This window comes from Cicer arietinum, chromosome 1 (assembly GCF_000331145.2).
Source record: "Cicer arietinum cultivar CDC Frontier isolate Library 1 chromosome 1, Cicar.CDCFrontier_v2.0, whole genome shotgun sequence".
NCBI lineage: Eukaryota > Viridiplantae > Streptophyta > Magnoliopsida > Fabales > Fabaceae > Cicer > Cicer arietinum.
The window spans coordinates 14,999,858-15,051,699 of NC_021160.2; the positions used below are offsets into that span (position 1 = coordinate 14,999,858).

The following is a 51,842-nucleotide window of genomic DNA, read 5'->3' on the forward strand; positions in this document are numbered from 1 at the left end:
CACTCTTTCAATTTATTAAATATATTTTTTATTATTTTTTATCTTAAAATATACAAAGTGAAATTTGATAAATTTAAATAAAAATATTTTTAAAAAAACATTAATACATAAAATGAACACATTAACTACAATATCAACTCACTACCAATTTTTCTTAACAAGAATAAAGAAATATAGAGACTTATAAAAAGGGATGGAGTTAGTAATGTATAATGATCAAATTGACGTAAGTGCAAACTAAGGATAAGATAGTCTACGAATAAGCACAAAACCAAGTCAATTCTCATACAAATGAAACAACTGACAAAACTGTATTATTTGTAGAATTTTCTCAGTGCTCTTATTATTTTGATTTAAGCAATTGTATATGAATAATGTTGCTATCTGTTATAATCAATCTCTATAAATATATGAGCCAAGTTTTGGTAATTTTTATCAAAAGCTATTTATTTCAAAACTCGTCTTGACTTGTTGCTTGCTTGATCCAAACATAGCCTCCAATGCAGCCTCCATCAATATTTTTTCTCTTCTCAACACAAGTGGCAATAGTCAACAAGTCAATATTTCATGTCATGGACAATAATGTATTAATGTATCAAAGGTATACTATGGTATCAAGTTACAGTTAGTACTAGACCAGCAAATTCCTGATGAAGATCTAGCTCCTTAAGTTCCACATTTTTCAGGAAACTTAAAAGGAAAATAGTACTAGTTATATAATGTCTATGCTATGTTTATGTAGAAAGGATTCAAGGTTGATGGAAAATGAGAGAAAGAGAGGAACTCTGTATCACACAATCAAAATTCATATGGAAACAATATGGAGAGAAATCTGTACAAGATGTATGTATATATGAATTAAAAGGAAGCAAAAATATTTTCATATTCTAATACTATAGCCTTAAGCTGAAAAGAAATTGAAACAGTAATAATGACATAATCACAAAATATAAATAAACGGAATAATATAAAATAAAAGAGAATCAAATAAGATTTCCCTAGATTCTTCAACAATATATATGCTACTACAATGAACAACAATCTAACCACCTATCTAACTTGTAACAAACTAACTTCAAAACTACAATCAACTTTTATCCTCTTAATATGTGTCATCATATTAAGCGAAAAATCGAAAAAGAAAGGTGATAGCAACTCCTTTACCCTACTGATATAGATTTCACAGTAACCATGGAAGATACTAGTATATATTTCTGTTTTCAACATTACAGTATCATTGTTCATTGTCATATAAAAAGCTTATGATATTTACAAAGTCCTTTTCTGGAATCCTAATGAAGATCCAAACGGGCTGCGTCAAAGTATTAAATTTCAATCATATTGAAAGAGAATTTTGAGAGCAGCTGCGGGATCCGGGATATAATTGGCCCGTATGTCTGCATAATGCACAAGGCATTGACACAATCATCAACTCAAAACTTTAGCATATTCAAGATATGTTTGGATTGGTGGCAGAGAGTGGAATCAAATGAAATGAGATAACATCTATTTTTTAAAAAATCTAATGAGCTCATTCCACTCCATTCCACCGTCTGCATCGGATGGAATATCCGAAAACTGTGCATATTTTTAAGACTGATGGAAATACGTAGTTCATATTCCATACCTTGTGATTTTCATGAATTTGGCACAATGGAACTGAAAGCAACTTCATGTTCCTTGGCACAGTGAACCTTCGACTTTCCGGAAGCTTAACAAGGAAGAGTTTTGTACATTCCTAGACCATGAAGCAAATCCATGAAACTATGACATCTCAAATAAGAGCTTGCTTAAAACATGCCTTCTAAAAAAATTTACCTTTGGATGTTTGACATTAGGTGGTAAGAAAGGATACATTAATGTTTCAAAATCAGGTCTCCACCACATTCCAAGACACTCTCCGACCTGAATCAAGTAAATTACAGTTTATCTTCTCTATTATTTGTAAGATTTTTTGTCTTACACTTCTGGTTTACAAGGGTGGCTCTGGTATTCTGAAGTTCAGGCAAAAAGTAAGTAAAATATTATGACAAAAGATTGTTCCAATTAGGGTTCAAACTCGGATATTCCCGATCAATTCGTCCTTTGTGTAAAGTTATAGTGATGCATGAAAACAGGTTAGTTTAATACCTCCCATTCTGCCCCGTCGCCATCTTCATCTACAGAAAGCTTCCTTCCCAGCTTCCGCTTCAATCCATCGATATCTAGAAATCAATAAATTTTATCCATAGTAAAAACTCAAATGTTCCCAAAGCTTTCCAACTCAATGTTTGACAGATTCCTACTATACCTGATTCACCTGGCCTTAAACGGCCACCAGGAAGTTTAAAGATCAAATTTTTTATTTGAAAGAGCAACAAATGCGGATGTTTGAACAACTCAACCTAAAACATGAACAGTTGCTGGTTACACTTTCAGTTCAGCATCATACTGCAAAACTTTAAATGAACTAAAAAGACTAAATTATGTGGTGATTATTAACTATTATTATTAACTAATTAGACTACATTTATTTGACACAATAAATAAGTATTAGTTGTTTCTTCATTGAACTGCTCTTTTTCAACATATATGTTTTTAAAATACAGAAAAATATGTACACAACTAGTTTTAATCAGATGACTATTTTGATGATTCGACTAAACAAAGGGGGTAAAAGAGTAAAGTAACTAACCATTATAACAGCTTCAACACAAGTTCGCATTCCACGGGCAGCATAGCTATTAAATTAAATTAAATGAGTTTAATTAAATAAAATAAAATAAAAAAGTGATAAAAGATAGCAAAAGAGAAAAACGAACTTGGATTGAATTCTCTGAAGACGATCATGGAGAGAGTGATCTTTGGAGGGAATAGAATCTTTAAATCCAAAATAGTAACAATTGAGAGGGTATATCTTCACTTCTACCTTCTCTTCTTCATCCATCACTCCGAATTAAAGCGATTTCACTCAAATCAAAGACTTTAAAGTTACTGTTCAAATAAGTGCGTTCATTAAGTTATTTAAGACCAAGTACTACTCAAGTGAGGAGAGAAAGAAAATTGAAGAAGTTAGTGAAATTGAAAAGGAGGAAGCGTGTCAAGGTTGTGTTTTAGAACGGGGAGAATGTTTCGCCACGTGGCAGGAACCTCCACGCCCTCAAAACGCAAATTATTATTTTATAAGTTATTTTTTTAAAAAAAATAACAATCTTTCTGTTGCAAAATTCCAAATAAATATTTTTTTTTTATTTATATGCAAAAATAATTTTGTTGTAGTATTAGGTGATCAACTAAATACATCCATAAAATTATTTTTGCTTATAAATAAAAACGCATGTAAAGGGGCCCACAAATGTTTTAATAAGAAAATCAACACAATTGTTTATTTTTATGAGATATGTATTATTAATTAAAGGATGTAATTGTTGGATATTTTGTTGGGAGTATGTTGCAAATCTTGAGTAAGAAGATGATGAAATTGATGATGATGAAGGTTACACAAATAATTTCCAAAGCGTGTGTATCACACTAAGCTTTAGGTTCGATTCTCCTCCACCAATATATATATATTGGATGCAAACGGGTTAACCGGCAAATCCCCTTCAAGATATTTTGAAATCCTTGAAGTGAATTGCACGTTCACATCAAGCCTATCGATCATTGATAGTTTACAGAATAAAGTTCATTCGTTTACTCTCGTGCACTAGAGAAAAGAAGAAATGACTCAGAAATATTTTTGAAATAATTTTGACTCATGTAACATGAATTTTGTCTTGTTTATCTTGTGTTCTTTCTGCCTCTAAAGTCTATCTATTTATAGAGATACTCATACCAATTGGTTAAAGAAAACAACTCCTAAGAAATATTGTAATTTTTGATAACTTAAAAGATGCATCGGTTTGAATTAAATCCAAACATTGCAACCACTGGACCAAGTGATACATTAAGTTATTTAATTTTGCTACATTAATATAGCTATTAGAGAATTTCAAATATATTTTTGGATTTTCCTCATAATCCCCCACCATTTTTAAAATATATTATTCCGGAAATCTCATGGTTTCAGATAAAGGTATCTTACGATTTGAACCATTACTTAGTAAATTTTGTTTTCACTCATCCCTAAATAGATTGGTATATAAGCTTTGAACCAAACATTCATTAGAACAAGTGTGCATAACTCACACATGAAGTCTCGGTACCATTGATCGAATTATAAAAATGACACATTTGATAAGGCATTGTGTCTCATATCCTTTTCGTGAGAATTTAAGAGTCAAGCTATTGAATCCTATGAAGCAGCCCACTTCATTCTCAAGGTGGACTATATCAGAAATGCACCAATAATTATACATTTTGTGGAAGCATGATCCTCAATATTATTTACCCAATTGATATCTATATATCCTTCCAAAACTAAAGGACATCCATTATAGATTAACCTATAGTTAATTGTTCATTTCAAATATTTTAATACTTTATTAATAACATGTCAATGTTCTTTATTTGGATTGCTTGTATACGAACTTAATCTTCCAACAACATATGTTATATTAGATCTGGTACAAGTCATGACTTACATCAAACATCCAATTACTTTTTATATTCTTGATAGTGTTGACCAACTATGATCAAACCATGACCCTTTTGCCATTTAATCTCTTCACATTGTATCACATACAATTAATAAGCATCTCAATTATCACATACACAAACTTTTATATCATTTTGCCTTTTACTATATTTAATAAGCATCTCAATTTAAAATTTTAATTATTTTTTCAATATATCCAAGTCCAAGATATAATACATTGAGTGCATTAAATATATATTGCCGCCAGCTAAAAAAGCATGATCATAAAAATTTCTCATAATTAAATATCATAAGGTGGGTCCAAAAATGTAAGTCATCTACTACTTAACAAATAAGAATTCATTTTATTTCTATTAAATAAACCATTTCTTCATAGTTATATTATAACTAATACATACACCATGAATTCTATTTGTTAATTCAAGTTTAATATTTAAATATGTTCTATGGTAAATCCAAATAAGTATCACAATAGAAAATAAACAATGAATAAAATCATTAAGATTTTCTATCAGATTCTTCCATAAACATTTGTCAACTTATAATAATTTAAAAATATATATCCAAATCATTTTTAATATCAAAATAAGCAAGAAATTGACATATACTTTTATACCATCATACACATATAATATGATTTAATCAATTTTTAATTGAATAACTTTTCACATGAAGCATCACTATCAATGAAACATACACTTGATATTTATGACAATTTATTTACACTAATTTAAATAAATTAATGTATTAAACATGTATCTTAAACCATACATATTTATATTTGTCAAGATTTAAGAGACCAAAATTATAAATAAACTTTGTTCCATCGGTCAATCATAAATTTTTGCTCTTAGTCTAAAAACATCAACCATAAACAAACAAAAATTTCATCAAAATAAATTATCTCTAATTTCATATTATTAATTTTCCACATCATATCTCCATATTATTATATATGCATCCGAAAAGGAAAATTTATTGTATATGCATTTCAAACATGAATGTAATATATAAATGTATTAATACTAAATAACTTCCGATGTTCAACCATGAATTTTCATATGATTATTTAAAAGACTTTAATTAATTTTTAAAATCCAAACAAGGAAAATTCATGAATAAACCATATTAAATTCACATACTTGAATATATTCTAAATCATGCATATCAAATTTAACCACATATTAAATTTAACATAAACAATATAATTACTTTGGAGAACTACATATGAATTTAGAACTCCAAACATATTATATATATTCATATAGATTAAATGTGTACCTTTCACCATGGTCAAGAAAGTCCATCTCCTTTAAAAGTTGCAGTCATAAATAAATTTAATAATCGAATCGAACCTAAAGATTGTTGGATCTTTTGTTGGGGGTATGTTGCAAATCTTGAGTAAGAAGATGATAAAATTGATGATGATGAAGGTTGCACAAATAATTTCCAAAGCGTGTGTATCACACTAAGCTTTAGGTTTGATTCGCCCTTACCAATCTATATATATTGGATGCAAACGGGTTAACCGGCGAATCCCCGTCAATATACTTTGGAATCCTTGAAGTGAATTGCACATTCACATCAAGCCTATCGATCATTGATAGTTTACAGGATAAAGTTCATTCGTTTACTCTCGTGCACTAGAGAAAAGAAGAAATGACTCAAAAATATTTTTGACATAATCTTGACTCGTGTAATATGAATTTTGTCTTGTTTATCTTGTGTTCTTTCTGCCTCTAAAGTATCTCTCGGTGAAAGAAAACAACTCTTCAACTCATATCATTTGGTTAAAAAAAATAACTATTGAGAAAGATTGTAATTTTTGATAACTTAAAATATGCATCGGTTTGAATTAAATTCAAACATTGCAACCACTTGACCAAGTGATGCATTAAGTTATTTAATTTTGCTACATTAATATAGCTATTAGAAAATTCCAAATATATTTTGGAAATTTCCTCCACAGTAATTAGAAAAAAGAAATTAATGTTATACTGTACATTGAAAATTATCATTCTTTTAAAAGAAATTACTTTATGAATAGGTGGATCATTCACTGTGAGGACGGAGCCACTGAGGAAATATTAATTAGAGATATAAGGTTGGCATGGTTATTGCAGTTAATGGGTGGAGTGGGTCTGATTTTTATATTTAACAAAATATTAACAATATTAATTATTAATATTGGTCGTTGAAGAAAACAGAAAATAGTAATTCAAGTTTTTAATGTGTGAAGTGATCTAGTTTGAATTTTTAAGAGTTTAATTTAATGGTATTGACAATTTATTTACATTAAAAAATAGATGGTTTGTAAACCGAGATTGATAAATAATCAAATTTAAGGTTATTTGAATTTATTTTAGTCGAAGTAAGGTCAGCCAAAGGAAAAACAACTAAATATGAATTAGTCGATTTTTTTCTTAAGTCTACTAAGGTTCACCAAAGTTGTGAAGGCGTAAAAGTTGATAAAAAATTAGTTCAGTCTGATGATTTGACAGGTGTACTCGTGTTTAGCACCACTAACCAAATTCAATGACTAACATAGAGGCACTGTATGAGGGGAAAAAATGTGCGGATATTGGCAACAGAGCATATCGTGAAAACAGGAAAGACAATGCGATTGTGGGCGCCATATATCCCTATCAACGAAAACAACCACACATTACCTGTGTAAATAATCGATCAAGGCTACATTTATTTAGGCCATAGTTATGGCATGTACGACTAGCATTTACCTATAAATACAACATGCTATAAATTTTGAAGGCACACAATTAATCAAAACAAAATATTTATGCATTTTATCCCTTTATTTTTTTTGTTTTACTTTATTTTTATGTATTTTTTAATTTATTAGTTTAAAAACACTCATAGATTGTATTTAACACTATTTAGACTAGTTAAGAAACTCGTAATTAAGGAAATTTTTTCTTAAGTGTAATCGTGTGAAGAAAAAAAATCACAATTGAGAGTAATTAGCCAATAACTCAAATAATTTTATGTTCTACCAACATAATTTTTAATGAATTTTGATGGTCGAAATAGTTAAAAGAATTTTGATTTATTTAGAGAACATAGTAATAACCATACACATTTTTAATGATCAAAATAGTTATTTAAAAATATCTCTTAGCAAGAGTGATAAGAAGATTGTACATTAATTAACAAAATAATATTAATTACTAACATTGACTTTAAAAAAAAAACTATATTTATTATGTTACACCAACTGTATGTGGTGGCTAAACTCTTTTTTTTTTATAATTAAAGTTTTAAACTGATTATGAGTATTTTTAACATATATTTTATATTTCTTAATAATTACATCTAGACTCTACAATTGTTATTTTAAAATTATTTGTATCAAATTTCTTACCTTTAAAAGCACACGTATTATCGACCAAGTAGAACAAAATAAAATATAAAATCACTTTGTTTACAACAAAAATCTTGAATTATTTTTTAATCCAATGATTTATTAAGGTCCTTTTTTTGAGGTACACAGTTCTTCTGAGTTCAAAATAAATATCATAAAAAACCAAACGGAAACTTTTATTTTGGTCCATGGATCTTAGTATGACGAGATTCCTAGAGCCCAAGCCAGAAGACACATGAGATAAATTTTTGTTTACACTATTTTCAAATTTAACCATTTCAAAAATTATTAAGATGAAAAAAGAAACTACCGATTCAAAAACACCAGGTAAATCCCTGCCCAAGCCAACAAAAGCATTGCGTCACTTCTCACTAGAAAAAGAGACAATTTTTCTCCCCTAACATAATTTTGGATGTACAAATAAAAAGTATTTTTATTTTTGAATTTGTACTTTCGAATAAATTATATAGTCCAAAAATACACCTTCAAAACATGTGTACATTTAGTTTTATGTACATTTTTCATTAAATGTGAGAGAGTGAAAAGCAACGACTAAAGTAAACTCAACACAGGTGCTTGTGGGCCACAGAGATGGATATAAGAGTAATCCTGGTTCATTTAATTTGGTCTGTGCATTTTCCAGCACTATTACGGATTAGCTCTTTATCATATATTTGCATCTATAGTTTTGGAGGGGAGGAGAAAAGAGGAAATTATTTATTTTTATTTTAAAGAAGTTGTAGAATGTTTTTGAAAAATGAATTAAATATGATTTATATAGTTGTGTGTTATTTATTATGTTATCTTCAATGTTTTAATATATTAAATATATATTAAAATACAAATTTAGCTAGTCATCGAAAAGTCTCACTTTTAAAATTTAATTTTTAAATATATATACTAAAAATGTAATTAAGGTAAAATAGTATTTTTTTCTAAAATGAATTAAATATGATTGAAATGTTATATGATCATTTACTATATTACTCTTCTAATTTTTTTTTAAAAATCTCAAAGATATATTAAAGGACTTAACTATTTATTTATGATGTATAAGTATAGATATAGTATATGTATTGAGTAAAATTTCTCTCAAATGGTTTTACTGATAACAAAATTATTTAAAAGATTATGATTGTGGTTAATGGCTAATCTGTGCTTTTGAGTGAATTATTATAAGAAAACAGGTTAATCATCAATGACACAAAAAGGAGAAAAATCTGATTCAAATATGAAAGATTGGAATACGAGAGGATGACCTCGTAAAGAAGATGAAGCTTCAAAATTGCAAAAATCTCATCCTCGCTAAAACAAATGTTTTTTATTCATTAAGAGAAGACAAAACAATATTAAAGAATGAATAAATAAAACATTTGATATAAAGAAGTCAGAAGGCAAAATGGATAGGTACGAGGTTGGATTGTACTAGGTTGGAGGATGGTTCTATAAGTTCACGTCATTCCCAAATGTTGAAAGCAACCCATCCTATCATGCGCAAATGTTAAGAGCAGACCTATATATCATTCTTGTATGATTGAAAATAATGTAGAGTCAATCTACAGAAAGGTAACAACAAACAAGTCAAAAATAGAAGTCTTACATGTCTTGAAGAATGAGAAAAGAAAAGGACAACTCAATACCAAGTTCCAAGGAGTTTGATCCTCTTGCTCGAGGATGGACTGAATCTGACCAAGGACATTTGGATGACAATTTTGTAAATATGATGAAAGACCTTGAACTTTTTGATTGAATCTCCAACGGTCATAAAGAGTTTGTCACATGGAAAGATCATCACAAGACTTCTATAAAAGGCAGGGAGTTCTTCATTATCAAAATACAACAACATTGCATAAAAAGATCAAATATCTTAAAGCTATCAAGAGCAATATCCATCCTCTCTCCATACTTTCTATAATCCTACACTAGATCTTTGAAATATCTTTTTAGAAAGTATTTAAGAAAAGAGGAACAATCATACTCATATCACTTTGTAATTTCCACGTGAGTTACACTTGGAAATAGTTGGAGCTTGTTAGAAACAAGATTGTAAGCTTGGTGATGCTAAATAATACACAAAGTGTAATCAACCTCTGCGAGAGGTTGATCATTAGTAAAATCTCACAAATGTGTGAGGATTGGACGTAGCCTTCATTGGGTGAACTAGTATAAAAGTTGTGTGTCATTCTCTACATTTTCTCTTTTTTTTACTCAGCACAAATTTAAAGGTTTAAATCCTCGAGTTCTCATCCTCTCATAGAGGATAGCATTTTAAAACACGTGAGAAATATTTTTAAACGGCAAAATCCCTATTCAACCCTCTTCTAGTGATATTTTAGATACATCATATACGAGTACATCAATGAAAAATATAACTATTTAATATAATTAAAATTAAAATTAAGTTATTTAACTTACAATACAAAATCACAATAAAAATTTAAAAAGAGATAAGTTTAGAAAAACAAATAATATAATATAAATATATAAAAATAAAACAATACCAATTACACTCACAATAAAATCTTACAGAAAAAGAAAATACCTACAAATACAGTGCGAGTATCGGTATCGAGTAGGGATATTCATATCAAATTCAATGGAGACCATAGTTACCGAATTGAAAAACGAAAACAAACTGCAAACCATGTAAAACTACATTTTTTAAATGGATTGAATTGGTTTTCGGTTCTTATAGTGAAAAGTGATCCAACTGAAAATACATCAACACACACATGTATATAGTATATTGAATGTACATTTTTTGTATTTCAAAATCTATTAAATGTTTACATAATGCAAATTTCCCTACTCTTTTTTTTACAAAACATGTCTTTTTTTCTAGACTATAAACACTATATAACCTTTTTGAATGGTACTACTTTATTTATTTGATGGTGTTGATATTTTTTCCTTTAGTTATTAAATTTTTTATAACTATTTCTTATCAAAGGTGAGGTTGTTATAAAAAAATATTTTATCCTTAAAGATAATACAAAAAATAATAAAATATATATAATAATCAAAATAAAAAATTAAGTCAATCTAGCTAAATCAATAAAAATTAAATTGAAATATATTAGATTTAATTTTAAAATCAAATCAATTAAATGATCAAATAACAAAATCAAAAAAATTGAATAAGATAATTTTTTCTTTCAAAATTGAACCAATTCAATCCGCAAATACCGCATTAGTAATGAATAAATAAACAATAAAAATATTTTATCATTTTAAAAGGATTCATACTTTACCACCTTTATATATAGTTTTCTCTTCAAAAGCCTAACAACCAAATATAACTTCAGTGTACTTTGTTATTTGAACCTAACATCAATTATTTAATCATAATTATAATTTTTGTAAGAAAAATAATCTTTAAGGTTCTTGATTTAATGTTGTTATGAGTTTTAGGTCACTCTTCTTTTAAATATTAAGTATATGAAATTAAAATATTACGCTAGCTGTTGGGAACTGGGATCCTTGAAGCAGCAGATGAGGATAAGGGTCACTTGGTGGGTTGTTTCTTTCTTTGCCTGTAGGTGTAGTAACCCTTCCTTTCCCAACCTGTCTATGTCCTACCCTCCCCTTAAAAAATATTCTATCCCTCTAAAAAGAGAAGCTTTTAATTTTTTTTATAGGTTTTTTATATGTTATCTCCATTAATATTCAAGGCTTATCAAATACTAAATGTGAATATTTTTTTTAGTAGAAATTTAAATTTAAATTTATTACATTGTAGAAGTTTAGTTCATTCTACTAGATTCAACTTCGTTATTTAAAATATAAAATAATCTCAATTGCACTCGTTTATGATTTGTGTGTGTTGGGTGGGTTCACTCCCCAAGTGGAACTCACTAGTTTTATTAGTATTAGTATTATTATTAATATTATTATTATTGAAAAAAAAAGTATTATTGGGTTAGGTCCGGGAAGAAAATAAAAGGAATTTAGAAATCCGAAGAATTAGAATAACGAAAGAGAACGACTGCTAGAGAAGAAAAATAAGGGTTTGGTTCTGGTGGTGGTAACAGGTGTGTAGCAAACTTGCTCCATTTGATCTACAAATTTAGTATGTTATTTCTACCACTGAGTTTGTTATTTTAATATACAGTTTGAGTAGTTTTATCTTCTCTGAGAGTTACTTTGGCATACCCACTTTAGTGGAAGGTTGTTATTGTTGATTGATGTTCCCTATTGTTATTAGGAAGACTCTGGTGTACTCATTAATTATTATAGTGGAAGTTTTACTGGACTAGGTCCGGTGGTTTTTATTCTCTCAATTTGAGGGAAGTTTTTCACGTTAAAAATTATGTTTGTCTCATATTTAATTTTCTGCCAATTATTTTTGCTTTGTGGAATTGTATTTTCTGTTTGGCCATTTATCTGCACATGTGAGGGGAAAAATATTCCGCATTATTGAGATAGTTATCACTAATTATCTCTGGTTTTTCCCAACAAAGTGGTATCTAGAGCTCGATTATTTGATTTGTGCATTTAAATGGAGGAGGAAAATAAAGGTCCCAATATGATTAAACTCAACCCTTCTAATTATACACTTTGGAAGACTCTCATGGAAGACATGTTATACAGTAAAGATTTGTATGATCCTATTGAGGATGACACTGCTAAACCCGCAGATAAATCTGACGCTGACTGGAAGAAGATGAATAGAAAGGCAGTGGCGTTGATCAGGCAGTGGTTGGATCTTAGTGTGTATCCACATGTTGAAACTGAAATAGATGCTAACATGATGTGGGAAAAATTAAAAGAGTTGTATGAACGAAAGAATGTGCAAAATAAAGCATTCTTGATTCGGAAGCTGGTGAATATGAAATACATAGATGTGGATTCAATGACATATCATATGAGTATTTTTCAGAATACAATGAATCAGTTGACAACTACAGAAATTAAGTTAGATGATGAGTTGCAAGCGTTGTTATTGTTGAGTTCCTTGCCTGATAATTGGGAAGTCCTTGTTGTGACGTTGACCAATTCAGCTCCAAGTGGAAAGTTGAAAATGTCAACAGTTAAAGAGAGCATGTTGAATGAAGAAGCTCGAAGAAAGGAACGTGGTTTGATTGGTTCTTCCTCAAAGTCAGAAGCACTAGTTACAGAGTCACGGGGGAGAAGTCAATATAGAAACTTCCATAGACGCGACAACTCTGAAAGTCGTAGCAAGTCAAGAAGCAAGTCGAGGACTAGAAAAGAAGTGATATGCTATCATCGTGGCAAAGCGGGTCACATAAAAAGAAATTACAGGTTCCTTAAGAGAGATCAATCAAGGGAGATAGATGAAGACAAAGAGAAGAAAAATGATAAAGATACAACAGCAGTTGCACCTGTTAATAATGTCTACATTATTTGTGATGATAATTCCATAAACCTTGCATGTCAAGATTCAACTTGGATTATTGATTCGAGTACCTCATAGCATGTTACTCCTAGGCGTGATTTCTTCTCATCTTATAGTGCTGGTGATTTTGGCATGGTAAAAATGGGAGATGAAGGAGTTTGTAAAATTATCGGTATAGGAGATGTTTGGGTTGAAACTGGGATTGGTTGCAAGCTTCAATTGAAGAATGTTAGACATGTACCTAATATTCGTCTCAATTTGATTTCGGTGAAAGCCTTAGATATTGAGGGTTATCACACTTACTTTGGTGGTGGTGGTATATGTAAAATCACCAAAGGGTCCCTAGTGGTTGCAAATGAGCAAAGTTCCACTTCTCTCTATAGGATGCCTACGAAGTTATGCAAGGAAGAAGTGAATGCAATTAAAGATGCATCTTATGATTTATGGCATATGCGCCTCGGTCACTTGAGTGAGAAATGACTCAACATACTTGCGAAGAAAAACTTTCTTCTTGTGAAAGGTACGTCTCTAAAAACTTGCACTCAGTTTTGCTGGAAAACAACATAGAATTTCTTTTCATAATAGGAGGCAAATATTCTTAATTTAGTTCATACCGATGTTTGTATGATGGATAGTAAATCTCTTGGTGGTGCGTCATAATTTGTTACTTTTATTGACGATCACTCTAGAAAAGTGTAGGCATTTCCTTTGAAATCTAAATACTAGGTATTTGGAGTCTTCAAGCATTTTCATGCAAGTGTTGAAAGAGGAAAGGGAAGGAAATTGAAATGTGTTCAATCCGAGAACGACATTTGAAAAGTATTGTAGAGAACATGGAATCGGGTTTGAGAAAACAGTTCCAAAGACACCTCAGCGTAATGGTGTTGCAGAGAGAATGAATCGTACAATTAATGACAGAATCAGATGTATGCTCTCTCATGCAAAATTATTGAAATCCTTTTGAGGTGAAGCAATGAAAACTGCAGTGGATTTGATCAATCTTTCTCCTTCTATTCCACTTGATGGTGATGCTCCAAATAGAGTGTGGACAGGAAAAAATGTCTCTTACCGTCATTTGAGAGTTTTTGGTTGCAGATGTTTTGTTCACGTTCCAAGAGATGAGAGGTCCTAGCTTAATAGTAAATCCAAACAGTGTATATTTGTTAGTTATGGTGATGAAGAATTTGGTTATAGATTGAGGGATCCGATTGATAAGAAAATTATTAGAAGCAGAGATGTGATATTTCTTGAAAACCAAACTATTGAAAATTTTGATAAAGCTGAAAAACAGAAACCAAATTCTAGAAGTTACATTGAAAATGTTGCGCCTAAGCCCCCTGCAGAAACCTTTGTTGATGGGGGAGATATATAGGTAGATGATGAGAATGTAACTGATGATCATGTGCCTCACCATGATGAGCAAGTTCCAGTTGAGCCACCAGTCGAGTTTGAGTTGAGAAGATCTACTAAAGAACGTCAACCTTCTCAAAGATATCCTCGACATGAGTATGTGATGATCACTGATAGTGGAGAGCCAGAGTATTATCAAGAAACTATTACAAATGTTGATAAAGAAAATGGTTGGTTAAAGGCCATGCAAGAAGAGATGAATTCCTTGCATGAGAATCACACATTTGACTTGGTAAAGTTGCCTAATGGTAGAAAAGCATTCAAGAACAAATGGGTATACAAGATAAAGGCAGAAGAGAATAATTCTCAACCAAGATACAAAGCAAGATTGGTTGTGAAAGATTTTAATCAGAGAAAAGATATTGACTTTGATGAAATTTTTTCACCTGTGGTGAAGATGTCCTCTATCCGAGTTGTGCTTGGGTTAACAGCTAGTTTGAACCTAGAAGTTGAACAACTTGATGCGAAAATTGCATTCCTTCATGGTGATTTAGAGGAAGAGATCTATATGGAGCAACTAGAGGGTTTCGAAGTCAAAGGTAAAGAGCAACTTGTGTGTAAATTGAAGAAAAGTTTGTACGGGCTCAACCAAGCACCTCGACAATGGTACAAGAAATTTAATTATTTCATGGAGAAACATGGGTATGGTAAAACTACTTCTGACCATTGTGTGTTTATCAAGAAATTCTATGATGGTGATTATATTATTCTCTTATTATATGTGGATGACATGTTGATTGTTGGTCATGACATTAAGAAGATTTAATCTTTAAAGAAATATTTGAACAAGTCTTTTGCAATGAAAGACCTAGGTCCTACAAAGCAAATTATGGGTATGAGAATTACTCGTGACAAGAAGAATAATAAATTGTGGTTGTCTCAACACAATTATATTGAGAAGGTGTTAGAGAGGTTTAACATGAGTAATTGCAAATCTGTTAGTACTCCACTAGCTACTCATTTTAAATTGAATTATGATAAATGTCTTACAAGTGAGAAAGACAAAGAAGAGATGAAAAAAGTTCCTTATGCATCCGCAGTTAGTAGTTTGATGTATGTTATGGTATGCACAAGGCCAGATATTGCTCATGCAGTTGGAGTTGTTAGTTGATTTCTCTCTAATCCTGGTAATGATCATTGACAAGTAGTGAAGTGGATTCTTAGATACCTCAGAGGCACTTCCAAAGTGCGTTTATGCTATGGAGGTGATGAACCTGTGTTGGATGGCTACACAGATGCAGATATGGCAAGGGATCTTGATTCTATAAAATTTACTTCTAGTTATATGATGACTTTTACAGGGGGGGATTGTGTCTTGGCAATCAAGACTACAAAAGTGCGTTGTTTTATCCACTACTGAAGCTGAGTACATTACAGCAACTGAAGCTTCAAAAGAACTCTTGTGGATGAAGAAATTCCTACATGAGTTAGGCCTCAAGCAAGACAAGTTTGTGTTATTTTGTGACAGTCAGAGTGCGATCCATCTCAGCAAGAATTCAAATTTTCATGCAAAGTCGAAGCATATTGAAGTACGGTATCATTGGATACGAGATACACTGAAAATGAAGTCATTTTTAATTGAGAAGATTCATACTGATGAGAATGGTTCAGATATGATGACGAAGATCTTGCCTATGTCGAAGATGATATGTTGTAGAAAGAAAGTTGGCATGGTTGAGCAGTACCTTCTCACTTGAATCGAATCATGAGGGGGAGATTTGTTGTGTGGGTTCACTCCCAAAGTGGAACCCACTAGTTTTATTAGTATTAGTATTATTATTATTGAAATAAAAGGAAGAGAAAAAAAAAAAGAAAGAGAAAAAAAAAGGTATTATTGGGTTAGGCTCACGGGAAGGAAATAAAAGGGATTTAGAAATCCTAAAAATTAGAAGAACGAAAGAGAACGGCTGCTAGAGAAGAAAAATAAGGGATTGGTTCCGGTGGTGGTAACAGGTGTGTAGCAAACTTGCCCCGTTTGATCTACAAATTTAGTATGTTATTTCTACCACTGAGTTTGTTATTTTAATATACAGTTTTAGTAGTTTTATTTTCTATGAGAGTTACTTTGGCATACCCACTTTAGTGGAAGATTGTTATAAGGTTGTTATTGTTGATTGATGTTCCCTATTGTTATTAGGAAAACTCTGGTGTACCTATTAATTATTATAGTGGAAGTTTTACTAGACTAGGTCCCGTGGTTTTTATTCTCTCAATTTGAGGGAAGTTTCCACGTTAAAAATTATATTTGTTTCATATTTAATTTTCTGCCAATTATTTTTCTTTGTGGAATTGTATTTTTTGTTTGGCCATTTATCTGCACAGGTGGAGAAAAAATATTTTACATTATTGAGATAGTTATCACTAATTATCTCTGGTTTTTTCCAAGAGTGTGTTATTCACGTACGTACTCAATTGATGCAAACAATGTTTGATGATTTGTTTTGAAAATTAAGAGCAATTTTCATCTAGTGGGATTCCATTACATGGTCTTTTTTATAATATAGAATAAAGTTTAAATATGATTTTAGTTCATGTAATTATAGTTTTTTTTTTTATTGAATTCTATTCTGGAAATTAAAAAATTGTGCAATGTAATACATTATAAATTAAAAGTAAAAATTCTTTAATTTGCAGAGATTGAATCTAAAACAAAAATTTATAAAGATTAAAACTAAAATATGTTCCCTATTGTTATTAGGAAAACTCTGGTGTACCTATTAATTATTATAGTGGAAGTTTTACTAGACTAGGTCCCGTGGTTTTTATTCTCTCAATTTGAGGGAAGTTTCCACGTTAAAAATTATATTTGTTTCATATTTAATTTTCTGCCAATTATTTTTCTTTGTGGAATTGTATTTTTTGTTTGGCCATTTATCTGCACAGGTGGAGAAAAAATATTTTACATTATTGAGATAGTTATCACTAATTATCTCTGGTTTTTTCCAAGAGTGTGTTATTCACGTACGTACTCAATTGATGCAAACAATGTTTGATGATTTGTTTTGAAAATTAAGAGCAATTTTCATCTAGTGGGATTCCATTACATGGTCTTTTTTATAATATAGAATAAAGTTTAAATATGATTTTAGTTCATGTAATTATAGTTTTTTTTTTTATTGAATTCTATTCTGGAAATTAAAAAATTGTGCAATGTAATACATTATAAATTAAAAGTAAAAATTCTTTAATTTGCAGAGATTGAATCTAAAACAAAAATTTATAAAGATTAAAACTAAAATAATCTTAAAATTGCATAAATTAAAACCATATTTAAATATAGGATTAAATAATTTTTTAATTCTTATAAAATCTCACTATTTTAGTTTTAGTTTTTATAAAAAATTTCGTCTAACTTTTAAGATCTTAATTTTTTTTTTAGTCATTGATTTTAAACCAATTATATTTTGTCTCTTTCAAATTTTTGAATAATTATTTGCAGTAATTTTTAGGACATTATAAGAAATTTTTCTACAAAAACTTAGAATTTTTAATAAGTGAGAAATTAAAAATAAATTTTGAAGTACTAAAAGCTTAACAATTTATATTTAATTCATCGTTTGTTAAAAAAAATCTAAATTTTTGTAAAGAAGTTGTTAAACATATCTTCAATATCAATGCAAAAAATAATTCTAGAAATAAAAAATATACACAATAGTTAATTTGAAATCAAGAAAAAAAAATGAAAATGAAAATGAAAAATTTGAAGGAATTTAAAATTTATTAATATTTTATAACAATTAAAAACAAAATATCAAATTTTATGAAAGACTAAAAATTTATTTAATTTTTAAATATATAAAATATTATTGATAAGGATTCTTTTTTGAACTAAATTAATAATAAAGATATATATGATAAGAGGAAATCATGAAATAATAAAGGACTGGGGTCAAACAAGTAGACAATGAAATAAACAATACTGCTTTTTCTAAATAATAAATTAAATAAACAATACTTTAGGTAGGTTATGAAGACAGACAGACCACTAGGATTTGCGGAGCCGTTCTCCTTCATCTTTGTCCCTTTGTTTTTCTTTTGCTTTTCATCTATTCACGAGTAGGTGATTTGGAACAGGTTGTTTTAAACATTTTCAAGACCTATTTTAATCATTAATTTTGATTTTCTAATAAATAAATAAATTAATAAATAAAAAATTCAAAGTTTAAGATATATTATAAAAAGAAAATACAGAGTATATTATTAAAATAAAATAAAATTGGATTTCAAACCATTTGAGGGTTAATTCTTATTAGGTTGGATGCACAACCTAGTAGTTGGTCCTCATTTCGAATTATTCTTTTTTTCGAAATTATTCTTATGTATTGTTTTTTTTTTTCCATCTTTTTATTAAAATAACCTCATTTTTTTTTTGTTAATATTTGATTTTTTCTTGTATTTTTTCATGAGTTCGATGCCTCAATGCGATTTTTTTATTTTATTTTTATTTTTGAAATATGTTTATGGTTCAGATTGACAGATTAGTTTGATCTACTATAAATTCAGTCAATAACTTAATCGTCAATGTTACATATTTATATATATATATAAGTATTCCAATTACTTTGATTATGTTAAAATATTTGTAGTCATTTTATTATTATATATTATTAATTTAGATGACGTGAGACTATTCACAAATTCATATTTTTAATATTCTATCAGTTTGAATCAATTAATATATTTTTATTAGTAAAAAAACAAAAAGTCCATGGAGACAGAAAAAACACCATTTGTTTGGTGGCTGCTAGCATTTATTGTGTGAGATGATATAAGTTTATTTTAAGCACTCGTTTAATTCAACTCCATAATAAAAGATTACTAGAAGGAATAATTGCATACTGGTACTAAATATAAAAGAATATTGGATTAATAAAAGTAATATTAGTGACATTATTTTTGATAAGAGGGGTCAAACTCCAAGAGAATAAAAAAATAAAACTAAAAGTTAAGAAATCAAATTTATATCGACCATCACACTGACATCAAAAAAATTAATAATTTTAAAAAATATGGTCGGTTTGAAAAGAAAAATATTAAATTTTAAAAAAATATATGTTATTTAATTGACTTTAAGATGAACATGAAATAATTTAAGATGAGTTAATGTTACAAAAATCTTCTTTATACATATCACAACACTATAACATAAATGTCTATTAAAATAACTCTTTATTAATTTCTTTAATATTAATGACTTGTTTAACTTTCAAGAATTGTCACTGTTATTTTTTTTCTTTCTAAAATTTAATTTTGCCGTATCTTTTATTATATACAAGTGTGGACTTGTATCTTTGTTTGTCAACAGTGAAAATTAAACAACCAAAAGAGTAATCCTTAAAACATGAAAAATTAGTGAGAAACTAAATTTTTATAATTTGTCAAAAAAAATATTAAATTTTATTCAAAAGAAGTGTAGAGACTAGCTGTACTAATTTAAACAAACTACATTTTACATGTCAAAATTTATTTAACTCAATTTAAAGTGTGTAATATTCTCTTCATATGTCATATGCTAGTGAACTCGGCATATAATTTAGTTGAAATTTCAATGACATTTGTCATCTTTTAAAAGTAGATCAAATTTATAGTATTTTTTGTGCATCCAAATTAATTTGATTAATATCTCTCAAACTTCTATACAAAGAGTCTTATAAATTTTTATTTTCAAGAACTATTGTAGATCATCAAATATCATTAACCTAATCAATAAAAAAAAAAACTATAAATCCTTATATCCAAATTCTAAAGAGTATGTTCGATTATTGTTAGAAACTGCTAAAACTTTTTTGGTAACAATTGAACAAAAGTTGCATCTAAGAAGTTCCATCTTTTGACGAAAGTGCGCTCCTCTAAAGGTAGGTTTACTATTTCGTTGTTGCAAAAAAGAGCATTAGTTTCAATCATTGCAACCACGCTCCAAAAGACCAAACCAATTATTTAAGCACAACGTAAGCGAAACTTGTACGGGTAGGTGTTTCTACTTTCTAGTACTTGTTTGTCTTGTAACACACTTCACCTAACTGGATGCAAAAATACATACCAAAACAAATTTTAAATTTACACCAGAGAATAAGCTGATTAAGAAGAATATAAAGTTACTTGGAGACAAAATAAGAGATTGCAAAATAGGTTTTGCCTTTTGCCCTTTTTTATTGAGTGATTACTTCAAAAATTGGAAAGATACTCTTCGAAAATAGATACATAAGTATCTCAATTATTATTTTTAAACAAAAATATATTTATAGTCTTTTGAGTTTAACTCAATTTTTATTTAGATTATTTAAGTTTATTTAATTTTTATTTAGATTATTTAAGTTTATTTAATTTAATTTAATTTTTTAAGTTATATATTCTATTTGCAATATTTGTCATTTATTTCAATTTCAATAATAATTAATTCAATTGAAATTTTTTGATAATTTAAAACTCTACTAAATGTTGTAACAATATGTCTCTCATATTAACCATTTAGAAAAACATTCATCAAATCTTATAAATGATTTATATTTCTTGATTTTCTCTAAAATAATTTAAATACACGTATGACCTCAAAAACAAGATAATAAAAAATTATTCACATAATCAATGTTTTTAATTTCCTTCACATGCAAAGTAACTTGGATAGTTAACTTCTTGGTTTCATAACTATAACTCGAGAAAATTTCCAAATTTAAAGGACTATGTGCATAGTTTAATATATATTAAAGGTTAATAGTGCAAATAAATTAAACTTAAAGAACCAAATTAAAAAAAATAAATTTAAAGGACCTAAGCAAAAATTAAACTAAAATTAATTGACTAAAAATGTATTTTTGTCTTATTTTTATTGAAATAATTTTAAGAGACTTCGATAATACACACAACTATATATCATAGGAAAGATGAAGGGAGTAAATCAAGTGAGACAAGTTTGTGAGATATTAATGTACATGATTCCCTCCAAGATGAAGTTGAATTTCTTTTATCACCAATACTATATCTTGGAAAATCAAACTTAAAAAATGTGTTTTTAATGGTTGACTATTCTATGAAGTGAATACTTATTTTGAATTTTTTTAATGATGTTTTTGTTTATATTCTAACACATAGATTAAAATATATTATGAAAAGTTTGATTATTATAATTTATTTTAATGAAGAATAATCAATGTCTATTATTTTACAAATATTCTACATGTATATAAATTTTAAATAAAAATTATGTTGACACATAGAAACGAAATCATAAATTAAACATAAGAGAACCAAATTTAAAAGTTTAATTTAGTTAATTTTTTTTTCAAATGTGTTTAAAATTTGTTTTATATTTTAGTTGATTAAAAGATGTTTACTGCGTAATATATTGAGTAAAAAAAAACTCATTATTTATTATAAAATATCATATAAAGTTAACAAAAAAAAAAAATATAGAGAAAAAAAATTATAACAAGTATAAAAATTTAGAAGGACCATAATCTTGTTTGTCCTCCTAGTTATGTATCTATGTACCTAGACCATATGGTATCTTAAATTTTTTGTTAATGTATCTAGGCCGTTACATACCTAATGTGAATGATGGATTAAAATACATTTTAAATTAAATAGAGGAAAAATATATTTAAAAAATAAATGTAATGATATTTTGTTCTGAATTTTGCTCTCTCTTATTTCTCTTTGCTTCGTTATTTTTGCATCATTTTTTGGTTGAGCTTATTTATTCATGTGTAGACTATTAGTACTTTAGAAAATGATCATGGGCAACAATGTAATTTATAATTAAAATGTATTTGAATAAAATGAATGTTTGAAATTTTTTTGAAAGTAACTTGAAAGTAACATTTTGTAGGACAGGTTGAAAGAAACATTGCAATTGCAATAATAGTAACCGTGAGTCCAAGTATATTATATGATATTTTTGATCTAAATGGAATAAGTTGATACTTTTCCTCTGTTATTTCCTCAAAAGAACTTGACATCTGTATCCCAATTATCCATTCCACAAAATTAGATAAACAGACATATAGCCAGAGAGAGAGAGACCACCCAACACAACTACCAACTATGCCCCATCATGGTGGCTCCTGGCATTCATCGCCACCGTTAATCAGCCCTCCACTCCTCATTATTCTATTACCTATCCTCGCTTTCACACTACTCTTCCTCACCCTACCCCCTCTTCTCTCCGCTGCAACCAACGTTCTCCGACCAGCCTCCGTTAAAACTAGCTGGGATTCCCTCAACATTCTCCTCGTCGTTTTTGCCATCCTATTCGGCGTTTTTGCAAGACGAAACGACGATGAACCATCCCCTCAGCAAATCCCCAACGACGTCGTTCCGGATCAAAACGACACGTTCCGTAGAGTGTCAGTGTCGTCTGAAGGAGCTGCAACTAATGGATACGAGTCGCACCAATGGTTCGGATTCTCTACTGAGGAGAGAAAGATATTTGATGAAACTCCGAACCGGTTGTTATCACCGGTTATCGGTGTTAACCGGTTAAGAAGAACCAGCAGTTCTTATCCAGATCTACGCCAGTTGGAAACCGGTGATGACCGTTACAAGTTTCGGTTCTACGACGATTTCGAAATCGAGAAACAGTTCCGCTCGCCTGCGAGGGTAACGTTTCCCGCCGTAGACCACCGCAAACGGTGGCCGGAAGATCGAAGTCAAGAAGAACAAGTTCACGTTAAGGAAATTCCAGTCGATACTTTCGAAATTCGTCCTTCTCCGCCGGTGAAATCACCATCTTGTCCTCCGCCACCGCCTCCTCCACCGGCTTCATCTCGGCGTCATTCTAACATGATGCATCGGAGAATGGAGAGTAACAGCGAGATAACTGAGCTTGAGATGCAATTTCCGCCTCCGGATTCTCCGACAGCGTCACCTCCGCGACCTTCGGTGAAACTACGATCGGAGAAGAAGAACGGGAAAAGTGAGCGAAGGAAGAGTAACGTGAAGAGAGAGATAGCAATGGTTTGGGCTTCAGTACTCTCGAATCAGAAAAAACGAAAGAAGAAGCAAAGACCGAAAAACGATCACAATCATCATTACCATAATGTTGACGAATTAATAAACAGCACGACAGCGCCACCGATGACGCCGCCGCCTCCACCACCACCTCCACCTCCACCTTCAGTTTTTCAAAGTATATTTCGAAAAGGACTCGGCAAAAGTAAAAAAATCCATTCAGTGTCAGCGCCGCCGCCGCCTCCTCCGCCGTCAAGGAGATCATCCAAGCCGAAGAATCAGATCCCTCCGCAACCACCGACTCCTCCACCGGCACCACCTCGCCGGGGAAACCTCATGAAACCGCCATTACCGAACAAATCAAACAACTTCATCGACCAAACCTTAAACACCGGCAACCAGTCGCCAGTGATTCCCGTTCCGCCGCCTTTGCCGCCGTTCCAAATGCCGGCGATGAAGTTCGTAGTTCGCGGTGATTTTGTCAAAATACGAAGCAACCAAAGCTCGCGAAGTACCTCACCAGAACGCGAACACATGGACGTGGAAGTTTCAGAAACCACTACCGTTACTAACGGCGTTATGAATCATAACGGCGTGGTGAATGAGGCCGTTTTCTGTCCAAGTCCTGACGTGAACGTGAAAGCTGCAACTTTCATTGCTCGTCTAAGGGGAGAATGGAGGCTACAAAAACTTAACTCCATCAAGGAGAAAAGCAATGTCTCATTGCCTCTTGCAAGAGATTAATTACACAATCTATGCTTATAACAATGATTTTTTATGTTTTCAAAACCACAATGCAACCACCATTGAAGTTACATCGCAATTATACTTCGACGACTATTTAAAACCCTACACTATACTTTGTACAAAGACCTATTAAGAAACTGGGCTCTAATTATGGTTATTTGTTCAATTATTAGAGCCTACTGAACAAAATATTTTTTTGAGAGTTTTGAGTGGGTTTGTTTGGTTTGGTTTTGTTTTGTTTTGACTTTGATTGATAATCATCGACTGTATTTTGTTACTATGGTCATAAAGATCACATAATAACAGATTTGTATAGGAAGGTAGTTGAGGTGAAGCGCTAATTCTGTTTTAGATGTCCTATTAGAGCTTCCTCCAGATTTATTGGGAGTGTGAAGTGAACTTATGGTTTGCCACAGTTTGTATGTTTCTATGATATGCAGCAATGAATCTCTGATTCTATTTCTTTTATAAAAAACTCTATATCAACTTACATTTTCCTTTTTCTTGGGAGCTAGAGTGGTGTATTTGTTGAATAGAGGAAGTCTTGTGTGAACACAACTATTTGAGCACGATGTTTAGGTACATACATTCTTGAAAACTTGTAAATTGTGTTTTGTGAAAATTGAATATGTACTATAGTTTTTAAGGCCTAAAGGAGAACCACTTCCACTAGGAATCTTTACTTTCTATTGCCTAGTCAAATTTTAATGAAATGTTCTAATCCATTAATGCTTGATCAAAACCCCATATTTTCATTATTAAAATGGCAAAATACATCAGTAAAAAAAATGGCCAAATACATCTTGCATTGTTATTTTTAGTTTCTATTTAATTCCTTTGAATTAAACAGAGGTAACAGTTATGACGTTGAATTGTATTCAACAGTGTTATCGGTATCACTAAAAAAATTGTTTATAGGAGGAGAAAACAATTAGTTTTTATTGGATGTTAATTATCTCACATTTTCAATAAGCTCAACTTAATTTCTCCAACGTTCTAGCTATATTAATTAACTTTTGGAATGTTTTTTTTTTTTTTTTAATTTCAACCAATTTTTATTGTTATTTTGAAATTCTAATCGATTTCCCTAACAGGTAGGGGTTCGATTTTTTCTTACTTAGGATGAGGTGAGGTTTGCTTCATATAGAAGGAGGCGGTATCAGAGGGTTGTTGCAACTGGAATATACCCAATTGAGAGAGGCTAATAATTATTTTCATCCAAGCACTAATAATTTCATCATTGTTTCTTTTTAAGGTTTGGGAGGCATAAGGGGAAAAATTGAAAGCACCAATGATGCAAATAGTAATCAAATGAGTGCAAATAATTTCCCCAATTTCGAGCAGTAGGAAGCTCAAGAGAGGAAAAGTATATTCACATTTTTAATTTTCTTTTTAGAATAATCAATATTAGTAATTAATATTATTAATATTTTATTAAAGTCTAATCTACAACTTTTTTATCACTCCACCACATATTCTCTCACTCTAGCCACTTAACCAACCTTATATCCCATTTTAATATTTGGAACAAAACAATTACCACAAAAATACTTGTCTTTCAAGGATCTGACGCTAATGTAATCCAAATCACATCTAATTGAATCGAATTTTTTCAATGAAGCAGTTGAATCCAAACCAAATTTAATTGGATTGACAATGAATTTAAGGTATTTCTTCTCCCATCTAAAATATTTTTAAATACACAAAAAATACATTTTCAAATTTTTCAATTTAAATAAAATTTTAGGATTTTTTAGAAGATTTGAAGGTGAAAAAAAAAACTTTCATTAACTTATCCAATTTTAAGCAATGTTTGTAAGTCATAGTCAAAGGTAACCCCACTTTAAGACTTTTGTATACCGTAAATAAATAATTGAAGATAATGAAATTTGACTTGATAATGAATTTTGACTTGACTAAGGTTGACCTAAAACATGTTGCAAACCCCTTACATTCTTGTGTGTGAGCATTAAGTATCACTTCATCAAATATTTTATTTTGGTTTTGATAATATTTAATGGTGCAAATTTATACATATGTTGCCTCCACAATTCAAAATTTATGAATCCGATCCAAAAATTAGATGGCGAGATAAATGGTAATGTGAACTACAATAAGCTTTTTAAATTCTTGTATAAAACAGAAGCTCATTGAATTTCAGATGTGAATACAAAAAAACTAAAGCTTGATATCATATTTTTCAAGACATTGCTCTACATAGCAGCCATTAGAATAAACGAACTTAGAATAATAGAATTTAAGGGGAAAAAACTGAGAATATACATTGGTGTATTCCATCATCAACTTCACTACCATTTTCACAGAAACATAGTAAAACTACAACCTCAACAGAATTGTTGAACTCCTATCAATTTTAACTTCATCATCATCTTATGATTGATCATTTTGAATTGGAACAGTTTGCATCTCAGATTTCTTTTTCTCCTTGAGAATTACCTGCCTAGGCATTACCTCCAACAGAAAGCCTGCACCATTCCACACTGATGCAGAAACCTTCAGTATTTGGAAAACAACCGACAATTCGTATGACAAGAATATCGTAACAGTCAGCGCCATTGTTGCCACCGTAAACATCCCTTGAAGAACAATGAACATTAACAACCGGTTTTGATCACCAAGCAAGCCGCTTAAGCGCCACCACATGTTGTTTGCTTTCTGAGCTTTTTTCGAGAGTTCCCTATGAAAAAGTATGATCAATAAAATGCTCAATGTCAATGAATGATTCAACGATAAAGGGTCTAAAGCAAGGTTTTGAATAACAGTCACTTGCATTGCAATCCTTGATATTACGTAGAACAGAGGGCTACTGTAGTGTGTGGTGCCAATCTCGGCTGCTTTTTAAAACCTTGGTTACACATAATTGGTTAAACCCAAAGAGAAGAAAAAAACTCATTACCTGTATGAGGTCATGACTTCAGGATCTCTTAAAAACCGTTGTCGACGTAAGACGTTGACAATTAGGAAGTATAGAACCTGCCACAGGGTGTAAACTACTAAAGGAACTAGAAACAACCATGTGAAAAGATAGGATTTATCTTCAATATAAGGCCATGTAACTCTTTCAGCAGTTCCCTCTGGTCGCATGGCTTCTAAAGTCGCAGGGTTCCACCATCGAATGGTAAAGAAAACCAATCCTGAAAAGAAAAACATTTCATTGAATGTGCAATGAAAAGTGAAAACCAAAACATGGATGCATAAAAAACACAAAGGTGACATGTCAAACACAATGGTAGCCTCTATCTAATATTCTCATGCTTACGTAGTAGAAGTTCTGGTTGTTCCACTTATAAATAAATATTTTATTTTTTTCATTTTGTACAGCATGTTATTGGTTCATTAACCATGTCATTGGTGTGAAATATACACTGATTTTGTCGACGACTAATCTCAGTTGAAAAACCTAAAGCCACCATTAATGGAGCCTCCCTCTCAACCACATTTTTTTCATCACCAAGACTCGAAATCAAGACCTTGCTTAAGAGATCCGAGTCCAATTCCACTCAGACCAATGTAACGTTGGTAAATGGGGAGTTAATATAAGTTAAGACTCCTAAATGGTTTTACATCTAACAGGTAGGAAGTAATACAAAGATGCAAAGATCAAGAAAATAAAACATCCAAAATCAGGTAGGCAGATCAACAGACGATAGGATTTGGGTGCACTACTACCGCGGTTGAAATCAACACCAAGGAAATGGACATACATACAATAGCAGAATATTAGAGAATATGATGTTACACTAACACACAAAATCAGATATTAGGCAACAATATTTGTGTGTTCTGTTAAGATGTAGATAATCTTGGATGATATCAATTGAAGGTCCTTTACATTGCTTTTGCAAAAAACTAAAGTTCCTTGATGAGAAGATAATCATGCATCATTAGCCTTTTTTCTTACAAACTTTAAGTGTGAATTGTGAGCTTTAAAGATAGAATAAGGCACACTTTCTACAAAATTGTCCAATTTTTCGAACAATTTGCAAAAGTTGATAAACTGTATGGACTTCGACTACTAAACATAAGATCTCCTTGTCTAGCATGAATCTCTTATTAGTAAGTATTAGAAATTATGGCAATTATATTTAAATTTTAGCAATTATGTTTATGTAATTAGAATTAATAGAGAAGTTATTGCAAAGGGAAGCTAGGCGGTTATTAATAAGTGCTAAAATATTAAAAAAAATATCTTATAATATCTATTATATTAGAGTATCTTGAGTTATTTCCTAGGATCAATTTATAATCATAGAGATATCTTAGAATATCTCTTGTTATTATTATGATTTGTTCCTGATTTAGAATTGAGTCTATGTTTCTCTATAAATAGATATTAGTATTAAGTCTTTTGTAATCAAGTTAGCATGAAGCTGTTATCAATAATATTCAAACTATTATTATTTTCTCTCCTCCTTTTGTCTAAAAATCCCAAACTTCAACAATTAGAAATTGGGAGGGAGAGACCAAGTTCTCTAATTCTTGGAACGGAGAGACCAAGACTAAGGAATATCTTGGGAGGGAACCATTTGCAATCATAGACCAATCCATCAATAAAAGAATCATTATTTAGTGATGTTATTAGTTCTAACATAATGTTACTTAAATTTCATTCGTATAAGACAAAGATCTGTCTATGTGAACAAAAACTAATGGATTAACAAAGCTTATATGCTGAAATTAACCTGGCAGTTGATTGTTGCCCCTGATAAGCTATGGGTTAGAGTAATGCACGGTAAATATTCTTGTGGTAACCTTATTATTCCTAATGTGGGTTATTGATCTAACTCATTGACTATTTGGAAGGCTATCCATAATGTGTGGGAAGGTGTTGTCAATAATATTACTTGGTGCATCCACGATGGTCATCATGTTTGACGGATGCTTGGGTGAAGGAGTGTGAGGTGCTTGAGTGAAAGATCCCTATATAAATCAAATGGAGTTACCAATTTCTCATTATGCATCTAATGGTAGTTGGAAGTAAGAGATCACTCAGCAACTCGTGTCTATTGCAATTTGTGATCATGTTACGGCTATCAAACCCCTGGCTAATGGCAGATCATATTTCCCTTGTTGGAATCTCACTTTGGACGGAAAATTCTCCCTTAAATCAACTTACATGATCATCCATGGTAAGACCCACTTACATCTTAATCCTCCAAACTTATTTAAAAGTGTTTAGTCTCAAGATAGCCCAAATCGGTTTAGAACTTTCTTATGGAAACTAGCTCATGATAAGATCCTAACTAATGATGCAAGATGTCACCAAGGCATGACCACTGACAACCGTTGCCCGAGATGTGGGGATTATCCTGAAACAATTATGCATGTTTTAAGGATTGTGAGGAAGTCAAAACTTTCTGGAATGATGTCATTTTCATGGATCATTGGAGTAAATTCTTTAGCATCAGCTTGGACCCTTGGCTATAATGGAACTTAAATGAACCTGGTATTGGAATGATTAGTGACGCTTGGCAGCTAGTTTTTGGGGTAGCAGCATAGGAACTATGAAAGGATAGAAATTCTCTGGTCTTCTCTTAGAATACTAAGATCGGTAAGCCGTTAATTCTAAAGGTAGCAAACCAAGCGAAGTTTATTGCTTCTTCCCACATGCAAATGGTGAACTCGACTTGTGCTACTCCTAAAACATATGGTAGAGATCTCACGGATCCCTCCCCTATAGGTTATCACAAAGTTAATATCGATGGGTCATATAAGTAAACGTTTTGCCACCTGCGGAGGTTTGATTAGAGACTCAAATGTTATTATTGTTAGAGACTTTTATAGAAGACTTGGTACTTGTTCGGCTGTTTGGGTGGAACTCTGGGCTCTTTGTATTGGTATAAATCTTGCTAGACAAATGGATATCAGGAGGTTGTTTTTGAAATGGATTATTTGGTAGTGGTTAAAATGGTGAACTTTGGATTTTCATCCAATGCCTTTATTCAACCTCTTCTTCAAGAGGTTATTGCTCTTCTCCACATCCCAGGATGGAGAACCTCTGTGAAACATGTGTTTTTCTACAAAGCAAATAGATGTGACGATCTATTGGCTAATCAGGGGCATTCGTCCTTAACGATTGATTGCGTCCTAGTTGAGTCTATTTTTCTTGCTTTAAAAGTTACTTTAGAAAATGATGCCCAGGCTCTACTTCGCCTCGTTTGATTTCGCAGTGTAACTTTTTCATCCATATAAATAAAAATTAATGGATTAAGCTAAGGCCAATGCTAGACACCACCCTACAATCCTATGAATTTTCAACAGAAAAATCATGAAGCTAGTAGTAGTAGTTGAAACACCGAGTAAAATACCTTTTATCAGAAATATTACATTACATGTATTTGTTTGGCAGATATGCCTATTATATGACCATTGAATGCATATGTCTACAATGATCATAATAGAAGCCAATAGGTTTCCAAAATTTCATTATATTGTTGAAAAAAGAAAGGAATAATAGTAAAAATTATAGGCATAATAACATACCAGGTAAAAGATGGATAAGAACACTAACAATTTTGTCAACAGAACTGAACACCAAACTACAACGCCAAACAATCAAAGCCCATGCTAACGGCCCCTACAACAGCAGCACTCAAATAAGTCACAAGTTGAATAATGAACCATAAGATTTCAAATCACAAGGAATAAAATGCTCACCTCAGCAAATGAAAAGCAAACCAGAAAAAGCTTTTCGTTTGTTGGATAAAATATAAGGTAAACCAAGAAGATTGTATTGGCATAGTAGCAAAAATCCTGAAACACGTGAACTATAATTTAACAAACTTATTTTCATTACTTACATAGAAGCAACTGAAAAAAATTAATAACTTTATCCTTATGATAATGACAACAATGAGACACTACTCCAATGATTTTAATCAGCAAGGTAATTGAAACACAGTTTAAATACACAAGCCCTCTTTCGAGGATTTTGCAGCCATGTGTCTCAGACAACATGAAACCTAAAAATAGACACTTTCTTGACAATATAGTTAACATTGGGATCCAGATTCATTACTGCAACTGAATCACAAATAATCTCGACCATTTTGAGATTGAATCAAATGACTCAAATTACAAATTCACCTAATCAACTAAAAATAATCGCTTTCATTGATTTAGATTGGACACTCGAGATCAGTAACCAAGTTACATAGTTACTACAGGTAATCTGATTCCATGGTTCTGATAGTTACAAATTATTGTCTTTGATCCCTTCTCATAAAATGCCTATGCATACTACAAAATGACCAAAATAGTGCCAGAATGCCAATGAAACTACCCAAGAAACAAAAATATATGCTTCCATAAACTAGTAATAGTTTCATAGATTCATAATTATAAACTTTCAAAATCAGAATTTGAGATATCTTAATGTACCAGGAGATAGTAATGCCATTTCTTGAATCTATAGTATATCCAACGAAGAGGAACAAAGACAAAGTAGAACAAACAATAGACTAAAGGAATATCTTGTGGTCCTGTAAAAAAAGATAATAAAAAAAAAAATCAACATAAATAATTTCATTAAAAAAAAAATAACACTGCACTATATATATGAGAATGATAGATTAATCAACTTACTTGCCCCTAAGAGAAAACAAAACCAACCAAATCCAAGAACACCCAATAAATGAGTAACCTGATGAAGTGAAAAACACATAAAAATTGAAACTTGTTTGAATATTAACAACATACCGAAATGGTCATAAATGAAAAAGAAAATTTAAACACATACATAACAAAGCAGAAAAGGAAGCATAAAATTTAAAGGCATACCTTGTTGATGAAACTTTCGTGTTCTTCAGCACGTTTTGCGATTTTAACGGCTTGTTTGGACAATACCTCCTTAAATTGTAGCCAAAAAACATAGATTCAGATACAGTGTGTGGAAATCAAATTAAAAAAAAATGGAAAAAGAGAACGTAACGTACCTTGGACCTATCCCTTAATCTACGTTTTTGGGCAAGTGCAGAGGGTTCGGTTTCTGTGTATTCAGCGTGTCCTTCGTTTTCAGACATACTCATTCAACAACCTTAGATTGATCCAGAATAAAGAATTATGCTTCTGTTCTGCAGATTGTAAGGAACACCTCTTTTTTAAGGATCCGAAAAAATCACTATACCTTATTACGTGGAATAATCTTGTTATGAAACATGTATTTTAGTTACATGGGTATAAATTAAAATCATTGTATTTTTTATTATTTAAGTTTAACCGACATGCGTAATATTTTGATTTTTATCCCTAGAATATAAGTTAGTCTGACTCCTCCTCATAAACAATAAAAAAACATAACACGGATTCAGAACAATTCATTTCTACAGGTTAGATTAAGAATTTTTAAAAATTCTATTAATTAAAAAGTCAAATTGAGTTCATGAAATTTTTATATTTTACAATTTTAAAAAATAAATTAAACTTTTAAATTTTTTATACATTTCAATTCGTAATAAATACTTATAAACACTCATTAATATTTCGTTATTTATTAAACTGGCGATATCCGTACCAAAAAAATATATGTATAGACACATATGTAAATGTTAGTGCACCTGCACACTACAGCGTGGGATAAAATTTTAATGCTTGTTTTTACTATGCATTAAGTAATACACATGTGACTTATGATACAGCTTTTTACTAAAATAATGCATAATAATCACTAGGAAACCGTTTCTTAACAGAACGAAATGGAAACGGTGCGGTTGAGGAGATAAAGAAAATGAAATGTTTCTGATCATTTTTTCCCAATATATTAACTTTTTTTTAAATATTCTAAAATACCCTACTATAAAAAAATAAACTAAAATGTCTAAAATATATTAAAGCAGATTTTTTCAAACCATCTCTTCATTCCTTTAATTTCTATTTAAAAAGGGAGATTCGTTAAAATAATCTTGCAAGTGTACTTTCAATTAATGATATTATATACACTTTTGCTTCTCACACTCCTCATTTTGCTTCCTACACTATTTAATTTTTTTTAAACTCAAAATATCCAAACTACCCTTCCCTCTTTATTCACTTAACCCTTCATTTCTATCTTTATCATCTTCATCTTCATTAACCTAATATTTTCAATCTTCTTTAATATTCTTCAATCATTTTGATACATTTCATCTTCAATAATCTTCAATCATTTTTAACATCATCATTTTCATCATCTTTATCATTATAGTGACTCAAATCAACTAGGTATGTATTTTGTTGGGTTTTGTAGCTTAATTTTTTTTCTTCAAAATCTGGGTTTCGTACGTTTACGTGAAATGAATTCACGTATCTGATAAAATTAAGAAAATTCAGATGTTACGTGAATTAAGTTTACGTAAACGTACATGAATTAAGATTGCGTACATCAATGAAGTTTTAAAATTTCATATGAACTACGTGAACTGAGATAACATAGGTGTACGTGAACTCAATTCACGTAGCAAACATGTGAATTGAATTCACGTACACATACGTATTGAATTCACGTACACATACGTGAACTCAGTTTACGTATAGGTAAGAATTTGAAAAATCTCAGTCATACGTGAACTGAGTTTACGTATGTTCACTTGAATTCAATTTACGTATTTGCTACGTGAACTTAGTTCACGTACACATACGATATCTCAGTTCACGTAAAAGTGATAAAATTTGGAATAACCATTCAAAAAACAACCATTGATGACCATTCAAAAACAACCGTTCAAAAAACCCTAAACCATTCAAAAAAAAAAAACCATTGATAAACATTCAATAACAACAACCCGAAAACGAAAAACAACAATTGCTTACTTGATTGAAGATTATACTGGGTTTATGGTTGAAAATGATTGAAGATTGCTTACTTGATTCCAGAATGTAGATAATAGAAGATGAAGGTGTTAGGTTAATAAAGATGAAGATGATGAAGTTAGAAATGATGAGTTAATTGAATAAAGAGGGAAGGGTAGTTTGGGTTTTCAGGATTTACAAAAAATTTAAGGAATGTGGGAAGTAAATTGAGAGATGTAGAAAGGAAAAGTGTATTATTTATTGTGCATAAACTTTTTATTAAAAAAAAATCCAGTTAACTTTTGCTGTTTTTTTCTCTCGATAATCCATATTCATAGCATAGGTTTTGAAATTTTCCATGATTGAAAATTACACCCAAAACAAATGTAGACGGTTTTCCATGATCATATAATAATAAAATTAATCCATAGTCCAATTCCAATATTATTCTATTTTACTGTTGTATAATGATTTAATTTGAGTACTTCTTGATCAAAATTGGTAAAAGATCAATAATATATATATATATATATATATATATATAATTTTTATATATTTATTTAACATTATATATATAATTTTTTCTATTAAATAAATCACATTACTCTTTAATATATATATAATTTTTTTCTATTACATAAATCACATTACTCTTTAATTTTTTTTCACTCTATCTAAAATGTACTAGTATCCATCAATCTTTTTTCATATATCATATCAATTGTATCGAGAGGAATGTACCATGCACCTCCTGTTTTACCTCCCACCCCTCAGCCATAAGGAAAAGACCATATTGCTCCTAGTTTCATCTATAAAACCCTCAAAAAAATTCACTTTTCTTTTTTCACCAATTTCTTTGAAACTCTAAAATATTCGAATCTCCCACCCTACCAAAACTTCGAAACTTTAAAACCTCCGAAGTCAAAAAGCAATGCAGTTTTCGAAAGTTTCGTTGAGTGTGAAAGTTTCGAAACACAGTTTTTCCAGAAAATATAAAACTTTCGAAACTTTAGTTTGAAAGTTTCGAAATACAAAACTTTCGAAACTTTCGTTAAACTTGAAAGTTTCTAAATACAAAACTTTCGAAAGTTTCAAGCAACGTGAAAGTTTCGAAACGTAAAATCTTCGAACATTTTGAAAGTTTCGAAAAACAGGTTTCGAAAGTTTGAGATGCATGCAAAGTTTCGAAGGTTTTCGAAACAGGTTTTTAAAATATTTTTCCATTTGTTTTTAATATTGATATATTGCAGTTCCTAGAATGAGAGATGTGTTTGACCAAATTATTCGCAACTTGATAGGTGACAGAGGTGATGGTGTAGAGAGAATTCCACCAACAACATCAAACAGACGATGCAACGAAGCAAATCGTCCAATTAGGCAGCGTCGTCGAAGACAAGAGGTCCAGGATGACGATGTTGAGTCTACTGAGCATGCACATATGGAGGAGGATGTCCCTCAGCCTCCACAAATGGAGCATGCCGCTGATGATATTCATGATGCTTCTGCACATGCTGATGATGCTAATGATTCTAATGATGTTGATGATATTGATGATCAGGATTAGCATACTGGATTTTTCGGAGGACCGACGGTGACACGTGTGTTGACACAATATGAGCATCATGTGGCTCAGAGGCTATGTGAAGGAGAGGTATATGTTAATTTATTTTTAATTATATTTAATTATTTGTTTATTTATTTTTAAGTTTATTTAATTAATTGTATATTTATATATATGTTTAATTATATTTACGTTTAAGTTTATTTAATGAATATTAAGTGTTTATTTAATTAATTGTTTATTTAAGTTTATTTAATTAATTAATTGTTTTGTAATTACTCGCAGGATCGTGGATCATTAAAAGTTATTACTCACGGATTGAAGCTGAAGAAGTTTGCCGAAGTTCTTGTGCCAAATCCTGTAGAGCATTGGATTCGGGAATCTGGGCTGATGCATCTATCTTCAGGCTACCTCATTATGCTGATGCTGGTCTGATATCCGCATTTTTTGAAAGATGGCACAGAGAGACCAGCTCATTTCATCTGCCATTTGGAAAGATGACTATCACTTTAGACGACGTCGCGACTCTCCTTCACATCTCACCACATGATAAATTTTTTGATGCACCTGTAAATATGAATACTAATAATGCTGCAAGAGCTGCACATGAGTACTTAGGTGCAACATGGGAGGAAACATGTGTTGATATTAGTTATAATAAATGTGTTCAATATAGATTGCAATAGTTGCGTGATTTATATAGCCGTCTCATTCAAACTAACCAGTTTGAGTGTGCGGCTAGAACGTATTTGTTGCATTTAGTTGGCTTCACTATTTTCGCCGATAAAACACATACGCGTGTTGAGGCGAAATACATTACTTTTTTTTATTGATTTACATCGTTGTCGGGAATATTCGTGGGCTTCAGCGACATTAGTTTTCCTTTATGACAATCTGGGAGATGGAGCTGTCCACGACACTCGACAGTTGGGACTTTGGAGGTTACATGACCCTACTACAGGTATATCATTTATATTAAGTTGTGTCATTTATTTATTTAATTATTAAGTTGTGTTATTTTGTGATGTTAATTATGTTGCAGTGTTGGATTTACGAGCACTTCCCTAGGATCTGTAAGCGGGGTCATAGAGGAGCGGTTCCTGCACATCTTCCAAGAGCATGTAGGTGGACTGCAAAACATGTTGTTGAAGGTGGATTGATGGCATATCGTCGGAGACTTGATGCATTGTTTCTCGAGGATGTAGTGTTTACACCATATGATGATGATCGAGCTAATCATCTGTTTGTATCGATTTCGATGTTTTCTGGATATCTTCGATGTGGTGGAGTCTCAGTCCCATATTTGCCAGAGCGATGTCTTCGACAGTTTGGTCGTATTCAGTGCATTTCGTGTGACGTTTCTTCGATGCCGAACAATATAGATTGGGTCTGGCAGACTACTATGAGATCAGCTGTAGAGGCCTTTCGAAGACTATATCATGTTGCGACTTTTCCTGGAGAGGTCAATGTAGACTACTATGCATGGTACATTAGTGTTTCACATCATTTGATTCTCCCTCCATCCACTGTTGCACCTTCGAGTCCACATACTACTGCTGCTGCACATGCTGATCTATCATCTTCTGCACATGCTGCTACTACACATGTTGGTCCATTAGAGCGAGACCGTAGAGCAGCTGAGCTTGTACGTAGGACCATAAATTTGGTAACTCCATTTAGTGAAATTCATATTAAGTGAGTTAAGCCTCTTGTACGAAGATTAGCGAATGTGTTATGTATGCCCGAATATTTTGAGATTAGCGAATGTGTTATGTATGCCTGAATATTTTGAGATTTTGGATATTTTGGATATTTTGAGATTATCGAATGTGTTATGTATGCCCGAATATTTAATCGATAATGAAATGTAAATGATAACGTAAATGATAAAACGTAATGAAATACAATATATTAAATTATAATATTCATTTAATGAAATACAAGATATATTCTAATCTTCATTTAAAGAAATACAAGATGATTTGCTAAATGATGGATCAATGTGTTCCTAATGCTTCATATGTGTTGCACAAGCTATTTCCCATGTCTTTGCACATTCACTACAATAGTCTTTCCATTTTTGTGAGATAGGTGGCAAATGACAATTAGACTTCAATTAGATCTGAACAATAAAATATTAAACATTAATTTAATAAACAATGCTAATATCATAAAAAATTAATTTAATAAACACTAATAAATTTTACCTGTACCCAATGATTTTCATTGACGAATCCAATTGCTAGTAAACATTCTTTTGATGGTGCTTTGTTTAGCGGAAAGAATGTCATATTCAGATTACGAGACAACGACACTAATATGACATTATATAGTGTTGCTATCGCGTAACCCAAGTCTGGTATACACATCCACTTATCTTTTCCTTGAGCACTCGATCCTGATATTTTCAATGAGTTTCACACTGATTCAACACTGTCATCGAACACATTGGCATAAAGGTCTTGATGTAGACGAATTTCTTTATCCAATTGTGTTCGAACAAAAGGCCAAGATTCTTCAGTTCAACCTAACAATGCTGCAATTGCGCGAAACCCACAATTTCCAGCAGCCACAACATCTATCATCTCCTCAATATACGGATGTATAAGAGTAGGAAAATGTGTGTAAAATGGTTGTTTTGCAGAATATTGTGATAAATGAGATGGTTGCCTTGCAGAACGTTGAGATGGTTGCTTTGCATATTCTTGAGAGGCATCAACATACTCCCAATATGAAGGATCACGAGGAGTATCAAATTCTTTTTTCTTTTTACTTGCTCCCTTGGTTCTCACCTTCTCTGGTGGTGCAAGTATTGATGTTGTATGAGGAAATACAACTTCACGCACCTTATCCCTGAATATCCTTTGACTTACAATATCGTGTTTCTTCATGTACGCTTTCATTGCTTCTAACTCTTCTAAAAAGTCATAATCTGATAAAGATTTTTCATCCTCCAATTCATTCTCAAGGCTTAACTTTCTCCAAAAAACATGAATGCTATCTAAAGGGATAACATTATCAGATATCTGCAACTTTGCCAACTCACAAGCACATGGTAATCCATGAGTTGTTCTGATTGAGCAACCACATATTGTTTTATCAGTCCCTTCAATCTTCACTCTATGTAACTGTTTGTCAATTTTTTTTAAATATTTCCTTGATACAGAGTGATGTAGACTTTGAAAGAATGATGAATTATACCCGTGCTCAACATCCTTGATGGTTTTCTGAAAAAAAGATTGAATGATACATATTTGGTTCTTCAACATCATATTCACAGTATCCCAACTTTTACACAAATCACAAAAACTATTTTACAACATATTTTTCAATCTCCAATGAGCAGACTCAACTCTACAAATAAATTAAATAATACAAATTAAAATAAATCATATAAACTAGTAAATCATATTTTCTAAAACAAAACAAATCAAAACAAATCATAACACAAATTTAAAAATACCTGTTAGATGTTGTGTTCCCCAAATACATCACTCTATTGGTCCAAACATTGACAAATCTTTCTTTGTAAGGTGTTAACCACAAATCTTTCACATAATCAACAAAAAGAATAATATCGACACACACTAGCTCAAAATGTTGCAAGTGATGATGATACTCCTCCACACTAGTCGAATATACAATTTTTTTTTCCATAAATCCATTACTTCTTCTTGTCTATCCTTTTTCGCATATTGTTTGCATCTTGCCCCAACATTTTTTTCAATATAAAAACGACATAGCAACTGTATTGAAGTTGGAAACACAACACTAATCGCATTCATCATGGCAAGATCTCTATCAGTCACAATAACTTTAGAAATTAAAGTCTCAGATTTGAACAACTTTCGTACCTTTTCAAATGCCCAGATGAAGTTATCTTGTGTCGCTCTTGTTACAAATAAGCAAACCCAACCGAAAATATCAAACTAGTAGATGTGACACCGACAATTTCAAGTAGTGGTAACCAATATCTATTTGTTTTGTATGTGCTATCACATATCAAAACAAAATGAAACGTGTTTAACAACTTTATACAATCAGTATGCGTCCAAAATATATCTCTCAAAACATCATAATTCTCCCGTCTTCTTGTCCAATACACATAATTTTCTTGTTGTATTAACTTCAATAGATGTTGCATTTATGTGTATGAACATCTCAATGATGATCGATAAGTACTCCTTGCTTTATATATTTGACTTGGAATTGTGATATTAGCTTTATTTCTCTCTTTCAAAGCATTTAGAATGAATCTGAGTGCAAGCTTATACTTTGTCATGTCATTGACAAATTTCCTCTCTTCTTCATTTAAACGCTCCAAATAAGAATGACTAGTTACAATATCAAGTAGATCATGATTGTGTGTTCCACAATGAACACTAATTTTCCATCCTTCACCGACACTTAACGGTTTAAATCTGAGAGTAAACGGACAATTTTCCTTATGAGAACAAGTTACTGTTGATTTTGATTTTGATTTATATCTTCCACCTCTTTCGCATCCCAAAATCAATTTGTCTTTTCTTCCCTTCTTTCCGGTTGCTTTATCTGATCGAATGGTAACAATTAAAATTCCATTTTGCCTTCCAATGGTTTTTGCCCATTCAAATACAGCTTCTCGAGAAGGAAATACCTACAAAATACGTTTCAAATAAAACATCAAATATATCGTTATAATAAAAAATTTATCGGTGATGGATTATCAGTAATATTAATACCTGACCGATGATGAATTTGTCTGTAGAATATATTCTCTTTCTTGAGGCAGGAACCTCAACTCTACTCATACCTAATTTCAAAAATAGTAATAAATTTAAATAAAAATTAAAAATTTCGAAACTTTCGAAATTCTTGAAACTTTCGAAACTATCTCACTTCGGAACTTTCACATTGATCCAAACCTTTGAAAGCTCTGGAAAATTACGTTTCGGAACTTTCAACTTCATCAAAAGTTCCGAATTTAAAGAAACTTTCGAATGTTTCTGGAAACTTTCAACTTCAACAAAAGTTTCGAAAGTTTTTTTTTTTTTTGTAAATTCATTTCGAAGGTTTGGTTTTTAACAAAAGTTCCGAAAACATTAATTAAAACTCACTTTAGATTATTTCGAAAGTTTAAAACTTTCGAATAGTCAAATTTTTTTGATAACTTTCAAAAGTGGGGGTGAGAAAAGAATGTCGTAATTTTTTTTTTATAATTTTATATAAAATAAAAAAGAGTAGATTGATTAATAAAAAAAATTGAAGAGTGAGAAGTAAAATAGAGGAGTGCACGGTGCATTCCTCTTATATGGGTCATACTAGTCTTATAGTATTGTACTAACAATCAATTTATGTATTTGTTATATATCTCTAAATATGAAACATATCTTATAATAATTAGTTTAAACGAGGTATGACATAATATATTGAAAGAATGTTAAAAGTTTGTGTGATTTGTACCATTGTTAACTAAGAAAAAATGGAATTTTTATTCAATGCACAAACATAGATCATTTTTCATTAATGGCGGATATATGAAAGCAGAATAAATATATAAAATAAGAAGATATCATATTTTCTCGATATAAAATATATAATAAAAATGAAAAATTTAATAAAATGAGATTTACTTTATCCTTAATGATTATACATTAGTTCATAGTTTTTTTTTTTGGAGACATACTAATGTTTCATAAATATCACACCTATTATTTGTTTTCAACTACATATCTGATGCGAGGTACGCACTAGTTTTTACTAAATCACATCTTTAAGAAGTAGGCTTACCTGACCAACTGTTCATCCATAAGTATATTCACAGACACGATAGACCCAATTGTGTGTGGTCTACTTTGAATCAAATCCATGTTTTTGCGTTAAATTGTCATCTTTCATTTGACAATTTCATTTTCACTACCATAAATTCTTTAAAACACATTTTGTTCATACGAATACGTAGGTAGGATAAACACATACATAATAATATTGAAATATAATAATTAAAAAAATAAAAAATAAAATATTCCGACAGGTCATTGACTCAATTCTTATTTATTTTGAAGTTACATATTCTTCTAATAGTACACTTCACAATGTCTTTGAACATATGACAAACACTTATTCACCCAAATATAAAATATAAAAAGTCTAAAATAATGATGATTATGACAATCATTTACGAATAAGACCCTTGTAATCACTGGGCCCATATGGTTCAAATATCTCCGTAAAAGTAGTGTTCTTCCTTCGAGGGTTACATTTCATGTCTTTGCACAATTGATCATTATACCATATGCCACAAGTATTAATGCATGATTTCCAATTTCTAACATATTGTGTCATGTTGTCTTCCCATATTTTGATATCCTTTTCCATATTTTTTATATTTGGCAATTCAATGTTTCCTTCTAAAAAATGTGCTAGCCATTTGCATCTAATTTCATTTGAATATAGATTTGATATGCTCTCAGCGAATCCTATTATTGCCAGTTGTGGAATTCGAGGATGAATTATTTGCCTGAAGTAGTACAACATAGATTATATATATCAGTAACATAAAGAAAAGTTATAGAAAGTAAAATGATATATAAAAAATAGAAATAGATGGAGTGTTACTAACCTGTATAGGGGAACTGTTACGTTTGTTGAGCCAATAATTTGATTCTGGAATAGTGGAGATTTGAATATGCTTTTAAGTTTTTGGTCACCTTTATATCCTGTGGCAAAAATAACTATATCTGTTTCTAGAGGCTTAGCTTCTTCATTAACGATCAAACCTTCTTTGCTGAACCAAAAGCTTTTTGATTTCTTTATCACAATGGAACCTTCATTCAATTTGTCAAAAAAGTATTCTGGAAGAATAAAAATTCGACAAGCATCCCAATCACGAAGAAAACTGTGTTTAGGTTCAATTCCATATTTCTTCATTGGTAAGTTCCCTTTTAAGTATAATTCAACAATTTTTCCAATTCCCCATCTCTGAAAAAATAACAGTGCAATTATAAATGACTTAGTTATTATCACACTTTTCTTTCTATTGTGATGCCTATGTGCCCAATTAGTTTTTCAAAGAAACATAAAGCATTACTACAAAGAATCTTACCAATGGTGCAAGTAAAAAGGCCACAAGAGCAAGAAAAAATGGTTCTCCTGGCTTGTGAACTAAAAACTCTGCAAAACGGTTGAAATATAACAATGCAAGACTAATGCCCCATACACTCAAAGTTGGGAGAACCCAATGTGATGTTCCATGGATGATTGTGCAAGGATGAGCCACACCTACAAGAGTTCATGGATATAAAATTAAATTAAGGGATATTACAAGGTGCAACAAACAAATTAAATGTATTACTAAATCATGACCATTTCAATCTACTTTATCATATTGTATAATTTTTAAATTAATAATAGTTATCATGATTTTTAGTTGATGTTGCATAGACTTCAAAATTTTGCAATTGCGATTGCAGACTACAATTTAAAATCATGATAGTTATATAATTATTTTTTAGGCTTAATTACAGTTTTGGTCTCCCTATTTTAGCCGAATCGCAAAAATAGTCCCCCCATTTTATTTCTCTCCAGTTTTGGTCCTCCAAATACAATTTTGTTCGTAACTTAATGAAATTTCATTTTTTTCAAATCACACCACACCATTTATAATCATAAATTTCAAGTACAATTGTTGTACCACAAGATCTTGAGGCATTGTGTGACTTAAATGAACGCAAAAAAAAAAATTCATAAGTTTTGGACCAAAATTATGATTAGGGACCAAAATTAGGGACAAATAAAATGAGAGACTACTTTTACGATTCAGCTAAAATAGAGAGATCAAAACTGCAATTAAACCTATTTTTTATTATAAGTCGAGAGGTAACAAATTATTATTGGTTGTCAGTGTAAAAAAAAATACAATTTTACGTAAACAGTGTATCTCTTTTAATCTCGGTTTATAAAAGAGAAAAAAGAATGCAAATAAATTTGAAGAAATATATTCTGACCATTTAGAGTGGCACATTCAACAGCTGTATCAAGAGCAGATTTTCCGGAGCCTACTATTGTAACACTCTTGTCTTTTATCAACTTAGCAGCAACGTCATTGTCCAAGGCAGAATAATCCATAGAATGCATAGCTTCACCTTTAAAAACTTCAGGGCCTTTTCCAGGAGGGAACGTGGGAATGTTTGGCAAACCACTATACTTTCCAATGCAAAGGATAACAAACTCAACCTTGTGCACCTGATTTTAGAAATATCCGTTCTAATTTAATGATCTCATGTAGAGCAAAACCAAAATATTTACTTTGATGAAAGCATAATTTCTCCAAATTTTACTCATACATTGTTAGTGACAAAATGACAACAAAAATTGTAAGCATATATTTGTAGCCATTGCCAAACAAGAAATAATATATGAAAGTAGTAAAAAAAAAATTTGGGAGATATTGACATCATGAATGTTTTTTCACAATTGTCCCTTTAACTAGTAACCAGTAAGTTAACGATTATTTTGAATTAACAGACCATTGTAAATTGTTTTTCTTTAATGAATAAAATAATATTTTCGTCTCACAATTAGCTATCGGTAAAAAAAATATTTATAATACAATTCTTAAGGTCTAACATAACATTTTTTAAAGCTTGTTTACGCCACCTACTTCACTACTTCCTCAGTTTTACAATTAGTGTCACTTTAGCAACAACAAAAATATTTAAAATGAATGTCATTTACAATTTTCAATAAAACTTTTACAATTTTTAATGCAACTTTAATTATTATTTTTTCTATATTTCTTTTAAAATATTATTATATTTTACATTGACAATAATAAAAATTCACCAATAATTAGGATGAATAATATGATAAAATTACTTTTTTTTTTGCTTCTAATTTTTACATTTCTTAATATGAGTGCAAAGGTCTTAAATGATACTATTGTGAGACAGAAAAAATATTATTTTTTTAAAGTATATCATTCACGATTAAACTTTTGTAAATAAAAGAACAAGTTAACATGTCAACGACCTTAAGTTATATTTTAATATCTAACATGAGTATCTAAGGACCTTAGTGCTTGATAATACATGATAAGATATAAAGCTGAATAATGATATGATAGAATAGTGACAAGATAAACATTAAAATATTTTATGTTTGACTAACATGATAATATTTTATTTTGTTATGTATTTGATACATATCTTATCATGATATAATATTTATATATTATATTTAAATAACAAAATGACCACGGTGAACAATTACATATTAAGTTTTTTTTTAATTAACCTATTATATTTTAAATATTATAAATTAACAAAAAAATACTAAAAAAATTAAATAAGTAATGAAATAACTTTATATTTTAAACAATCTATTGACACTACTAAATAAACAATTTATCTTTTAAACAAAAATCAAGAGTGACCAAATACTCTTATAAACAAATTATATCTATTTTAAAATTTCAATTAATTTTCATATTTTTATATTTTTGAATACTAATTTATTAAATTATATAAAAAGACAAAACCACTCTTGTGATAAAATCACAAACTTTTTTTTAAAATTAATTGTTAATATTTCATTTTTAAGTTTAGTATCAAATTCTATTAATTATTTTTATATTTATATTGATTAGATTTATATTTTTGTATTTTAGATTATATTTTATAAATTGTTTATATATATATATATATTTTATTATATTTTAATTTTATATGAGTAATTGAATAAATTATTGTTTTTATCTTATACTATTACTAACCAACTCATATTCATGAGAGAAATTTTAACTAGCTAGAGAGACAAAAAAAAAATAGAATTTTCGATTAACTTATCATATCATATTGGTTTATCAAACATTGAATTCAGACAAAACATGATAATTTACTCCTATCATGTTCATCAAATGGACCCTTAGAGTATCTAAGATTATTTTACACCATAATTCTATTTTATAATAAAATATTTAAATATATCAAATATTGATTTAGATCATAATATGTTTAAATTACATAAAATGCTCAAAAAATTATGATTTATCACAAAAGACAAAACTTAATATTATTATAATAGTAATAATAATAATAATAATAATAATAATAATAATAATAATAATAATAATAATTACTTATATTTAATTAAGTATGTCAACTTGTAGATTTTTCAATTGACCTAAATCTGATATATTTAATTAAATAGACTTTTAAAAAAGTCTCGATCGAACTTATACATACAAATAAATCTATCCCGATCTGAGTTATGACCTATTTCCATCCATACGTAGAGTATTATTTTATCATCTATAAGTATATTATGCCAATTTTATATATTTTGTTATAATAAATCATTTAACAATAATAATTTATTTAAGTATTAATTTAAAGACCATCAACACGGAATAATTAATTTAGCACATGTACCCTAAAAATCTTCAAACAAAATAAATACATGAAATTTGTACAAATAACAATAAAAATCTACATACCTCTGTTGAAAAGTTCTTAGTATCCTCTATAGTAATATGCCATCTTCCCTTGGAGCCAAAAGGACTATTATTACCACTCCATAATTTCCATGAATTGATTTCTTCATTAGACTCTCCAACAAAATCTATATCAATGACTTTGGAATTGAATTTGATGTGAGGAATGATGGAAAAATGATTAGCATAAGATTTAATATAATCAAGCACTTGTTCATTATGTGGAACATCTTCTTTTATAGAAGAGTCCCATGGAAAATCAGAAAATTGGAAATCTTGTTTGGGTGTTTGGAGTTTTGTAGATTGAATAGTATGTCTCCATATTCCTCCAACATCATCTTCAGCTTCAAAGACAATAGGATGAAGACCAATCTCCAAAACATATTTGCAAGCAAGTAGGCCACTAATTCCTGCCCCAACAATTGCAACTTTTTTTTCCATATTTTCAGAAATGAGACTAGTTGATGGTAATTCTTTGGTCTAATGGATTAAATAGAGGCAAAAGATGTTTCTACATAAATACATATTGGATCTGAGTTGTTATATATATATTTATTTTATAAAAGATTTGGTTAAAATAACATGACCTCCAACACATAGAATATAAGGAATTTAATAATTTCGTAAAAGAAAAAGTATAATAACGACTTTTTTGTACTTTTTTGACAAAGAATTTTTTTGTACTTAAATCATTCTTAAAATACATAGAGCTATTTAATAATATCATGGAAAAAAATCAGTGAGACATAATTGTATTAAATACATTATGTTATTTGTTATAATTAAATATAGATTATGAATTAAATTGTGATCAGAAATATTTAGTAATAAATATATCATACAAAATAAATGATAAATTATTCGATAATGTACAAATACATCACTAATGTGGCATTTATTTTTCACAGGCGTCGAAGATATAACTCTATCTGTTGCTAGCAATAGTATAAATAACTACTAATCTCTTTGCACATTTGGTTTTAGACACTATAAAATAAATTGATATATTAATTATCATATTAATAATTAAAAAAAATTAAATCTTCAAAAATTCAATTTTTATAAAACCTTTGAAAGTTTAAAAAATTTATTTTTCAAAAGTTTTTATTTTTGAAATTTTAAGAACAATATTTTCGATTGTTTAAAATATTTGAAATGTTCGAAGGTTTGAAAATTATGAGAATCTGAAAATTTTCTATTTTGGAGGTTTCATTTCATGGAAATTTTAAAAAATTCTAAAATTTCCTATTTCAAGAGCTGTGGTATTATTTCATGAAAACTTTTTAAAATTTTAAAATTTTCTATTTCGAATGTTTCATGTTGTTTGAAAGTTTCCTATTTCGAACTTTTTACATTGTTCGAAAGTTTCAAAAATCAACAAATTTTATTTTAGAAATTTTGAAATATTCAAAAAGGTTATAGTAAAAAATATCAAGTTTTTATATATAGTAAAAAAGATAAAATAGTATTTTCACGTATATCAAAGTGAAAGATACAAATGAAGGTGACAAGTAGAAAATGGGTTGATGCATTTTGTCATCCCTACTCTTAGGGAGTATATTGGATTATGATTTTAAAATATAATTTTTGCATCAAAATAGTCTTGTGGATTTTAAAAGACCTGCAAGATTTTAATGACTTTTAAAATTTTAAAATACCATCAAGATTTGTAATTTGAATTTTGAAAGATTTTTATTATAAGAATTTATATTATTTAAAATCATTTTATGTATTTACAAAATTTCAAATGGTTCAATGAATTTTAAGCAATCATTAAAGAGAAATTATTACAACATAGTCTTTTCAATACACTTTTTTTTATTTGTTAAAATTTAAATTATTTTCAAAAATTTCAATTCCACATATTTAAATTAAGGCAATCATCATTATTCTACTATTTATAGAGAGATTAAAAATTTATTTTCATTTCGATGATTCTTATTTATAAACAACATTTTCAATGCTATATATCTCTATAATATTTTTTAAAGGATGTACGACTTAGATTAATAATCTATTTTTATTTTAAAAATTATTATTATGATATATAATATCTTGAAGATTAATTATATAAATCACCATTATCATCTTTGTTAAAATTTCAATGATGCATTAAAATGGTTATCAATTTATTTTCATTTGAGAGTCATTATCATGATATATATATATATATATATATATATATATATATATATATATATATATATATATATATATATATATATATTATAATATGACATGAGTAAAATAATATAAAGTTTAGGATTGGTTTGAAAGTTTTTGAATACCACAATATTTCTACACTTATTTTAAAAAAATCCAAAAAATCTTAATTGAATACCTCAATATCTATTTAGTTACATTAAAATTTTAATTGAATACCCCAAGAATTTTTCATCACCAAAAAAAAAAAAAATTAAAATCCTAATCTGTTACACTCTTAGAAATAAGTAAAATAAGTAAATAAATAATTAATATTATAAAAACTCATATTTGTCATGCGCACATAATATTAATCATATATCATCATACACGATTTATTCTAGATGATTATTCCAGCAACATTAGCCAAATATTTCCAAAAGTTTTGATGGAGATGCAAAAGGATGAAGAATCCATCTAAGAATTTTCGATCTCATTGAAGAACAATAACGAAATCGGAGATAGAAATAATTGGGTTTTTTCGCAAATAAGAAAGGAAAAACACTGATAAATCATGATTTGTTCGTTAACACACAATGTTTTAGCATGTTGGTCGAAAAATTCGAAATCAATAATCTGTTGGAGAGATTTTTCAAATAAAAAATTATTGTCTATAGAATAAAACTACGATAATAATGTTGATTGAAAATGGATACATGGTGAAATTGTACAATATATTTTACTCATATTGATTTAGTTGCGGCAACAACATATAGAAAGCATAAAAAACATATTCAATTCATTAAATTGATGCAACAAAATATAGAATTCTTTAAAAAATTATCTAATCTGGACAAGAAAATTTAAAGTGGGGTAGCCACATATGCAATAGGAGAGAATCTCATAATAGAGAAAATAATTAGGTGTTTGGCATAATTATGTAATTTATTTACCAAAATATTATGCCAACAGTCAACAAATACAAATTGGAGAATTAATGTCCAACATCATAACAAATATAATTTAACCGAATCATATTTACGTAAATTTTTAAAATATGTTAAATCCAATATATAAATCAAATAATACACATAAAATAAGTTGCCCGTAATATTCAAAATCATAGTCAAATACACATATTTTACAACAAAATCAATTGCCATGTAAAAAAATTCAATTACATTGTATTGAGCGATTAAATTAAGTGATTTAATTCATGTGGTTAATGAACTTCCATTAAGGAAAAATTAGTCAAATTATTAAACTTCAAAAAACTCAAACTTAAATACTAACTAAAATAATTATTGATCTAATTTTACGGAAATTCTAATCAAATTCTGATTTAATAGGGCTTCACTCCTCTAGCAATTAAAAAGTTAAAAAAAATATTGAGTGATCATTTTCAAATTTTCATTGACCAAGTCATTATTATATAATTTTTAAAATAATAAATATATAATAATAGCAATAATAGAATTTATATTAACAATTATATAATAGAAAATATATACAGAATTTACAATTTTATAGTAATAAATCAATTATTATGGAAGATATTGATTCTAAATATAAATATATATTGAATAAAACCAAAAAATATAAAAATAGAGACTAAATCTAAATTTTATGTATATGAATTTAAACTTACAATCAGATTATATTCTCAACTTTAAATTTATATATATATATATATATATATATATATATATATATATGTATATATATATATATATGTATGTATATATATATATATATGTCGTCAATATAAAAACCAATTTAAAAATCACAAAATTTAAGAATGGACAATTTCTTTTTTCTTTGTTTTGAAAGAATAGTGGAAAATTTATATCATCAAATAAAAATGTTATTTGATTCTTACACCGATAATTGATTTGTCAAAATCGCAGGTCAATACGTGAAAATATTTCTCATTATTGTGTGTCAACGAATATAATTTAATCAAGTCATAATTATATAAATTTATTAATTGACCAAAATGATTAAAAAAATATAATTATATAAATTTGTTAATAACTTTATAGACCAAAGTGATTAAAAAATATATATTTGGGGACTAAATTAATTAACTAAATATATTTAAATATCAGAATGAGTAATAATAGATACATTTAAATTTGTTTTTTTATTTAATTTATAATGTAACTCATTGTAATTTATACTATATTCAAAGGCTATCACAATCTATAACATAAGTCATTATCTTATCATTTACTTTTTAGTATATTAAGTATAGGTCGTTGCCCATACACCCTATATACAATTATTTGTCTATGTTTGTGTGGTATAAAGGTTCAATTCGCAATAATCCCTTAGTAAATATATGAGTTAACAATTTAAATTGGTAAAATTGAGGTGTCCAAATAACAAAAGCAAAAACAATTTCACAAATTAAATAGTACTAACATGATTTTTAACTTCAAAACTAAAATTCAAATATATGAATTATTATAAATCTTTGACACATTTAACTTAAGATTTTTAACTTCCCGCGTATTTTTAACTTCAAATGTATGAATTATGGTATGTTTCAAATCATCACACTTTGGAAATCATACATAAGATAATATTACCAATCTAAGTTACACTATTAGATTATATCATACAACAATATCATAAATTCATATCAACGTCATAAGTTCATAAAAAAAAACATTGAAATATATATTTTCATTATATTTAATATAGTTAGTTTTCTAGAAAAAAAAAATTGTACGACTCTAATAGTTGTATTAATATTATAGTCTATATTATACAAAGGATTTTGATAGGGAAACTTTGAGTTTAGTTATTTAATTAATAGGCTCAACGGACACTAGATGTAATTATATGTTGGAATATATGTATGTTATAGTGTGAATTTAAAAATGTGTTGAAGTCCCACATTGGAAAGAAATATTTTTTGTAAATTTAATTGGAAAGAAACTTGTTTTTTAAAATTCAAGTCCCACATTGGTAAGAATATTTTTTGAAATCCCACTTTGAGAAACTATCATATTTTGTGTAGTTTCAATTCTATACATACTAAAGTCCCACATTGTTTAGAAAACATATGTGACTTTGCTTCCATCACTATATAATGAGTTTCAAGTTATTGTGAAAAGTACACCAAAGTTGGATGTTTTTCCCAACTTTATCTCTTCTCCCTCTTATATTCTGCTCGCCTAATTTTCGAGCCACTTCTCCCCTTTCTTTCTGTCCCTTCGGTTTTAGAGCGGTTATTATGCCGCAGTCCCTTCGGTTTTAGAGCGGCTATTATGCCGCAGTCCCTTCGGTTTTTAGAGCGGTTATTATGTCGCAGTCCCTTCGGTTTTAGAGCGGCTATTATGTCGCAGTCCCTTCGGTTTTAGAGCGGCTATTATGTCGCAGTCCCTTCGGTTTTAGAGCGGTTAGTATGCCGCAGTCCCTTCGGTTTTAAAGCGGTTATTATGCCGCAGTCCCTTCGATTTT

General features: G+C 29.6%; 4 protein-coding genes across 5 annotated transcripts; 1 reads left to right on the top strand and 3 right to left on the bottom strand.

Moving 5' to 3' along the window:
- Window positions 1-292: 292 nt before the first annotated feature.
- LOC101513571 (pre-mRNA cleavage factor Im 25 kDa subunit 1) lies at window positions 293-3,067 on the bottom strand. Of its 2 annotated transcripts, none has more exons than XM_004513399.4 (7): window positions 2,802-3,067; window positions 2,675-2,720; window positions 2,291-2,384; window positions 2,131-2,204; window positions 1,819-1,905; window positions 1,628-1,738; window positions 293-526 (listed from the first exon to the last, which is right to left on the bottom strand). In XM_004513399.4, the coding sequence occupies exons 1-7, from the start codon at window positions 2,924-2,926 to the stop codon at window positions 452-454; spliced, it is 612 nt and encodes a 203-aa protein (XP_004513456.1). In that variant the 5' UTR covers window positions 2,927-3,067; the 3' UTR covers window positions 293-451. The 2 variants fall into 2 exon arrangements, with proteins under 2 accessions (XP_004513456.1, XP_004513457.1); XM_004513400.4 differs by lacking the exon at window positions 293-526 and adding an exon at window positions 951-1,397 and having other exon boundaries at window positions 2,802-3,064.
- Window positions 3,068-22,620: 19,553 nt separating this feature from the next.
- LOC101514334 (uncharacterized) lies at window positions 22,621-24,928 on the top strand. The gene has a single exon (XM_004513401.4). It carries the CDS (start codon window positions 22,762-22,764, stop codon window positions 24,409-24,411), a length of 1,650 nt encoding a protein of 549 aa, XP_004513458.1. The 5' UTR covers window positions 22,621-22,761; the 3' UTR covers window positions 24,412-24,928.
- A 1,582-nt stretch (window positions 24,929-26,510) lies between these two features.
- On the bottom strand, window positions 26,511-32,587 carry LOC101514654 (glycerophosphocholine acyltransferase 1). The gene is made up of 8 exons (XM_004513402.4): window positions 32,370-32,587; window positions 32,215-32,283; window positions 32,020-32,077; window positions 31,816-31,916; window positions 31,093-31,188; window positions 30,919-31,012; window positions 27,332-27,569; window positions 26,511-27,112 (listed from the first exon to the last, which is right to left on the bottom strand). The coding sequence occupies exons 1-8, from the start codon at window positions 32,460-32,462 to the stop codon at window positions 26,806-26,808; spliced, it is 1,056 nt and encodes a 351-aa protein (XP_004513459.1). The 5' UTR covers window positions 32,463-32,587; the 3' UTR covers window positions 26,511-26,805.
- A 9,327-nt stretch (window positions 32,588-41,914) lies between these two features.
- LOC101496839 (probable flavin-containing monooxygenase 1) lies at window positions 41,915-46,673 on the bottom strand. Its single transcript, XM_004513434.4, has 5 exons — window positions 46,236-46,673; window positions 43,747-43,984; window positions 42,846-43,021; window positions 42,363-42,721; window positions 41,915-42,260 (listed from the first exon to the last, which is right to left on the bottom strand). Exons 1-5 carry the CDS (start codon window positions 46,671-46,673, stop codon window positions 41,915-41,917), a joined length of 1,557 nt encoding a protein of 518 aa, XP_004513491.1.
- Window positions 46,674-51,842: the final 5,169 nt, after the last annotated feature.

Coding starts and splice junctions, on each gene's coding strand:
- LOC101513571 (XM_004513399.4), bottom strand. CDS start 2,926: ATGGATGAAGAAGAGAAGGTAGAAGTGAAGATATACCCTCTCAATTGT. Junction 2,721..2,801: donor CTTCAGAGAATTCAATCCAA/GTTCGTTTTTCT, acceptor TTAATTTAATAG/CTATGCTGCCCGTGGAATGC. Junction 527..1,627: donor AAATTCATGAAAATCACAAG/GTATGGAATATG, acceptor TGTGTTGAGAAG/AGAAAAAATATTGATGGAGG.
- LOC101514334 (XM_004513401.4), top strand. CDS start 22,762: ATGCCCCATCATGGTGGCTCCTGGCATTCATCGCCACCGTTAATCAGC.
- LOC101514654 (XM_004513402.4), bottom strand. CDS start 32,462: ATGAGTATGTCTGAAAACGAAGGACACGCTGAATACACAGAAACCGAA. Junction 32,078..32,214: donor ACGAAAGTTTCATCAACAAG/GTATGCCTTTAA, acceptor TCACTTCATCAG/GTTACTCATTTATTGGGTGT. Junction 31,917..32,019: donor TTGTTTTCTCTTAGGGGCAA/GTAAGTTGATTA, acceptor CTTTTTTTACAG/GACCACAAGATATTCCTTTA.
- LOC101496839 (XM_004513434.4), bottom strand. CDS start 46,673: ATGGAAAAAAAAGTTGCAATTGTTGGGGCAGGAATTAGTGGCCTACTT. Junction 43,985..46,235: donor CTAAGAACTTTTCAACAGAG/GTATGTAGATTT, acceptor TTCTAAAATCAG/GTGCACAAGGTTGAGTTTGT. Junction 42,722..42,845: donor CCTTTTTACTTGCACCATTG/GTAAGATTCTTT, acceptor TTATTTTTTCAG/AGATGGGGAATTGGAAAAAT.